Raw genomic sequence first — 60,948 nt, 5'->3', positions numbered from 1 at the left:
TAAAATTTAGCACATGGCAGTAAATAGCTGAAAAAGACAGTCCTATAACACAAGAAGGTATTGCAGGTGAAAAAGGAACATTAGAAAATAGGACAGAATTAGTTTTGGCAAATTGCCCTCCTTGAAAATATATCTCATAAACTAAAAGTATCTAAAGGACAGAACTCAAGTGACCTTTCTCTTTTTTGACCATGTGGCATGATTTTATTTCCTCTTCGAATATTGAAGCACAAGCATTGTCACCAGTCTATGCAAACATCTGGCTCATCTAAGACTTTATAAGAACCTTTATTCTCAAAAATACTGGACCTCACAGGTGGAAAATACTTTGTTACATATCTTTGTTATTTGTAAAAGGAATCATTTTATGAGTCAATACTTTATTGCCTCGGTAGGTGCATTCTGTGACCCAGATTTGCAAATGACGAGACAGAAAGGTTGGGATGAAATCAGGCCAAATCTTTATTGACTGTGGCAGGTTGAGTATGGGTTGGCACTGCAGTAGGACCGGATCAGTTCATCATTCTACTCACCACCAGCTGGTGGGGTTGGACAGTGCCAAACCTCTTCCATGGGAGCTGCCTAGTGCTGAACCCTGTTGTGGTGCAAACCAAGCTTCCAAGGCCTCACTGGGAGACTGGGATGAGGATTCCAGCCAGGCTGGAATTATTATTTGTATATAATCTGATTTAGTTGACTTACCATAAGTATTTTCTACAAATCAAAGATTGGACCTACCAATTCATCATTTACTGCAGGGCTGAAACTAGGCTTTCTATCACCTGGGGCAAAGACAGCATTTGTCACACACCCCATGTGTGTTTCTAGAGGCTTCACCCAGGGCTGAGACCCCAGCTAGCCCCTGTTAGCTATGGCCCTGTTTACTGCTCCATATAGCAAGTACAGCGGTACCTCAGGTTACAGATGCTTCAGGTTACAGACGCTTCAGGTTACAGACTCTGCTAACACAGAAATAGTACCTTGGGTTAAGAACTTTGCTTCAGGATGAGAACAGAAATTGCGGGGTGGCGGCAGCGGGAGGCCCCATTAGCTAAAGTAGTACCTCAGGTTAAGAACAGTTTCAGGTTGAGAACGGACCTCCGGAACGAATTAAGTTCTTAACCCAAGGTACCACTGTACTCCAATAATTATTGGAACACAGGCATAAACAAATTGTTTTCAAATGTGTAAGGTCAAAAACCTCCATTCTTGCATGAACTGGCCCAAGGCTGGAGATTCCATTCATACAAGTAACAAGCATGACACTATCCACAACTTAAACCCTTTAAACAAAATGCAAAAGCCCTTTCTCTTTTGTGTTCCTTTATTCCATATGACCATATACTACCCAAGCCAAAGATCACCCAAAGTAAAATTCCTCATCAGGTCAACAATCTTAAGACCTACCAGTTTGATTCACCAGATAAAAAAGATTTTAGTCCTCTAATCCTAAACTATCAGGTACCTGTTTACATTTGTGTGAACTGGAGTTTACATTTGTGTGAACTGCCGTCCACTGATGGCACTACACAAAAATAGACAAAACTTTATGCAGTGAAGTTTAGCCCAACCACATTCAGCATTCTTCTTCTTCTTCTTCTAGAAGATGCATAAAGATTACACAATGGATAGAAGAAAATTGTGCTGTACAGAATATGCAGGATCTACTATTGGTGATTTCAAGAGGCAAGAAACAGACAATCCATATTTCAGAAGATTTTATTGGCTTTAAAGAAAGAACTATCTCTGAACCCTAACACGTGCATACATAGTTTTGAAACTACAAGAGAATTCGATGTAAATTTACACCAAGTAATTAAAACCACATTTGGTAAACGGTATTAGGCCTTTACTCGTTATAGTCAGCCTTTTTAAGTTTTCACAAAAGAGAATCCAGAGTAAGTGAAGCCACAGGCAGCGGAGCAACATGGTTATAGTCTGTCTTTGTCTCCGATTCCTTGAGACTGACTGAAATGCAAGTCAAACAGCCACTGGAGCCAAAGAACAAAGGAGAGCCCAGTTGTCATTAGGCTGATGCTGCTGCAACATCAAAAAGCGCCTGACATCATTGTGCACTCCGCACATCCGGACTTCAAAGAAGAATAAATATTTGATCAGAATCGACTGTTTCTCTGGACTGAATTTCGAAGTGAATCTTCCCATGTCTTTTGCCTCCTTCCTACTCAGAGAGCTGTAATCCAATTCTACCCCGTGCCGATAATACGAGGTGCAATGGAGCCCTGAGGCCTGCCCGGGCGTGGCTCTTCTCTTTTGATCTTTCTTCTCTCTCTTTCTCTCTCCCCTCCCTCCCTCCTCTCCCCACCCCCCACCCGCTCTCCCTTTCCGGGGCCCAATGAGGTCAGCTCATGAATATTGCTGCATTACCCCGAGCAGCTCTGGCTCCGCTTGGTACCTCGTGCATCCGTGGGCGTGTGCAGTTTAGCCAGCCTAAGAGGACACCAAGTGGGGGGTAAGTAACGCTGATGCCGGCGGGAGCCATTGTTCGCAAAGAAAAAGGGCAATCGCACAGCAGGGCAACTTAACAAAGCCCTTGATCCTTTGTAGAGAGCGTGCGTGCAGACTCTCCGCCTGCTGAAACCTGGATAAAAGTTCAAAAAGAGCTTCGAAATCTCGACACGCTGGAAATAGACCGTTGCTGGGGGGCGGCGGGGGATGGAGATAAGTGAACAAACAGAGCCGCCTCTGAGCTGCTGGCTGTTTTCAAGGTAGTCTATGCTAAATGGTGAAGTATGGAATTCCTTCTTTGTTTCTCTCTCTTCCGCCCCCCCCCCCTTGCTTTAACGTGGAAATCTGCAGAGGCGCAACATTCTGCCACCTCTCTGAAACCACGTGACGATGTCCCAGAGATCTGGGGGGGGGGGGAGAGATTCTTGGTTTTGATTGTAACTTTATTTTATTTTTTAAAATGGGTTATGAAGTTTGTGTAGAGAGCGTATCAATTGAAGACTTGAAGGAGGTCATAGGATGTCCTTGGTAAAAGTGATGACTCTGCTGCAATGCAACTTGGAGGTGGGAGGAGGTTGTAAATGTGAAGGACTGTAGGTTTTATATATATATATATATATATATCCCTATAGGTATATCCAAACTCTTGAAGGTTATTGTGTAGCGTTTTGGTTTTTGCTTTGTTCTGAGAATCTGAAGTTTCATTCAGTAAAACCAATTTGAATTTCAGATTGAAGATGAAGTGTTTGAGAAACAGTGATTTCAAATAATTGCTAACATTTGGTAACCTGCAGACTTTAGATTAATAGAATGTAAAACATTTACTAATTTAGGCTGCAATCCCATCTACACTTGGGAATTCTAGAATTCAGAAGGTGGTTATTTTATTTTATTCACTCTAATAAAATGTGGGTGGTGGACTGATCTTCTCCCATTTGATATATTGTAGTTGCCTGCATTATAATAAATTAATAATGTTTCACTTCTTTTAAGTACTTCATCTAAAATAAGAATCTGCAGCATTGGCACCTAAGCAAATAATTAGATAATCTAGTGTTTTTCTGGCATATATCATTATAGACTGCTAAAATCTGGCAACAGACCTTGTCTATTTCATCGTCTCATGTAAAACTTTCTTGGTCACCCTCTCTCTTCATGCACATATACCGGTATATTATGCTCAGTTTGTAATAATTGTCATAAGGTGCTGTTGAGATTAATATTGCAAATTGAGGTTATACTTTTCTGGATTAATAATAACTTTGAGATCTACCATTCTACTATATATTTTGCCCATTCTTTCCATTTAAAAGTGTAGATTAGAAATACAAAAGTGTCTGTATTTCAGCTAAAACACACCCTTTGTAGAAAAATAGTCTTTAGCATTTGAATGCACATAGCTGGAAGTTAGAAGGGAAGTTCAGCAATTCTAATAAAATTCCCTACACTTGGAGAACAAAACAGAAATACAGAAGTGTTTGTGGGGTTGGACAGGGTGGAGGAGGAAGAAATTAAAGTGCTTTACTGAATAACTAGATTTGTTTTACATGATTATAAGTATGCTTTAGTTGTAACTTGGAACATGATTTCATTCTCACCTTGGAGATCCTGGTTTTGAGTTCCAAGTCCAGAGGTTCTCAATAATAATTATAGTATTATTATTATAATAATTATATCCTGCCCATCTGACTGGGTCAGATGGGCAGGATATAATTCCGTCAAACATTAGAAACTTCCCTATACAGAGCTGCCTTCAGGTGTCTTCTAAAAGTCAAATAGTTGTTTATTTCCTTGATATCTGATGGAAGGGTGTTCCACAGGGTGGATGCAACTACTGAGAAGGCCCTATGCCTGGTTCCCTGTAACCTCATTGGATCTCAGTGTTGAACAGTGGGCCGAACAATGGGAGGGGAGACACTCCTTCAGGTATACAGGGCTGAACTATTTCTTCTTTTGAAGAAGTCAAGAGTATATTTTGGATGGGTTGGCTCCCATGTACAGATTCAGACCTTGTGTGGCTTCAGCAGTAGTTCTGCATCTTATTGTTTCTGACTGTTCCCTTATTATTATTTACCACCAACATACCTGGAGTAATACAGAAGCTACAAAGGAAGTGGCCTGCAATTTAAATTTGCAAGGAAGACAGTAGAGGGAGGGGAGGAAGAGAGGGTTAGACAAGAGAGGGTTAGAATGTGAACAAACATGCAGTGAAATCTGGTCCATGTCTTCTTCCTAGGCAAGTGTGTATAGGATTGCAGCCATAGACACCCACATTTATTATTGGGGCTCAGGGTAAAGGGAATAGCCACTATAAAGTGAAATAATGGTGGGGTGTACAAGACCTGTTGTTCAGCATTGAATGAGCACACAAACTTGTGTCAGCCAATCAGAACAAGGCCAAAGCTCACCCAGTGAACAGCTCCCCCAGCTTGTTTGTATGGTTTGATAGTACACTAGTTCGATAGTGTACTAGTAAGATAGTACGCTACTCAGAACCTTTCATTACCCCTTTTACAGAGTTGTGGGTTAACTAGCACAAGGTGCAATAAAAGCAAGCATGGAATTTGGGATTGGAAAGGCTGGATGACCCATTTTAAAACGACTATATGGAACCAGCCCCACTGCCCTCTAGAAGTACGTAGGACCAAGTGATTAGATGAACTAATTATTTGAGGAATACTCCGGATGAGGTGATTTTGAGCGTTTGGAACCAGATAATTAGCAGTCGAAAAGGCTCCCCTTCCCGGAATAGCAAATGTTTTTTCTGCAAAGCTGGAGTGCTCTCAAAGCAACCCCCCAGGTGACGACTCTGCCTTGGAGGAGAGCGCGATACTTTTTGCGCCTGGGACTTTTCGCAAACCTCGTGGCGCCGCTTCCAACTCCGCCCTCTTTCTTGGAGGCCCTCGGTTCCCATTGTGGCGAGCAGGCCGGCTTGGTGATGGGCTGCTGAGTCATTTACGAGCGCTCTGTGTGTGCCTCTTTCCCCAGCTCGAAGGGCAGCTAGGGAGGGACGATGACCCTTGCGGGGCCGGACCTTTCTGCGACGCCTGGGAGATAGCATCAGCCATGAGCCAGCCGCCTAGCGGAGGCGCTGCTGCTACCGCCTCTCCTCGCCTGCATCCAGAGGGGAGCAGCAGCCGAAACAAGCAGCAGCAGCAGCAGCAGCGAGCATCCTCTCCAGGCAGACCCAAGGATTCCCCCGTCCGCCAGCCCTCCCCGGCTGCTAGCTCACCCCGCTCCGTGACGGCTGCTGCAGCCGCTGCCTCCAAAGGAAGCTCCGCCCGGCAGCAGCCGCCGCCACCGCAGCAGCAGCAGCCGCCGCCCGCGCAGAAAGCGGGCCGGGCGAAGGGAGGCGGAGTGGGAGGGGACAAGGCGTCCGCACAGCCTGCGCTAGCGAGGAGCGCGGCGCCGCTGGGAGCTGTCCAGGCCGGGGATGGTGCTGAAGTTCAAGCCGCCACGCCCCTGGTCCCGGCAGGAGGTTGCCCGAAGGCAGCGCCGAGGCCTGCGGCTGACAAGCGGGAGGCGCTTCCTAGAGACCCCGAGCTCGCCTCTCTCGGAGCTGGAGAGCAGCCGCAGACGCCGGCTGGAGGGGAGGGGGAGAGGGAGGGCCCCTTCGCGCTCTCACAGCCGCCACCCAAGAGCTGGAGCCGAGGCAAAGCGGGCAGGCCTCTACCGAAGGGCGGAGGGGACGCAGCCCCGGCTCCTCCGGCCTCCTGCGCGGCAGCAGCGAAGGGCGGCGGCTACTGGAAGGAAGGATGCCTGCAAAGTGAGCTCATCCAGTTCCACCTCAGGAAGGGGCTGGCAGCGGCCCAGATGCAAAGCAAAGGCAGCAGCCCGGGGAACGGCGAAGACGCGGCCGCCAAGCAGCCTCAGCCTGCCTCGTCGACCCCGTCGCCAATGGCGCTGGCTGGGGCGGAAGAGGGCAATGGGCGCAGCCGAGCCGCCGAAGGCGCCTTGAGCCTCAACCCTCAGCAGCAGCAGGAGCTGCAGGAAGAGATGGAGAAACTGCTGGAGGAGAATGAGACTCTCAAGGTGAGCAGAAAAGGGGGGGGAGGGCTAAAAGAGTGTGGGCCAGCCCAGAGTGGGGAATTCCACTGTAGAAGACAAAGCAATCAATCAATAGATGCTAAACCTTCTGGTTTCAAAATGGGGAGGAGGCACAAAATGGGGAGGAGACATATTTTGACACAAATATGAGCAGCTGCTACATTCCACCCACTCCCATGAAAAAGGAAAATGTTTATATTCTGCTGCATTTCTGAGAGGGGAAGCTCTGGTTCTCCTCCTGTGCTACCCCTGATCAAACATTGGATTGTTTGCATTTGATAAATTCAGCTTTTTGGAATAGCAGTCAGAATATAGCAGTTTCCCCGCCAGACCCTACAAAGCATTAATAGCTGACATGCCAAACAATGAGCATCCATGTTCATTCTTCCCCTCTCATGTGTGAAGCAGTCCAAATTTTGCCATGTGCAAATGCATCTTCTTTACATGTCTTAAGGGAAATGTTTAAAGTAATTATTTTTTCAGATCAGATGGCTCTTTCCTACTACCATTTGTTTCACCTGTTAGGGAAGGGATTGCATGCTAGGTCTCCTTAAGATTACAGTTACACTTTACAGTTAGTATGCAACTCCTGAGTATTTATCTACTATCATATCAGGAATGACTATGTGGTGATAAGATGGGTAAGACCAACATGCCTCTTGCTTTGCCATTGTAGAGCTGATAAGTGCAAATAATGGGGAGGCTACGGGTTGTAACCAATGTTAGTCATACTCAGAGTAAACCCATTGAAATGAATGGAATTGGCTATATTAGGGCCATTACTTTTTAGTAAGTCAACTGAGTATCTAGTAATAGATACAGCTCTGTTTACGTCTTGTTGCTCCCCACACTGGATAAGTACCGTTTACTTACGATTTATTAATGGATTCCCTACCGATATACATGTTGGCATATGAGAGCTATTATGGGGGCAGGCATAAGATAGCAATGGATACATCTGTCGAAAATATGTGTAGATTACCCGAAGGTGCTGTTTGTTATTGCTTTTAGTAATAGCACTAAAGGTTACTTTAATTTTTATTTATTTATTACTTTAATTTATGTGAACTAACCTTGTATGGTGGATTTCTGTCTGTCCTGTCTGAATGGGTGTCAGAATGAGATAGACGAGCTAAGGACTGAGATGGATGAGATGAGGGACAGCTTCTTCGAAGAGGATGCCTGCCAACTGCAGGAAATGCGCCATGAATTGGAGAGGGCCAATAAAAATTGCAGGATCCTCCAGTATCGCCTTCGAAAAGCAGAGCGCAAGAGGCTCCGCTATGCACAAACTGGGGAGATTGATGGAGAACTTCTACGTAGCTTGGAGCAAGACCTAAAGGTACCATGGGGTCAGAAATTGGCAAATGGTAGAGGGAGCTTGTGAGGGGAAGAACACTTAGGCTAAGAAGTTGCTTTGACAGTTGTTTCATTGACCTCTGTATAAAGCTACCCAAGGCTCTACAGAGGCCATTTGAATGGGCAAATGTGTCTTGAAGACAAAAGTGTCCAACCTTGTAGTTGATACACTACAATATATCTCACAAATATGTGATGCAAACCTTGATGATGCAATCACATTTGATTTAAAGAAACTGCAACATAATATAATTACGTTAGAGGCCTAGATCTTTCCTCCTACATTATGACTATTTAGTCAAATTTGTATTCTCTTTCCATATTAAAATTTTCAGTGGTATGTTTTCTACCTTTTCTCATCCCTAGATTGAAAGACAGTCTGTATTCTAATTAACCGTATTTCATAGACAATTACGTTTCCCATAAGAACAAGTGAGTCATTCTCTCCTGCTGCTTTCTGGTAAATAGCAGGTTTCTGGGTTGTTTCCAGCCAATCATTTTTCCTTTGACTTGCTGTAACTAGGGAAACTAAGATTAAAGCCACAATCTTATGTAGGCTTGTTTGGGGGGAAAGGCTATTGAAAGTGATCATTGATTTTGAAAAGATATCAAACTGTAAATATAATAGCATGCTAAACAAAATGTTAAAAAGGCTAGTTGAATGTTAATAGATAGAGCTGTGTAACGATAGATGAAATTGAATCTTACAGATTTTTACTTTTAATGGTTGTTATACTAAGTCTACACCAAGATGTCTAATAGTTCCTTTTCTGCTTGTTTTTACAATTTTAAAGCACCACATGTACTGTTTTGTAATATATTCATTTTTTTGTCATATCTTCAGTTTATCTTCATACCCATTAACCTAACCTGATCTTTCAAGGTATGAAGATAATATGTGAGTAAAATCCACGTAAATGTGTAAAGTGACAAAGCCTGTAAATTTGGAAAACAGATGAATTACAATTTTATGAACAATCCTCATTGTTAGAAGTAAAAGGCTTCTTAAGTATTTTTCATTGAATTCACTTTTACAGTGGCATACAGAAGCCACACATCTTTAAAACAATTTGTGCCCTACTCAGACATACCAGTTAATTTCTTTTCCTGCCCAATTAAAATTTGTAACCTTGATTTCTAAAGCATTACTGGATTCATCAGCCAAGGGGTACAGCCCCAGTTTTCATGTTAGTGTGAAGGAGATATTTCTACTAAGAAAAGTGAATGTAACTAAGACTCCCAGCTTCAAATAAAGCTTTTGGTTGGGCTGTGCCTAGTCTTCTAATGGAGAGAGATGGTATTTGATGTGGGAGTTCCAGTCACTTCTTAGCCATGTAATAATTAGTAGTACATTGGACTGCATGAACTAAGCCCCAATTAGGCTCCTTGTGGTGAACCTTGTGGTCCCTTCCAACTCTGCAGTTCTATGATTCTATGTAACTAATAGAATTGGAAGGGAATCTAGAGGGAATGTCGTTGAACCCCAGACTCAATGCAGGATCTGTAGTGCAGGATGCAACTACAACAAACCTGATGGACAATTGCTCAGCCTCTGCTTAAATACTCAGGAGATCCCACCACCTGGTGATACAATTTGTTCCACTGTCACACAACTCTTACCATTAGGAATATTTAGTGGAAATATACCTCCTAACTGGTCAGAATGCTACTCTAGCTTCAGAATTATCTACACCAACTCAGTTTTTGTTGGCAGACTACTCATATAACATAGTTCTGCTATAAATTTCTGCTTATTTAAAGTTTTAAACACTGTTGCATTTAGGTTGCGAAGGATGTTTCAGTGAGACTTCACCACGAGCTGGAAAATGTGGAAGAAAAACGCACCACCACAGAAGATGAAAATGACAAGCTAAGACAGAAGCTAATCGAAGTAGAGATTGCTAAGCAGGCTCTGCAGAATGAACTTGACAAGATGAAAGAGGTCAGTACTCACCCCTTTCCTTTGGGAATTGGGGAATATGGCAAGTTTTTGCCCCACCCTGAATTTCGTAACTGTTTAAATAGCAGTCGGTGTGCTTAATGGAAAGAGGGCAACCTGCATACAGAGTTACAGCTGCAGCCCAGTTTTGCTATCCTGCTTCTTTTGAATGTCCAATCTTTTCTAGTTCTTCATTTTGTGAGAGAGATGTCTGTCATGCAAGTGAACTCATTTCTGTTGGTTTAGTTGTTGAGTCACTGCATTTCATTTGAACTGCAATAAAACGTCCACAGTGTTTGAAACATGAAGAGGTTTCAAGCCGGTTTTGCATGTGGTTGCTGTTTTACTGAATAAGCAACCGCATGTTGCTTTCCCTGTGAGTCATGAAATTCAGCCTTTGAATAGCAGTTTGCCTCTTTAGATGTGGATTGTACAGTAACTAACGACTGCAGTTGACTTCTCTTTCTTGCTTCTGCCAGGATAAAACTCCTGAATATCTTTCTTGCATTATTTGCTTCAGCATTTGCTCTGACAAGTCCCACATGGGATTCATATTTCACCAGAGATCTATTTCTTTGGCTGTTATCTTTGTTATGGTGATTCAGTTATGTTTTGTGAAATTTAAGAGACAGGCTCAAACACTAAATTTCTCACCTGGAATAGTCAAGACATAAATGGATGTTATGGGGGGGGGGAATTACTATCATTGATGTATTTAAAAATCACCAATAGTATTGAGAACCCTGATTTGGGGGGATTTCAGTCTTCTCTTGATAGCTCATTAACTTGCCGTTGAATCACAGTTGTTGGATTTTGATAATACCAACGAAATGGCAGAGTGTTGAGCTCTTTTTGCTTACCAGTTCATCTGCTTCAGTTAAGTTCTTTAGCACAAAACTGGTGAATAGTCAATAGATCTCTTTATAGCAGTGTCAACAGGTAACCTATGAGTGATAAGAGGTAAACAATGCTCGGACTACAACACACACTGAAAATTAAAATCAAAGTTTTACCTTGACACTAGCAATACCCTGGGGGGTCGGGGGAAGGAACTGAATGTTCAGTTTTTGTTTTTCTGTGATAGAATACGGAAAAGGTTGTTTCCATAATATGTTTTTTTACTTTTAAAATAATATTTATTACTTTTAAACCTTACAAACAAGAAGAAAAGAAAAGGAGAAAAAAGAAGAAGAAAAACAAAAGAAAGAAAAAACAATACAATACAATATATAAACAATACACCACACAACATTAACGCATTAAACTAAACAAAACAGAACAAAAACAATTTAAAAACATACATCATACCATTTCAATGCCTTATCTTTCATTCCCTTGTTTCATCAACTTCCTCTCACCTCCCTTTTCGTGTTCCACTTCTATTAATTGTTTCAGCAAATCCTTTCCATCTTTCACTATTTTCTGTCATATAAATATCTTAACTTATTTTAACCTTATTTCCATTAATACTATAATACTTATTTATGCTTAACTCCTTATAACACTTCTACTAAGGCCATATAATTTCATTCCAACATTTTTCTAACACTCATTAATTTTACCCTATTTCTATAAATAAACTTTAAACTTTTTCTAATCTTCTTCCACCGTCTCTTCTCCCTGGTCTCGGATTCTGCCAGTCATTTCCGTCAATTCCATATAGTCCATCAACCTGGTGATCTTCTGTCCGAGGCTCTTAACTCTTTTCCAGGTCCCTCTGCAAGTCTTCTTCGTATTTATACATACACTTTACTTTGTCTTCTGCTGATCTTGTTCTTAATTTCCTTTCTTTGATGCTGAAGAGTAGGTTTCGGGGGAGCTCCAACCTAACAATGTTTTTATTCCTTCTCGACATGTCATCCACATCTCCGTGGTTAAAACTAAAATCCAAAAGATATTTCAGGACATGTTTCAAAGTCCCTCCAAATCTGCAGGTCCCCACAACTCCAATTTCCTCCTGACCCAGGTCCAGATCCAAAAGGTCAGTAAATCCCTGCATGAGGTGATCTATCCAACTTTCCTTCTCCAGTCCAAGCAGGGTTCCAATCTGACTTTCTCTGAATTCAATCATAGAGGGCAACAACTTGTAATCATCAAATTGCCTCTGAAAGGCTGGGGCTCTCTCCCTCTCCACTTGTATTACTTTAGGTTCAACAACCACAACTTTCTCCCTCGCTTTCTCCACCATTTGGCATGTCAAAGTAGATTCCTGTATCGGTTCCTGAATAGTTTCTGTGTAGATGTTCACTTTTTGTCCCAAATTAGTCGCTTTTTGTCCCAAAATATCAATTTTAATATTCATCACATCCGTCTTCTTGTGGAGCTGTTCCAATGACTCACTTATCTTGCATAGTGCAATCACTAAGGCTTCTTCTGTCGACATTCTCAAGCAATCCAAGGTCAATCTCACGGTTTTCTCTTGCAGCTGGAGATTCCACCAGCCCAAATCTTGTAACAATTCCAAAGGCTCCCTCTAGAGGGAAACAATTTCTGTTTGTATCAATCCTTTTAAGCACAGTTCAAGCAGTAAAATTAGTTTCAGTTTTCAGCTACTTTTACTCCTTTTTAAACGCAGAAGGAGACAATGAAAACAATGTATTTCTCTTATTTAACTAACTGTCACAGTCAATGAACTTTCCCAAAAACGTCAGTCTTACTAGCAGTCCATTTCCAGGTTCAGAGCGGTGGTGATCCAACTTTCTTCACTCTCTCCTGCAGGCTTACGCGATCCAAAATTTCCCCCCTCTTCTCCTGCCTCCAAGGGGGGTTTAATGATTTTAACCAATGGAAGTTTAATCCTTTACATAGGACTTTCCAAGACTTTAGCTTGCAAATTCTTTGCTTCAATCTATTTACAAAAGGGGAAGGCGGACTTCCTGTTTGAAACCTCCCCGTTTCAGTGCCAAATTAAGACGTTTAAAAATCCAATTTTCCGTTCTACTCACGGGTAGTTGTTTAGAATCAAATTGTCCACAGGAAAAAGTCAGCGGTCTCCGGCAACAGCAATGCGGCTTCACTCCGTGAAAGAAGCAGTCAATTCGAAGCACCGCGCCGCTCACCCCACATTGCTCTGGATCCCGAAATCGGGTCTCCCCACGAGTAGGGGAGGCGCAAAAGGTGCCAGCCGAATCCCACGTTCACAGGCTTCTCCCGCCTGTGATTTTTAGTGGGTCTCCGCCTTCGCCGTGGCGGCCAGACCCTGAATTCCATGGAGCAAGTTCCTCCCGATCAGAGGAATTCCGCCATTGCCGGAGGCGCTATGTTTGGGTATGATGATGAAGTTGATGGCAGTAAGTAAGACCTGCAGTTGACATGCCTTGCACACAGATGTTCCAAGTTTCTACCTCTGACATCTCCTCTCCATACAGAGCTATGAAAACCCCCCTCTCAGTAAAGACAATACTGAGCTAGATGAGCCAGTGGTCTGACTCTGAATAAAGCAGCTTCTTCATATATTCCTGTCATGTTTTAGTGAGAATCCAGCCATGGGTATCCTGGGTGGATTAGAAAGTGTGTGCAATGGATCTCACCTTGGGCTTTTGGAGAATGCTTACACTACTATATTGTAATCCTGTTTTGGGGAACAAGGGATGTGGTTGCAGATAAGCTGCCCCCTTGGTGCTGAAGGAATCACCCTTGTTAACACCCTCATTAAGAATGACAGACCCCATGAGGTTCCATAATAAGAGGAAGAATATGACTTCATCTCTTGGGGTGTTATGCATTTGTTATACAGCTTTCTAGTACTCATAGGTAACTTCATGGGACTTCCTTCTCAAGCATATGGGGGGGGGGGTTTAGAGGGAACATCTGAGTGGCATAACGCCCAAGTAGTTGGTTTGACATTATTCTTTTCTCTTGTGATCAGGAGTGGAATAAGTGCAAGGCTGGCCAACAGTGAGTTGTATCCAATGCTAGTCCTACTCAAGTAAAGGTAAAGGGACCCCTGACCATTAGGTCCAGTCACGGATGATTCTGGGGTTGTGGCACCCATCTCGCTTTATTGGCCAAGGGAGCTGGCGTACAGCTTCCGGGTCATGTGGCCAGCATGACTAAGCCGCTTCTGGTGAACCAGAGCAGCACATGGAAATGCTGTTTACCTTCCTGCCTGAGCAGTACCTATTTATCTACTTGCACTTTGACGTGCTTCCGAACTGCTAGGTTGGCAGGAGCAGGGACCGAGCAACAGGAGCTCACCCCGTCGCGGAGATTCAAACCACCAACCTTCTGATTGGCAAGCCCTAGGCTCTGTGGTTTAACCCACAGCGCCACCCGTGTCCCTTAGTCCTACTCAAGTAAGCTCATTCAGATTAATGAACATCACAAACTTAGGCCCATTAGGTCTATCCTGAGTAAAACTTAGATGGATACAACCCATAATGATTAATTATTCAACTGGGGTCCAGAGATGTATATTTTACCCTGTTTAAAATGTAGTATCCAAAATTATACATGCAGCTGCTGGGTGACCTTGGGCCAGTCACACTTCTTTGAAGTCTCTCAGCCCCACTCACCTCACAGAGTGTTTGTTGTGGGGGAGGAAGGGAAAGGAGAATGTTAGCCACTTTGAGACTCCTTAAAGGGAGTGAAAGACGGGATATCAAATCCAAACTCTTCTTCTTCTTCTTATATTTAGTTCCTAAGAACTACTCAAGATCATGAATAGTTTTCTGATGCTGCTAATGACATTGCAGGTTTTTTAAAAAAACAAAAATCATTTCCATGGTATATGTGAGAGATGGGAGTCAGTGTGCAAAAGAATCCTGGTATCACAGATCCCTGCAATACTTGCCAACATATTTCAGGGCCTTAGAAGAGAAGAAATACTTTTGTACATAGCTCAGCAGTATATTGCATTCCTTGCACATGGGCCTAACTACATGTATTATGGAAATGCACATAACAGGCTGTTTATGTGTTTTTAAGAAAAGCAGCATTGGGAGGGGGTTTGTACTGAAAAGTGATGGTGGGGTGCTTAACTATTTCCCTGCTGGCTGCTGTGGCAGGTCAAATGACCTCTCCTACCATACTCTCTTTCCCATGTTCTATGCACATACTGTATTCCGTTTTATTATATATAAGATTTATAGCCTACCCCACATCATGTATGATCTTGGAGCAGGTTGCAACAAATAAATATAAATAGATAAAATGAATACTTTTTATAGCTTCTGTTTTTTAAAAATGTATTATAGGCCTTCGATCCGGACATATTAATATCCAAAGGGCTGCAGGAAGTGGGGGAGTTTTCAGTTGTCACTGGAACTGAACAGATCAGGAGGTGACCAAAGTTGATGGGCCTAGAATTCCACATCTGCTAATGCAGAGAAGGCCCTGTTTGCAGAGTCATTGACTATTTTTCTTTCTCTGTCAATTGTGGTACCTTCAAAAGGTCCTCACCAACTGACCTCAAAGCCCAGCTGGATTGTTTGGAGAAATATAGGTACATATTCACCTAAACACCTCTAAACATGAGAGCAAAAGTGGAACACAAAGGGGTTGCATATACCTTCTCTTCCTTCTTCTCCACAGCTAACTGTGCTCTACCAAGCTGCTTTCCCCCCTGTTTTCCTTTCTTTCTGTTTCAGATATTTGCATATAATGTATCATTAGCCTGTTCAATCCCCAGCATCTTCATTTAAAGAATCTCAGATAATCAGATGAAACTGAAAAAAGATTATCTCAACAAGCAGGAACTTTTGAGCCTTCAGCATCTTCATGGCAGAGATACTCTGGGGCTGTGTTGAGATGATGAGTAGCCCCAATCACCTGTTCAGACAGATAGACATAGGAAGGACAATACTGTGTTGCACCTATGTATGGGTCAGTGTAAGAAAAAATACCCCCCCCCCTTTCGGACCTCCAAGTAGCAAGGCAATTTTTATGAGGCTTCAACAAGTGCACAACAGGGAATAAATAAAAAGCTTGCAAAGAAGGGACTTGCAAAGAAGGTTAAAGTAAATAAGGATATGATATCTCATTGGATTCACTGCCAGGGCTTGTTATCCTCAAGGCTTGTTATCCTCAGTGTGTTACATGCCTGCTTGTGAAACTTACACCTGGTTTTTCTAGGGGGATTGGCTTGAGTCTAGGCAGGTTGTGAGAGATCCCAGATGGTACCTTGTATTAAGCCATTTAACATAGAATCAAAGTCTCCAGAGGAAAACTGTTGTGTAACCAGTGAAGTGAGTTTAGTGAACAATGTGAACAATGTGCTGTTTTCTCATGGATGTGTTTTGAAAGACAATCTGTTTGACAGTGTTATCTGTGAGCCTGTGTCAGAGAAACATCAGCTCAGACTTGATCTTGCTGTGCAAGCCTGAATTCCTGAACTGCGATAGTAACCAGGGCTGCATGCCCAAGAGGGGAGAGAGAGGAAGGCTGCTGTAGAGACTGAGATGGGAAGAAAAGGTCATCATCATTCTCTGGCATTTCAGTGCTCTGCCTGCTTTTAGATTAAAATGTTGGGACATGAATTTTACTTCTAGGGACTTTGTCATGTTTATCCCGCCTTACTTTTTCTCCTTTTTTGATAATCCTGTTTTAGTAATATATATATTTATAATAAAAAGGCTAACAAGGAAAATCACCCTTACTCTTTGCTAAAGCAGGGCTTGTGTAGAGCCAGCACACTTTGATGTAAAAGCCTTCATGGCCTATGGGAATGTTGAGGCTAGTAGCAATACTGGATTATATACCAAGTCCATGAACTATAAGCCCCTCCTTTGCAGGCTGAGCACTAGTTTTTGTGTCACAACCTAGCAGGAACATTTGGAAGGTCAATGTAGGTATTTCAAGACCGGTATTATGTACCAAAGACAAACTTTGGTAGACTCTCACTAATTTGTGAGTATGAGGGAATATGCCATGCTTGGAAATTATAAAGGTGGAAATTTGTTCTATTTTTTTGTTGGTTCTTCCTAATATATGAGAAGCCTACTATAGTTACACCTGGTAGGAGCATCAAACCTCTATCCTTTGGGAAACATTTACGGCTGATTCAAATGGTGCCGAAAAAGATCCAGGGGCTAGGGTGGAAGTAATGGCTGACCAAGTGTTTCTACAAGTACAGCTGTGCTTACTCACTGTTAATATGCACAAGCTGCAGATGTTTCACTGATCCCCTCATATGAAGCCGCTCTCTAGGAAATGTTAGCTGTATCTGCATTTGTGTGAGATCAGATATTACCGGTACTTCTTCCATACAGCCTTAGCAAGCATGGCCAATGGATGATGGGAGCTGTAGTTCAGCAACATCTGGAGGGCCAGTGGTTCCCTGTACCAACCCTAGATGGAACTATTTACTAACATTTGAACCACCCATTTAGATTCCAGGGTCTTTTTCCTCTTGTCTTGAATTATAATGAAATGCTAAATGCATGATAGTTGTCATATAGAGAAGCCTGAGAGATAATTTTAGTTGAAACTTCTCTCTAATGACTTCCCTGCTTTAGGTTTCAGATGGCTGGCCATCAAGCTTAGGAGGTATTTGCTGAGCACATGCTGCCATTCTGCTTGCCTAGAATAAAGAGAAACTTAGGTTCATTTAAAGCCTGATTGATAGTGACTGTCCTGGAAGCTCAGTTACCAGAAAAATACCATGCTAGAGGTTTGACTACACCTTTAATTTGAATAGATATCAGCAGTTTGCATCCTCGATAATATGATTCAGTGTAATAATTATAACAGTGTCAGTGCACCAGGGCCTCTTTTTGCACTGAAAATGTTCAGAGATGAGTATTCCTACCAGCTGGAAACTTGGACCTCTTGATAGTTTCATAGCACTAAAGATCATGTCTTGAGAACATTTCCATTTGGAAGGAGCAGGGTGTGTTGGGGAGGATTTTCAAGAATACCTCATGCAGATTAATCTTATGCCTTTTAACATGGGTTAAGCATTCTCCCTGCCCTGGTAATATCATAGTGATTAACTTGGCCTGGAAACATACAGCTCAAGAGAAAGAAAGAAAAACACACATTGCCCAGCAGATGTCAACCTGATAATAATAACAAAGGATTATTGCAGTGAATAGGAACAAGTGTGGCAGGGCGGTGGGTAAGAGAAAGAAGAATAGTCTTCTGCTTTTTGCTCTATCAAAATGTGCATTGGGGTAGATTCAGACTTAGTCATGCCTAGTGTATTCACTAAGTTGAGCTCTCATATTTCACTGGGTCTTTCGCCAGGCTGGATGTGTGTGTGGATTGCATGGAGGTGTCAGCACTGCTGACTGAACTGATCTCTCCTTTCTGCCCTCCCAACAGATACGTGGCATTCCTGCCAGCAGAGCCCAGTGGGAAGTTCCCAAATGGCATATTCTGAAGCTGGGGAAGGGGGAATGGTTGAGCTGGCCTGGGATCCACAGGATCCTGAGCCAGTCTTGCTGCCATGATACCAATTGCCATCTCAGCCTGTGATTGGGTCCAGACCTCAGGGGTTGAGCCCAATCTTCTTATACCCCCTGACCTTCCACCATGGCCACTCTGCAAAGCCCCGTGAGTGGGGTGGGGGTTAGGATTGCAGATAAAGTGTAAACCTGAAGAGAAGGACTTTTCCCTCCTCACATTCTGCAAGGAACCCCACCCAATACTAGGATTGGGCACCACTGGTCATTTGTTAGACTTCCAGATGAGTTCCTGACTGAGCTATCATCCAGAGTGCTGGCCCTGTTCCCAGAACTTGCAGTGTGACTGGATGTTCCCAGCAAGGATGAATATTTCCTTTGCTCCAGAATTGCCACAATGTGATAATGTAAAATGGATGATACCCCTAAGTTCATGTAAATGCAAGTACTATGGCTAAATTGAGTTGCAGATGGCCTTATTTTGTTGTGTTTTTCAGTAGCAACATGATACTAAAAGCAACTTAAACTACATGCATTTGATTATTAAAAAAAGAAGATAGAGGAAAGTGGTAAATTGCTAGGTGTTCTACTGAAAGATTAGTATATTGCATACTAAAATAACTCCTAAGGTATGCTTCATATTCAAAGGAAGGATAAAAAAGGTTTTCATATTTGGTAACCTATGCATTAGACAGGTAAAAGAGGCTATTAACTTGTCATAGAATGTTTTTCACAAAGCTCTGGTCCCCAGTATTCATAAAGATGTAGGGCACGTTGGGAAAGTTTAAGCAGCATTTGTCAACTCAGTGATGCAGAACTGCAGGGTATAGCAGCACCCTAAGGTTGCATCATCTACCTCTGGTGTGGTGAAAAAAGATATGAAAGCATGTAGATCTCTTTTAAACTACAAGATTTCTAAGTCAATTTTTAAGGGGAGGGGGTAGTTTTTTAAAAAATACATCATTTGTTTCTGATACTACTTTGACTATTTAATTTATTAAGAATAATAATTACAGAATGGTATTGTTTTGTATGGCATTATCCTGATATTGTTCCAAGGTAAATGTCTCTGGATTGTGGAGCCACAAATATTATGAAAAAGATAGCTGGAAGTTTTGTCTGTTTCAAATGATGCTTTAATGGATTTGCATTGTGTACACTTTTCATCCATCTGTTGACTACATCTGACCTTTATGTCCTTCCCCTGATCTTTCTTTTATAGCAGTCCATGAAAAGAAGGGGAAGCAAGGACCTGCAGAAATCAGAGAAAAAGTTACAGCAGACACCCACCGAGGTGAGCTCAAAGGTACCTGCCTATTCTATGGTCTAGCTTATGGCTTTTCTACCCCACATTTTCTCCCAGGAGCTCAAGCTGGCATATATACTTCTCCCCCTCCCCATTGTATCCTCACAATAACCTAGTGAGTTAGGTTAGGCTGGCACAAGGTCACCCAATGGGCTTCATGGCTGGTTGAGAATTTGAACCCTGGTCTCCCAGTCTTTTACTCCAACCAGTACACCATACTGGGCATGGAATGCAAAGATCCATGAGTGCAAGTGTTTCCTTAGTCAAGCATAGGAAATCTGCTGCTGTTTTTATGGCACTTGTTTACAAGAACATGGCCCAAATATTAATTATAATTAATTCTCAGTATCTATACATCTAAAGTACAAAGCCTGGACTACTGTTGAATGGCTATAACAGTGATAAACACAGATCACTACTTATTTCACTAATTATATGGCAATAAATGTCACAAACTATTCCTTGTAGGATAACATTGCCCTTCATTTTGTAATGCCAGGAGTAAGAATCCCTTGGTCAGAATCTCAGCTATTCCTCAGGGCCACTTAAACAGATCAACATACTGTAGATAAACCCCTACAAATAAAAAAATGTGTGAATGCATCGGACACAAATATCTTTATTTATAATTGGTTTGGGGGATTTTAGCTATGCTTTATCTATGAATAAGGTTCCTGAATCTCCTTTAGATGTGGCCTCAAATTTTGCTCTTATGGCACAGCGCAGATGTTTTCGTAATTGAAATCTGGGTCAAATGGAGGCTTGCCTCTATTGAAATGAATGTAGGGCGGGAAGACTCCCACTATGTTCTTCGAGGGCCAGTATTCTACACTTCGGTATTTTCTTTTGTTGAATTGCCAAGTGGTGTTTTGGCTTGCACGCATGAAGTAACTGTTGCATAACCTTTTCCTTTTGTAAGGAGGACAGTGAAGATCTGAAATGCCAGTTGCAGTTTGTCAAAGAGGAAGCTGCCCTGATGAGGAAGAAGCTGGCCAAAATAGACAAGGAAAAGGACAGGTTTGAACATGACCTGCAGAAGTATCGGTCATTTTACGGTGACCTAGACAGTCCCTTACCCAAAGGGGAAGCAGGAGGCCCGCCTACCACAAGAGAATCAGAACTCAAGCTCCGTCTGAGACTGGTAGAAGAAGAAGCCAATATTCTGGGAAGGAAAATAGTGGAGCTGGAAGTGGAAAATAGAGGGCTGAAAGCAGAGCTGGATGACTTAAGGGGGGATGATTTTTCAGGGGCAGCCAACCCCCTCATGGGGGAGCAGAACGAATCCCTCTCAGAATTACGTCAGCATCTTCAGCTAGTTGAGGACGAAACTGAATTGCTGAGGAGGAACTTGGCTGATGTAGAAGAACAAAACAAGCGCATCACGACAGAGCTGAACAAATACAAATACAAGAGTGGGGCTCACGACAGTTCAAGGCACTACGATAGTGTCAAGATGGATGCGCTGCAAGAAGAGCTCAAAGCTGCTCGCATGCAGATCAATGACCTCAGTGGTAAAGTCATGCAGCTCCAGTATGAGAACAGAGTCTTGATGTCCAACATGCAGCGCTATGATCTAGCCTCTCATCTGGGGATCCGGGGCAGCCCCAGAGACAGCGATGCTGAAAGTGACGCAGGGAAAAAAGAAAGTGATGATGACTCTCGGCCCCCACACCGCAAGCGTGAGGGGCCCATCGGTGGGGAAAGTGACTCGGAGGAGGTCCGCAACATACGTTGCCTGACCCCCACTAGAACCTTCTACCCAACGCCGGCAGGGTGGCAGAAAAGCTTGACCGACCGGCAGCAAATGAAGGACATCCGTTGTGAGGCAGAACGCCTGGGCAAGACGATAGACCGCCTGATTTCAGACACAAGCACCATAATAACAGAGGCAAGAGTTTATGTGGCAAATGGGGACCTGTTTGGACTTATGGATGATGAAGATGATGGCAGTCGGATACGGGAGCATGAACTTCTTTACCGGATAAATGCCCAAATGAAGGCATTCAGAAAAGAGCTCCAGACCTTTATTGACAGACTAGAAGTTCCGAAGTCTTCGGACGACCGAAGTACAGATGAACCTTTGTCAGTGAGTCAGGTAGATTTTTACCTATTAAGCCATCCAGGTAAAAAAAAAAATCTAGCCCAAGATGCCATGGATATTTGAGCCACATTTTCTTAAAATTCTTATATAATAGTCTTCCTTTTACATTTCTCTGGCTTAATTGTAAATTTGCCAGATTAATGTCTGCAACCCAATCACAATACAGTGGAACCTCAGTTTTCAAGCGTCTCGGAAGCCAAACGTTTTGGTTTTTGAACACTGAAAACCCAGAAGTAATTGTTTCCACTTTCAAACGTGCCTCAGAAGTCGACCGGCTTCTGAGGCGCGTTTCTCAATTTTCTCAATTGAATCTTCCAACTGCCCATTGAGCCTCGGTTGTCGAACATTTCGGAAGTTGAACAGTCTTCCAGAATGGATTACTTTCAACAACAGAGATTCCACTGCATTGGATTCTCAAGACTGTGCGGGGCTGGCATCAGCACTGGCAATCACATTGGACCCATTGCCAAGACCCCCCCCCCCCATGGCTCCTCTGGCTTTCTTGCCTGGCCTTTCCATCAGGCCCCCAAGGGGCAAGAGAATGGCTGCCACTACCTGCTCTCTTGCTTGCTTGCTGGCTGGCTGGCTGGCTGGCTTCTGCCCTGGCAAGCAATCATGTGGTATTGGCAAGGGGGAGCCAGCAGCACCATATTGCAGAAAGGAGGTGGTCTCACAGTGAGAGTGCTGCTGCTGTTTCCTGTGCCCCCACAAAAAATTAACAAACCAACCTGGAGCCAGCACTAGGGCTACAAGAGCAAAATATTCATCTTTACAAGACATGCCAAATCTATTGTGGAGGTTGGCAGAAGACTCTCCCCACATCCAATAACCCAGGTGCAGGGAACATCCAGTTCATAATGTAGCTACAATCCCCTTCGGCCTCCCAGTCAAGCCCATGAGTTCCTTTCCTCACTTGCCATGCCTCTCCTTACCCTGACCGCTCAGTGCAACAAATAGACTACTTAAAACCAAAAAATTACAAGTACCAATGAAAGTCCTTTTTAAGTTTTCTGACTGTGCAGAGGGACTTTTTTTTAGGGGGGGGGGAGTCACAGTTGGGGAGAGAAGGTTAATCCCTTGCTCCCTATGTTTTCTCTCATCACAGATCAGTTATGCTTGGGGAAAAAGCCCCCAATGGCTCCAATATGAGGGTTTAGAAAAAAAACCTAATTGCTCCTGTTGCAACATTTTTAGGGAAGAGATTGCAAGTGAGCAGGATTAACTTTATCTTCACCATGCACTTTGACCTCCTCCCCATTGCCTGAAAACCACTGCCTCCCCATGTGGCAATTTGGCCTTTAAAAAGCCTCACATTTGTGAAATAGCTGGAATTGCCTTGGAGTCTCTTGCAGAAGCCCATGCACTAGTTTCTGAAACCTACCCCTGCATCTTATAATTCATTGGAATGCAGGGTTAATAATCTAAATCATGTATTGCAATGTGCCTCTGCTTTGTCAAAGCTGCAGGGTTTATTTCTACATTAAGTGTGAAGGTTTTTAAAATTAGGGCTGGCCCAGGCTGTCATCAGCTGTAATGCTCTTGTATGTGGTGGGGCAATGCCTTTTTAAGATAAAACTTTTGAGGTGAGAGACAAATGCATGTGTATATTTTCCCCTTCAGAGATGGTAGAAAAATCCATTAGAATTATGTGTCAGGAAGTACAGATGCATATGCATGCTTCTCTGGTCATATACTACATAATATACATGGTGGGAGGTTGCAAATTTAGACTTAATGCGCCCAAAAAATCAACAGCTTGCCAAGGTTTCAATTTGTCCTGACTTTCATGTTTAATGAATGGATATGGTTTTAACCTTTCCTCTATCAGTAAATCATAGATGCAATGAATGTAGTGCTGCCCATTGCAAGTGGATGGAAAAGAAAAGTAAAATAAAATTTCACAAACTTGCAAAAGGAAAAGCAAATAAAAGCATGGCAGCATTTTCATAAGACAATTTTGATGTAATCTCAGATCTAAGGCAATTTAGTCAACTTCAGAATACCGTTGATGAGAATTGGTTTCCAAGATAAAAGCGATCTTTTGAAAACTGATCTGCTAAAACTAGTCAGCCCAAGCATACAGTGTCTTTGCAGGTCTAGGTTCCAGATACTGATTTTTCACTCTCTGGAAATTTGTTGTTTATTGTTTCATTAATATAGCATTATCTTGTCTTTGTACCTTCCCAGATGTTCCAGCCTATCATTTTACTGATTCTCATCCTTGTATTATTTTCATCCCTTTCTTACACAACAATATTTAAGCTTGTCTTCCTTTTCACACTGTTCTTTGTGCTGTAGACCTTTTTTTCATCATTTTACCATTCATTGTAGTATTATTTTCAGTTTGTTTTGTTTTGTCCATCCCTCCCAAGACAAGAAGTGCAAGAGCTATAAGTTTCTGTAGCCATCACTACTGTTGTAAAAACACTGAAGACTACTTGTTTGAAAGAAGGCAAACCAGCCCTTAGGTGCCAAAATGCAGTCACACAGGAAGCAACGACACACAGAGGACACCATCTCCACAATGGAATTGATCGTGGTAAAAAAAAAAAAAAAAGCTAGGTAAGCAGGTTAAAAACAGATCTTCATTCTTTTTATTTATCTATTTTATTTTCAGGGGAAAAATGGGAATGAGGCTGTAAACAGCTAATACCTATTTCACATTACATTTAGTAAACTATACAATAGTAGAAATGTTGCAGGTTTCCCCTCCATGCAATGCTTATATTGTACTCACTGCAGTTTGTTTTCTTCAGAACAGAGCTGTGAATTTAAAATTGATTTTACATGGAGTTTGCCTGACTTCCTGGCAGTTGATATATATGCAGAGCTTCTACCAGGATCCTTTGGGAACTGAATGTATAGCTCCTAAGTCCAGGATCAATCCCCTGGAACACAGAATGACAACATCTTGTGGTGAATGTAGATTTGGTTTAGTTTAGAGTCTGATGATATCTGAGTGGTATAAAATGTCAGCGACAAATGTCAGAATAGCATGGATAATGATGTAGATCTGGCCTTTATTGACCAAAACCATGGTGAGATAGAAAAACGATGAAGGATTTCACTTCTTGTGTCAGCTCATCACTTATCAGATATTCTTCTGTATTCCTGAAGCCTCCTGGCCATATCTCAACTCTGCCTCTAGCCATTATTTTTCTTTACTGTAGTTTGCTGGGTTAAGGTCAAGGGAAAAACAAGCCTGAATAAGCTGTGCATGTCGTTAAAGTACATCTAGAGAGCAGATCAGTGTAGAAATTAAGCATGCCTTTCAGAGTAGACACAGAAACTGGTTTTTACAGTTTCCGTGTCTCCACAGAAAGCATACACAATATGGGACCCTCCAAGAAGAACACAGCCCACTAGGCAAAGGTTGTAGTTTACCAGCTTTCTTCCTGCCCACCCCCACAACAGTGAGGCCAGGCTCTAAGCAGACCGGACCAAAAAGTAGCTTATTGAATCTGCTTGCACATCAGTGAGCTATGTTCAGCTTGGCAGGTCACGGTTGCACAGGTCTACCCCACAGTGAGGTTGCAAGCATCTAATTCCATCTCATCCCCAAATATGCCATATTTTTGTTTGAGGAAGGTACAGTGGTGCCCCGCAAGATGAATGCCTCGCAAGATGAGAAACCCACAAGACGAAAGGGTTTTCCGTTTTTCGAGGCGCTTCGCAAGATGAATTTCCCTATGGGCTTGCTTCGCAAGAAGAAAGCCCATAGGGAAATCTCCGGGGACCTCTTTTAAATGCTAGCGGTGGGGAGCAAAGCCTTTCCCCCCCCCCTCCGGCCTTCAGAAGAGGTCCAGGAAGGCCGGCGGGGGCCGAAAGGCTTTGCTCCCCACCGCCAGCATTTTAAAAGCGGTCCGGGATAGCAGGGAAGCGCTTCCCGCTATCCCGGACGGCTTTTGAAGGCAGGCGGGGGAGGGAGCAAAAGTCTTTGCTCCCCCCCCCCGCCTGCCTTCCCGGGGGCTTTAAAATTGCCCCGGGACAGTGGAGAAGTCCGCTGTCCGGGGCGATCTTAAAATGCTGGTGGGCGGCAGCGCTGCCGCCCGCCAGCATTTTAAAAAACCCCGGGGACAGCGGAGAAGTCCTCTGCTGTCCCGGGTTTTTTTTAAAATGCTGGGGGTGGGAAGAAAAGCCCTTGTCCCCCCCCCCCAGCCTTCAGAAGAGGTCGGGGGACAGACTGTCCCCGGACCTGAAGGCGGTTTCCATAGGAACGCATTGATTGATTTTCAATGCATTCCTATGGGAAACCGTGCTTCGCAAGACGAAAAGCTCGCAAGACGAAAAAACTTGCGGAATGAATTAATTTCGTCTTGCGAGGCACCACTGTAATGAATTATATTAGGAAATCACCCCAGGTGTTCTGTTTCCATTAACGTGAACACACACTTAAAAACAAGTCAATTTGGGGAAAACAGTGGAATGTTTGCCAATCCCATTGCCCTTTTGGAATAGCTCAGTTGGTAGAGCATGATATTCTTAATCTCTGGATTGTGGGTTCAAGCCCTACCTTGGGCAAAAGATTCCTACATTGCAGGGGGTTGGACTAGAGGACTCCTGTGGTCCCTTCCAGCTCTCCAGTTCTGTGAAATGCTAGATATATGCTTTAGTGATGATGATCTGGTCCAACTCTCCTTTTTTTGTATGGACCCTATTTCTGCATTTTCTTAAGATACAACCAGTTGCCTTGGCATCAGACAGATCACTGAGTAAGAGAGTTCTTTAACATCCTAAAACATCCTAAAAAACATCCTAAAAAAAATTCCTTCCAGTAGCACCTTAGAGACCAACTAAGTTTGTCATTGGTATGAGCTTTCGTGTGCATGCACACTTCTTCAGATACTGAAGAAGTATCTCTAAGGTGCTACTGGAAGGAATTTTTTTTATTTTGTTTCGACTATGGCAGACCAACACGGCTACCTACCTGTAACTTAAACATCCTGTCTCTCTCTCTTATTTCACCCCCCCCCCCCGTAAGATTACTTGGCAATGTCCCTCTACAGTCTGTGTTTCTCGCAATTTGCAATGCACCAGTTTCTTTCCTTCTTTCAAAAGAATCCCTTCTAGACAAAACGTATCCCATAAATTGTCTGCACCAGAGAGGATTGTTGTTGTTTTTCTTTTTATCATTCCCTTGGGGGGGGGAGTCAGTTTAAGAGTCGATGACACAAACCCATAATTTTTTTTTTAAGTTAATGACAGAAATGTGCTGACAATAAAATGGTAATTCTGTTTCCCCACCCCTCCGTAATAAATGTGCCATTAAGCACTGAAGGGCGGGTTGTGCATTCACACCCAAGAAACGTCAGACTTTACTGTAACTGCTGCATTTTTACAACAGGGCAAGATCACACTGCAACTTGATCATTACAGAACTTCCTGGGTGGTTTTAGGGCGAGACAACCAGAGCAATTGCACTAGGCCGCGAACTACCCAATTTCTTGGGCTCAAGTCAGCTTCACTTTGTATTTGGCAAAGCCCAGATAAAGAGAATTGAACCTTGGACCTTTTGCACACAAAGCATGTGTGTGACTGCTGATCTACAGCCCTTTCAAACTTACAAGTCTTCCTAGATGTCCCTGATAATGGGCTTATGCAAGCAGCCACCCTGTGCAGAATTTCACAGGTCTTAGGCAGAGTAACTTTTACTAGCTTGAAAATTAAGGCATGTGGGATGAGTCACACAGTTCTCCCTCCACCCACCCTAATTGTGCAAGCCATCTCTGCCACTCTCAAATTAAATGGTGGTTTGAAAGCTCTCTTTCAAGGACATGGAGATTTCTTTCCACTGAAAATATTTTGTGCCTGGAGCTCCTGGTCGCAGATATAATAAGACAAGGATCTGGTGACATGTGTCACCAACACTTTGGAACCAGAGCAGAAGAAAGCAGGTGCCACTGTGAAGCAGAAATACACCTAGTCATTGGAATATAGAAATATTTGCCAGAAAGAGGGCCTGAATGTGTCATAATGAAAAGAAAGATGAACTGCTGATGACCTTCAGGGGTTGTTTACAACATGTGCAGGGCCTTAAGAACATCACACTCCAGTTCCTTTGCTAGGCTTGGAATAGACTGAATTAACTATGCTTCTGGAATGACAAGGGGAAATGCAGGAGAAAAACTTCTCAGTCTCATAATTTTAGAACTCAATGAAGCTGAATGTTGGAAGATTCAGGACAGACAGAGGGAGGTGCTCCTTCACACACAACACAGTTAAACTTCAGAATTGGCTCCCACAAGGTGTAACAGAAACCACCAACTTTAAAGAAGGATAGACAAATTCGTAGAAGACAAGGCTGCCAGTGGTTGCCAGTCATTGTGGCTATGATTTACACCCATTCTTAGAAGCAGTACAGTGGTACCTTGGTTTACAAACTTAATCCATTCCTGAAGTCCATTCTTAAACTAAAGCCATTCTTAAACCGAGGTGTGCTTTCCCTAATGAGGCCTCCCGCTTCCAGTGCCCATCCACCGTTCAGCTTCCGTTTGTAGACCGAGGTAAAGTTCGCAAACCGGAACACTACTTCTGGTTTTGCATAGTTCGTAATCTGAATAGTTCATAAACAGGACTGTTTGTAAACCGAGGTACCACTGTATGCCTCTGAATACGAGTTGCAGGGAGTCACTAATGAAGAGACAGCTGTTGCACTCAGGTCCTACACACTTGCTTCCCATAGGCATCTGGCTGGTTACTATGACAACAGGATGCTGGAACAGATGGGCCTTTGGCCTAATCCAGAAGGCCTCTTCTTTGGTACTTAAGGGTTTTACAGTACACCAGGGCTAGAACGTTCTTTTCATTTTCTCATAGCCTTCAGCCCCGTAACTCTATATGCATATTTCTTGAATGAGACTAGAACATTTCTTCCTGATATCAATGTATGTTCAGGGTTGCGATATGTAGTGGAACAGTCCAGTAACAGATTTACTTCTTCACCTGCTGTTTGTGAGAAGTAGGCCTTAACGTGGGATCGTATTACTATGCTAGAACCTGAGAAATTACCACGTACCTCTTTCCTGTCATAATTGCATTGTTCTTGTTTTATCAGACTGAATGTACCAAAATATTTATGAGGAAGTGTATTTGGCCCATTTGCTAATATACCACTTAATACCTTCTGCAGTCTGTCTAAATCCTGGCAGTGCCTGGAGAAAGCCATTTTGACAGGTTGGAACTGAGGCAGATTATACCAAAGGGAGTGAACTATTTACTCACAAACCTTTCAGCATATTCCATTGGAGTTCCAGTCAGCATAAGCAATGTGATTGAGAAATGTGCTCTGCAATGAACAGCTACCACCAGAAGGGAGGGAAAAGAAAGGGCAAGACAATTGTCCACAATTGCACTTCTATGGCACTACCTTTAGTCATAGATTTTGCATGCACAGCATAGCATAATCTACCTAGGGGAGTAAATAAAGCCAGCATCCAAAGTTTGGCTCCAAATCCTTGCCTGAGATAACTTCTGCGAAGTCAGTGGGGGTGCTATTTAGGCAACAATGCACAATACAAAGATGCTGTGTGAGACAAGGTGAGATAGGCTGGGCAAGTAGTATTTGTGAAAAGGAACAGCAACAACCAGAACCATGTTGGAAAAGTGACCTCTATGCTCAGGCTTTGGCCTGTGATGTCATATTGATGTTCATGAAGCTCTTGTAGGTCTGTCTGGTCTTCCTTCACTTTTTTCCTTTGCCTGGTACTCAGTGGTGGCACAAAAGCTGAAGGCCAGCCTTTTATCTCATAGGTCTCTGATATTTCTCAGAAAGGACCAGTTGTAGGCCTAAGTCCTGATAACAGTCACGTTGGTTTTGCTAAGACACTGAACCAAAAGCTTAGGATGACATTGTACAAATGTGCTCTTATGCTTGGTGCAAGGGGAAGTAGAGTTCATAGCAGAGCTGAATCATAAGCACATTCTTTTCAGGCTTGAAACATCCTTCAGACACACTCTTCTGTGCCCCTCAATATGGAATGAAACACACATTTTTAATCTGATGGAAGCAAATGGGTGTTTTTGCACAGCCAAGGACTACATAGTTGACAATGTGTCTTGAAACCTAATAGGTTGGGAGGGGGAGAGAATAACCATTTAAAAATGAGTCAACAATATAAGTATTTTGAGCCAATCATTTCCTGTGGGTTCCTGAATGCTGAAAAACATCTGCTACAAATACATTACATTTTTTTCCTTCAAATGGCTTTTGACCACCAGAGTGACTACTGTACCTCAGAGAAGATAACAATTTTAAATACAAAAATATATAATATATCGTGACATGCAGGTTACAGTTATGCTACTAAAACATTGGTTTTCATACTGTGGTTGAAGGATTCCATGGCAGATGAGCAGGAATCCATGGTAGATGCTGATGTGGAAAGGGTTCCGTGGTCTGAAGGCAAGCAAGTTTTTCTTTTAAGTCTTCATACCCATCCTGGGCAGTATAATTCTTACTTAACAAAGATGCTCCACAACACTTTCTGGAATGATACAGACTTGTATTGTGGTGGAGAGAAGGGGAGTTTGATCCTCAGAGCAGGCACTGAAAATGCCCCTCTGCTGTTTCACCAACACATTTGTAATGGAAGACAGAAGGTAAACAATTGCAATGGAAATCAAGTAGGAGAAAATAAACAACTTCACAGAAGCCAGTGAGACTTCTAATACAAGTACACACCGCAGACTTATGAGATCTTCCTGTAGTCTGTATATTCCTATGAAGTATGTGTTTTTAAGCACTATAGGTCAATGCTTGACTGTGTATGATAGGAGTGCATGTTCCAACCAAATTCTATAAAACGGCCATGAAGTATGCAGAGGTCACATTGTTTCATGCCTTATGAATCTAAACCAGCTCCTTAAATTGTGCTGATCTGCTCGGCAACAGGCAGCCAGTGGAGACTTGGAATATTGTTCTTCTCTGCTCCAAGTGACCCCTCCACCCACCATGAGGTGGGGTCACTGAATTCCACACCAGCTGCAGCTGTTGAATAGTCTTCAAAGGCAACCACACAGAGTTCACAGCACACAGGCATTAAGGAAGATTGCTAGGTTTGATTCTCGTTCTCGTTTAAAGTTTTGTCTTTTTTGGCAGGGCACTGTGAGTTTGATAATATTTTTCAAACTGCTCTTCTCTATTGAAAGAAGGCTTTTTAAAAACAATAAAAGATTGAGCCACAGCTATTATTTTGAAGAAGGAGAAAATATGTAGATTTTTTTAAAAATGTGGTGGAACGTTGCTATCCTATCTGTGCATCTGAAAATTCTCCAGGGAAAGAATGCTTCTTAAGAAAGAAAGAAAAAAAGATGACTGCCTTTTAATAAAAGAAATCTAAAACTGGCTATTGTCACTGCTCTAATATTTACACAGGCTGCTCTGGCAAGTTTTAAAAACTGGGCTCCACTATAAAACCTAAAAATGTCCTGGACACAAAGTTGTTTACATATAATATGAGAAGATATAAAGTTACAGGGCTGGGGATTGGAAGAGATTCTAAAACCATCCTCCGTGTGCTGACGTCACATGGAAACCAGCTGTTGGGATGATGCTAAACGGAACCGTTCTTCAGTTTGCAAAAAGTTGCAAAGTTGATCTAATAGAGTTCCAAGAGCTCTCCTGGTTGAGAAGCTGATTATTTTTCCTTTCTTTGAACGATTTCAGTATTTTCAGAACTGGAAGACTTTCACTGCTTTCACTACTACTTCACATTTGGACTGAAATACTTCTGAAAGGTTTTTTTCCTCTATAAAAGGTAAGGTTTTTCTCCTACTTTAAACCTCATTGTTGTTTTATACTCATTTTTAGACTATGAGAATTTAAAAAAACATAAAATGAGAAGGGGCTATAGCATTGTGTCCAAAGGCTTATTTTGACATCTGTCTAGTTTTTCCTCTTGATGTGAATGTAGGTCAGTAATCATCTTACTAAGAAATGGATTATTTAAGGAAAGGCTGGGTGCACTTTTTGATAGAGGGAGTGTTTTTTTATTTAATCATTTGGCTCTTGATTTTCACTGCCTGAGTCTTGAATGCGTGTGTTCAAGTGCACAGTAGCTGGCTGCAGTTGTGATCAAAAGTAACTGTTTTGTAGCATGTACCTAACTATCTGGCACAGCTGAATGGCTGCGTTGCTGATAAATCAAAAGACGGCTCTCCCGGAGAGCTGACTTGTGCAACCACTTTTGTTCATCTCCGTTAAAACATAACACCTCCTTGGCTGATGTCACCATCTGTTATTTTTAGCTGCTGTCGTCCGTGCCCCAGAAGGGTATTTATTTCAAACTATTTGGACTTGTATGTGTGTTTGTATGCAGAGAGAGTGGGATAGAAGGAGAGTATAATGCTATACAGTTTTGCTTTCTTTTTTTAAAAAAGAAAAACTTGTTTGCTTGACATAGGAAACAACCAGTGGTGCAGATGTCATTGATTGTTGGCATACAGTTTACTGCTGTATTGAGCTACTGACCTTGTCTAGGACATGTCGAAAAGGATGGACGCCCTGCTGTTCCCCAAGGGAAACAAAAGCTGTGTCACACACTGCATGTTAGCTATTTCTTTTAAAAGGAAAAGGCTTCCTATTTACATGGAGAATGAGCTTTGATGTAAATTATCTGCCATGATTCTTCAACCAAGCCTTTATTTTTATTTTTCCCTGACCATATGGGTACAAATAATACAGGAAAGGGACATTTAATTCTGCTCTCCCAGGGAAGAAAGGGTCATCTGAGGAGAATAAGAGATGGAGATAAGGGACAGTCCCCTAAGGAATTTATCCACCATAATACCAGCTTGAGAATTTGGTACAAAATTAAACAGTGACCCAGTTTTCCACATGTAAATGTCATGCTTGAGTGTCAGTATCAATGGGAGCAATTAGCAAGAAAATGTGGCACGATCCATAAGCAGCAATGGGAGCAAGTGAAAAGAACATGAATGAAAAGGGAGAAATATATATATATATATATATATATATATATATATATATAGGGCAGTATCAAGCATTGTGTGAGGAGGCCTCCTCTCACTCTCCACCCTTCTGCAGTTCCCCAACCCTCTGAAACAGTTTGGAGGGGGGTGCATATGAGGCTGCAGGAGGAGGGAGAGGAAGGAGGAGTTTTGTTGTGCAAGTGGAAGTCTGTTCTGCTAGCAGATGGGCACAGTTGGATATCACCCAAGACGTTGTTGGGTTGGGCCATCTGGATGTGTTTCACTAAGTTGCCCTTCAAGGACAATGACTACTTTGCTCAAGCCTTCTACTACTATAACGTGATTAATTTGCAAAAAAAATGCTTCACAGCTTTTATTGCTGTTACCTTTACAGTAACCCTGCAAATAGGGTAACTTTCGTTCCCGTTTTACAGAGGAGAAGCTGGAGGTCACAAAGTGTCTTGCCACGGAATGAATCTCAACTAGAAGAGGGACTTGGGTCCAGGTTTTCTGAATCCAAGGCAATTCTCTAACAACGGGTCCATCTGACATGTGCTAATCTGCTGAGAGTGCTTGGGGCAAAGCGGGACCTGTCATAGGGCAAAGGTTTTAGTTATGTGACCTCCAGCTCTTTCCAACCACCCCATTCTATGCTACATGTAATGCAATGACTCCCGTGGTGCTCTTCCAGAACTTGATTGCATTTGGATGGTCTCCAGTGTGGTTTCAGAAATGTAGTTTGGTGGGAAACAGATTGTACACTGCAAGGATTGCTTTAAGCAACCAAGTAATAATTGCAGAAATGCTTTGTGCTCCATCTACTGAGCTTCGCTGCAAAAGCATGCATTGCAAGAACGCGATCAATACGCATTAAGGTGAAATGCATTATATTTGTGCTTGTCCTGTAATGCACCTATATCTTAATGCTTCTCAAGATCATTGCTTTTTTACATTGCCTTATTTTATTGCTTTGCACGGGAACCTGCAGATTGACCAGTCTTCATACAGTTGAAGTCATAGTAATAAAAGTCTTGTAATTCATCTGAATAAGTCTGCTCAGAGGTAACTGTAGCACCCCTCCAAATACTGTGCAGCTTCATTTTGTTAGAAAATCAAACCTAGTGATTTTACATTATTGTAAACTTTTAAAAATATTGAAATGGCTGCACAAGCTCTATTTCAAATGACATTTAGACTGCAAACGAGCTTTCAGGGCAGTGGAAACTTTATGTAAGAATTTGTTTTTGAGCAACAGTCATTTCAGCCCCTGGCAGTCAGCTAGAACTTTGGCCTAAGAAATCGTGGAAGCTTTATCTGCTGACTGTTTCCTAGTTGAAGCCAAGACCTTTGCTTAAACAATCAGTCCCTCTTGGCCGCTCCTCATTTTTTTATTAAGAATATTATGTTGTATTTGAACAGCTCAGTTACCAGCAGTGACCCTCATTTGTAATAAAGCTGCCCTGATTTTTTTCCTGGCAGGTATAAACACAAAAGAATTTACTGGATCCAGAGTCAGCTTTAGAAAGTGAAGCAAAGAGAGGAGAAAAGAGCGAGCCCTTTGGAGCTTCAGAGTCCTGTGAAATGTCTGGGTGAGCTCCAGAGAAAGAAAGGCTTAAATGTTTCATCACGCAGGTGAGAGACACTCAGTAGCATACATATGAATTTAAAGAGGAACGATAAGGAATTTGTCATCCCTTCTCACGCTGCAAATACATACTTGTCTATGGCTACTTTCCTTCCCCAAGAAATATATTGTTTATTTATTGGTTTCATTTATAGATCATTCATCATGTTGACGTAACCCTTGGGTGGTTTCCAACTTATAAAAATATGAAACTAAGATGCAGGCAGCAAAACACCAATCAAAAATATACTTATTTGTCACTGAGGTAGCAAGCCTGTGTCTAGGTTGTGTTTCTTAGGAATATAAGGAGATCACAAGGGTCATCTAGTCCAACCCCCTGCAATGCAGAAATCTCAGGAGGGCAAAGGAGGCCATCACCCATTCCTTGGGAATTGACAGATGTTTCCTTCTAGTAGCTCTAGATATTGTTTGTGGCTGCCAAGCAAGACTGCTTTCCATAGTCTTGAGGGGGGGGGTGAGAGAATTCCCCTAAGCATCTTCCTTGACTTCTTGGCATGTACAGTGAAGGACACAAGGGGTGGGGTGAAAGGGGTGCTCCCTAAGCCCCAAACCACATTGTGAAAAGAACTCGATCTCATCTATGATTTGCACACATATAGAGTCTGCTCAGAAGGACTACAGAATGTGCATAGGCAATGCAGGGTCATTGCATGTCATCCTAACCCTATAAATCTTTTGTACAAACAAACCATGTTGCATGAGCAGGGCTTTGGTGAACTGTCGTTCAAAAAGATGTAGGGAGGAATTCAGTGTGGTGCTGTAGCAATTGTTCTGTAAGTGCAAGCATTTTAGCTTGGCAAGCAAAGCATTTTCCCTGTGCGTTGTTCTGGGGATCCTCCCCCCGGAGCCAATTGGGGGGGCACAGGAGAAGGAGAACGGGAGAAGCACTGTTGTGCTAGCACAAATTATTGTGTTGGATTCTGTTAGTGGACTTGTTAATTGAATCCAGCTTATATAATAGTTTTTTGTATTTGGGGTTAGGACATCAGAAATATACAGTAGCATTTTTTTTAGCCCCCATAAGGAAGGCCTAAAATTTTATTATGGTCATCCTTACTCCAGCCTTGACAATGTTGGTTTGAATTTAGAAAATAAAATCACAGTATGATTTTAAGCATGAAGAGCATCCTTATTGTGGGATGGAGATAGGTAGACTACAAGGAAGCAGTAGACCACTGACCAATAATCACCTAGTGACTGTTGGTTGCTGGGATATTGGTCTGATCCTGCAAGCTATCTCTTATATTCTTAAGCAGTAATGAATACTCAAAAACACTTAAGACGGATGAGCTCTGCACAGTTAATATACGTGGTTGGCTGTGGGGATTCTTGTGAAGCAAAAGTATAGATTCTGCAAGATTGAAGTCAGCCTACCATTGTCGTACAGATCGCCCCTCCGTGTGTCTGTGTGTGTGTATTTGTTTATTGGGAAGAGCAAATGGAGAGATTGACTGCATCAGTTCCAAATCATCTTCATTAGCAAACTTACTATCTTTAGATTCTTGGCTGCCTTGTCAACAGAGTGTGAGATAGTAGGACATGGACTGTGTCTTGGTCATTCCAGGCCTAGCAAGATTGGAGGGTTTTGATTTCCGCTGCCAGGCACCAGGGAGAACAGAGGTTGCTCAGCATTACCTTGCAAGACTGAGTATCACAATCCTGATCCATGTTTGAATGTGTACTTTTTATTTTAATGAAAATAAAATTTAATTTAATTTCTTAATTTAGACAAATAGCAGATCTTTTGGTGATTATGCCACACATCTCTTTTTGCATAGGTTTTTAAATTATTTGTATTTTGTAAAAATATGTTTAAAAGATAAAGACAAAGAAACTATTTTTCCAAACACAACATTGCAAATGCAAAAATATAATACTTAAATAAGTCAATCAATTGTGCTTGTGTTCTGATAGACCAAATGCTTAATTTTATGGCATGGCTAATCTATAGACATGTATTTCTGTCTGGATTATTTTTCTTCCAACATAATGTATGTTTTTCATAAAGTTAATCAGAGTCATTCATAAAGTTAATCAGAGCTTTAGTGCTGAACCATGTCTTAATAATAGTAAGTAGTTTACCCATCATAACATTCCATATCTTTCTGCACCATGCTTCTATGATAAGCATTTTTGCACCTACTAAGAAATTACTTACCAAGATCCTGTGCCTGCTTTTAATTAAATTGTGCAAATCATGTAAATGCTCTGTCTGGCGTATATAGATTATGCAGCTCCTGTTTCATCTTTGAAACATCTTCCGAGAACCTTGTATGGTTTTGCAAAACCATTAGAAATATTTTTAAAATCAACATGTTCAGCATTGCATTTTTAGTAGTCTTGTGAATATAAAATACCACTGGAGTTAAATAAAAATAAAGGCAGTTCCTGCATATGTTGAGATTACAGGAGCTGTCATGCATTTGTTCCTTCTCCACAGATTTTGAATTTCCTCCATTTCCATTTTGCCAGAGATTAAGAGCAGAATCCAAACTCACACCCACCCTTCTTGCCAGCTGCCATGGTAGATGATCAAGCCCAATTCTTGCAGCAGTCCAATTCCATCGTGTGATGACAGTGAGATTGGATTGGAATCCAGTGGATCCCAGGCCAGCTAAGTCTTCACCTTGGAAGGCCCTGTTTCAGAGCTTTCTCTGGTCTCCACTAGTGAAAAATCCACCTGTGTATTGCTTGTTCAGCAGGAGGCCAGCTCAGGCAGAACAACTGAGCAGATTGTTCTGTTGTTTTATTGTATGTATTTTAAAGCAAGAGGTATAGAATTATACTCTGCAACCAACCTTTAATGCAGATTGTTTGATTTCCCTGTTTCTTTGCTCTTCTCCTTTGCGCTTGACCCAAAAGCTGGAGCCAGAGGCAAGTAAGGCTTGCTGTTCCGTAAATCCCACACATTCCAGGAAAATCTTAGAAGAGAAAAGAGGTGCACGGACATTTCTCTGTTCGGCCACTGCAGCTATGGACCTACGGACACAACTGGAGAGCACAACTGAGAGGAACTGGAATAAAGAGAAGATGGAACTTCTGGAGCGCTTTGACAATGAAAGGAAAGAATGGGAATGCCAGTGGAAGGTCATGCAGAAGAAAATAGAAGAGGTATTTTTGGGTTCTTTTCCATGTCAGCAACTAACATGATGATACTGTCTTAAGCAAAGTCCCAAAACTTAAAAAGGTGCTTTCACCAAAGAATCCATAGGGTTGGAATGAATCAGCCATTGTGTCTATGCCACTGTTCAGAAGCAGGGGTGGTGGTGGGGAGTTCTTCAGGCACCACTTATTGTATAAACATTGAAGCATGATGCCTTTTGGCACATTGCTGTAGAAAGCGTGCTAATTCTAACATGATATTGATGCCAGAAAGGGTGTTGGAAGAATTTGCACTGTGCTTTTAAAACTAAAGGGGTCATGAGCATACCCTTGTATTATGGAACAGCAATCCATGCAAAAAAAGATGCCACGTAGCAAGCTGCGGCCCTGCAAGTGCTGTTGGACTACAATTTCCATCATGCCTGGTCATGAAGTCCAACACACTCTGGGGTGCCACACACTGCCCACCCTAAATCTAGGTGTGCCTTTTTAGACATTGCTTTCTGAGATTAACGTTGACCAATCTTGTTTATTAGCATGTAAAGGAATGTCTTGAATTTGGAATCCAGGGACACGAGAGCAGGACACATTTATTCTGGCTCAGCCCTGCTATATTTATTGATGGCATTCAGTAGCAAGAGAGTACAATAAACAACATACCGCAGACTAGACACAAACTGTATTTATACACCCTTCACTCATTCGTTCTCTGCCAGTCTTCGCACAGTTCTAACCCATGGGACAGGTTTAGTATAATTATTGCTGATGCTCCCTTGAGTTGCCATTTTAGCAGTGTATTTTGTTTACCAGGACATGGAATTTATTCCTGCTGGTGATTCTGTATCTGCTTTGTTAGTTTTCCACATTCACACTATGTGTCTGCATTGATTCATCTGCCTGGCGGATTGCAGCTGAGGTGGCTGATGCACCCCACTAGATCTCTGCCATTTTGTGCCTTCAGAGTGAAGTGTAGATGTTTAACAAGCTCTCTGACCTCTTAGCCGTATTCCTTGTAATGATGATGCCACTGCTTTGCCCTTCAGATCTTTCGTTTTTCCATGGAAGAACATCACCATTCCATATTATCGTTGTTGCCTTGCTAAATCTGTAAACTGATTTGAGATGAAAAGGTAGAATTTGAAGAGGGAGGTGAAATTGATATCTGTCAGTCACTGCAGAGGCAAAATGCAGAAGAGCCATCAGTTGTTATATCTGTCTGTTCCCCTTGGAAAGGAAGCCTAACAGGCTGTTGTGCAATCTGTGCCTATGGTGGTAGAGGTCACAGCTTCCCATAGCAATTGGTCAGGAATCCTTAGGGATACTGCTTCCAAGTCTGAGAACGAATGGAAGAGCAGCTAGAACCATGCTGGATGAGGCCAAAGACCCATCTATTATTATATTATTAATTAAATTTATATACCACCTTTCATCCAAGGATCACAGGTCAGTTTACAATATAAGAACACAAAACTACATAACATAGTAACAAACTAAAACAGTAACCACACACACAGTTGAGTCCTGCGCTCACAGTGGATAACCTGGTGCTGATTGGAAGCCCACCAATAGGATCTGAGTGGCTCTTCTGCTCTGCTTCTCATATCATATGCCTTCTCTACATAGTCTTGTACCAATTATCATGTCCTATTGTGGTGCACCATGTCTTCGGTTTGGTTTTGATGTCCAAGAGTTGGCCCAGCTGGGAGATGCTTCATTTGAGAGTTAGTGTGGTACAATGGGAATCTTTTCAGACTTTGTTCCAGTATGCAACAGCCACATACTCATGAGCTTCATGTTTGAAACCGACACCATTTTTGGAAATTGCAGTATTTCCTTGTGAAAAGAAAGTTCCAGATATTCCAGCCAACCGAGGAATCCAGACTTTGGAGTCTGATGGCACAAGCTCAACATGAAAACAGATATCATCCTTTATTTATCAAGCTGATAAGATCACTGTGGTCTAATAGGAGGCTTTTTGTTTCCTTTCCAGCTTTACCAGGAGGTAAAATTAAGGCGTGAGAGCAATATGAATGCCTCTGAGACTAAGGCCATTCATAGCAAGGCACAGACACGACCCATACATTCCCCCTCTTCAGTATGGAGTGACACACCAGGTCTGAACTCTTGTTCAGCAGACAAAGAGAGTTTTCTCGGGAAGGCAGAAAAGGAGAGCAAGGATGCAAAAAACAAGGGAAGAAACCATGCTTTTGCAAATGATACTCTGTCCTTCGAGAGTTACAAGGAATCTGAAGATTGCCCAGGCTTGAAAACAACCAAGAATTACACACAGGATCTCAATATTGTGAGTAAACCAGTAATGGGTATTTCAATTAGGGAAAGTGAAGGTAGCTCAGGCTTCAACCTCTTACATGTCGACACTTTTTTTATAAGTGGCTGTTTAATGGATGGACTTGATGTGTTCAGCTCATCTGAGTCTATTCCGAGTCCACTGGAAGGTGACAAGATCAGATCAGCTTGTCCTGAACTGAACTGAATATTTGTGAAAACATGCTAACTACAGATCTAAGAAAATGAATGTCACGCTGCCCTCTGTCCCCAAAATATATCTCCTGGGTGCTGAGGATTCTGGAACTTGTCAGTCAAGCCATGCAGACTCTTCTGTTTGCTGTTTTTTTTGTTAGCATAGCCTTTTTGCTGCAGTTTGTGGTCTGGTTTAGACATAAAACTGATTTGCTGTGAACTGTTACTTGTAAGTGGGAAATCAACCTCAAAAATAAGTGCTCTCTGCGATTCCTCCTTTCCCATGTGGTACAGTTTCTCCTGGTTGTTCCTTTTCTTGGTTTGCCATTACATATCAATTTAAGTCACGATTAGCATAAAAACAGATTCCTTCATACCTGTGATTTCCAGAAATTACAATTACAATTTCCAATTTGTAGGAGGACCTGGGCTGATGACCAAGTCTTGGGGAGAGGGGAAGATACTTTGGGAAGGAGGAGGAAGTGAGGCAGGGTTGTGGCCTATTCATAAGGCTAGCTCCTGATTTGGTAAACCATGGTGTGCAGGGTTTTTGCTTATTTATTTGCCTTTTTACAAAAAGTACTCAAGGTGGCTTGGTGCAGAACAAAACATCAAAATCACAGACATAACTACACAATAATGTAAATAGCAGATAGGAGAAGTTATGGCTCTACCAGGTCTGTTTCTTTTGTGATGTGGCCCTTCTTTAATTACCTCTGAAATTGAAAACATAGGCTATAGCTGTGTTTACAGCTGTTCTAGAAATTTAATAAGAACCTGATCACACTAAAAGATTGCTATTTGTATTTCTAGGCTCTTAAAGAACTTGCCAAAGTAAGCGAAGACTTGTGCAGCTACCAAGAGGAAATCCGCAAGAAGTCCAACCACAAAAGGTATCACTGCTCTAGATGTTCTTACTTGGGCACACTGGAGACACAGGGCCACATGCAAACAACTGGGAAACGTTGAATGTGAGCTGGAGAAATGTTCACAATACTTTAGTCTTTAATCAGGGTGGAGACTCTGTGGCCCTCCAAATGTTGGACTCCAACTCCCATCAGCCCCAGCCAGCATGGTCAAGGATGATGGGACCTGTAGTTCAGCCACATCTGGGCAGGGAAGGCACAGGTCCCCCATCATCACTTTACGTGTCCTTGGAGAGAGAGAGAGAGAGAGATACAAATTCCTAGCCCCTTCTACTTGTAATAAAATTGCTTTACCTTAAATCCAGGTCAAAGCTATGCCCACATCACATATTAGATCTGGTTGTGAAAGAAACAGCAGCCTGAGGCTCCTGTTAAAATCCTCCCCTCATTTGAGGCAGCTGAGCAGTGAAATCCTTTCACATTTTAATCCTTTCAAGGGACTCGCTCCCAAAAGTTCTTCCTCCGACATTAAAAACATTATAAAAAGAAAGGCATGCTTTATAGGCTGTCCCCCAGCTTTAGTTGCCTGTGGAGCTCAAAGGTGAAAGACACACTGGTCTTATCTCTTTCGCACTGAGGCAGCGACAGTTAGTCACACTCGAGTGCCTTGGATAGCTGTGACTAACCTAAGTTCTCGTTTGGGCACAGGATTTGATTCACAGGGAAGTAGGAAGTGCTTCTGTAATCCAGCAAGTGTTGTTGCTATCTGATTAAAGTTCCTTTTCTCTCTAAGGAATGGCTTGCCAAAAATATATACAAACATTGCTCAGGTTAGCTAGTTCTTCTGGGGGATGCTGGTGGGCCCCTAGGATAGTTCTCTTAAGGGATCAAAGATGAGATTACAAGAACCTTGGGCAATGATGTGTTTAGTTATGTTGTGCTGCTGATTTGGTACCCTGGCATGTTGAAAAGAAAGAGCTTTCAGGATATTTGCTGTGTAGAATGATCACCCTCCTCATGGGCTTAGGTGGGCCTATTGATATAAGCAGGTAGTAGGTAGGTAGGTAAACAAATAAACAAACAAACAAAACATGGAATGAGTCCCCACTTCAAGTCCTACATTGACATTCTGAAACTCTTGCTGGACTGATTTGTGTAATGAAGAGAATAGTTAAATCACTGCTGATTAATATAAAATATTTTTCTTACATATGTAGAAAGAAGTTGTTTCCTTTCCTGGGAGAATCTGCCGAAACTGAAAACGCACTGATCACACAAGAGATGAACCATGGGCGTAACCATGACCCACAAACAGTTTCAATTGCATTTGATACAGAAGAGCAAAACAACAAGAAGAACTTGATGGGCATTAGCAGGTGTTCAAAGGAGATGCCACCGAGCGCTCTTGCTGGAGTTGAGAAAACAGGCTTTTTTCCCTGGCAGAAAAGAGAAGCCCCTCCTGTGCCTCCAAGAAGCACTTCCCGGCACTTGGCCAGCTCTCTCGCACAGGTTTCTGAAGCATTAGCAAAAGAAACAGGGCACAAAAGCAGCTGCGAGACCCAGGAGGACCAGGAAGAAAGTGCATTGACTCGCCTGCCTTTTGCAAAGCAATGTGATGCTCCAATGCCACTGACAAATGAATGGAAATCTGTTAGTGGGCCTGCTATGGCTACCACGGTACCCACTGAGAAAAGGGATCAGTCCCTTGAATGCAAGCTGCCTGCAGGGTTTTCTCATAACACTTGGTCTCATGATGCAAGTAAGGTTGGGAATAGTCCTAAAAAGGACTCTGCCTCACATTCTGTCCAGAAGAGCTGTTCTGACGGAAATATGGTGCCCCAGAAACAACAGCCTCCTATATCGCAAAGCAGTGTGCATTATAGCAGTGACTTATATGCCCCTGTGTGCAACACCTTGGGTGATTCTGGCTATGGAACTGGAAAGACTCAACGAAATGAAACGCTGGAGGCAAAAATTGACGAGTTCAATAGAACTGTGTTTCACACAGATAAAGGCCACAAGTGTGTGGAACGGAACCCAGTGGTGCCAGTGCTGTCTGGAGACCCCAAACCCCGCCCCATAGTTCAGGACGGTGTGGCCAGCAGGGCGCAAAAGGAAGAGCCAACCTGTGTTCTGAATCCCAGGCTCTCTTCAAAAATGGATGAGAAAGCCTCCAAGCCCAGCAAAAATGCCAAAGCCACAGGACAGCAGAGGCAGCTCAATGGACTCCTAAGTGGTTACCAGCATATGCTCCATGAACACGACTGGAAGCCAAGCAATTTGTCTGGCCGCCCGCGATCCGCAGACTCCAGATCCAACTATGGGGTCGTCGAGAAGCTTCTGAAGAACTATGAAAAGTCAACTGCTGCATGGAACTCAAAGCTCCACAAAGAGCGCTGGCTGCCGCCCAGTTCGGAATTGGCGGGTGGCAGCTGCGAGAAATTGGGCCACTATTTTGAAATGCTCCAGACAGATCAAGGGAAGCAGGAGCAGCCGAAGAATTCGACCCGGCACGTTGGGCTTTATGCCAAGCATGGCAAAGAGAAGCAGAAATTTCCCGAGGTATGCCTTTATAATGAAAGTTGACCCATTTGTCACATTTTGACCCTACTCTTCCTTGAAGAAGCTTGAGGCAGCACATGTTGTCCAATATGGCCTTCCTTGAGTTTCTTAGTCCCTGGGCCTCTTGCACCCACACAACAGTGCTGTGAGGTAGGAGTGACTAGCCCAAGTCGCTTAGTAAGCTTCAGAGATGAGTGGGATGGGTGGGTTGGTGCCTTAACAAATCAAATATCGGATGCAGCATACACAGCTCTCTCTCTCTCAGGGTTCCATTTGCATTTTACACCATCTGTTATAGGAGAAATTTTAGACAGAGCTCTCAAGGATGATTTATTTCAATTCCCAATCTGACGCTGCCCGAAAGTGCTTCCCAATTGCTGCATGCTCAGTCCATTGTGGAACAGACTGTGTGAATTAGGAACAATGGTCTGCAGAGTGGGTTTTCCATCTGCTCATTGGAGCCCTGACCCCATAAGACATCGCAGGATTAGTGCAAGGATACGATAATAACTCGTTGAGGTAAAAGGATTCAAAAGGTATGAAAAATAATAGAAAATAAATGTACTAGCAAGGTGGATTGGCATTCATCATTTAATCAAAAGTCTTTAAATATTACATGTTGAAAGCCAGAAATGATCGCTGGCTGGAGTAAGGTTGAATTGATTGTAAAATTCCTGTAAAAATAGTCCCAAAATTGGCCAAAGCGGGGAAGAATATACATTTCGTGCAACCCACAGATTGTTCATTTTCATCCCTGTTGCTGATATTCCATTGATTTTACTGGAACCATGCTAACATTTCATTTTATTATTCATTACTTGTCTTCCTTAAAATATTTATAGGCTTCCCTCCTGAGCAAAACTCCTCCAGGGTCTAAAGACCTTGATGCACATAGAGAGAACAAAGAGGAGAAGCTTGCCATGTTCCTTTAAGAGTCTGCCTTTGTTTTAATAATTCTTCCACTTCTGAGGCAGCAAGAAAATATCTTAGCCATTCATTTTGTAACAGCAGCTAGACAACATGGTCCTGGTAAAGGAGAAGTAATTTTATTATGCTGTTACCAGTTCCTTGCCATCAATTTCCTTTTGAGTCATGTCATTAGGCTTCTGGGAATACAGTACGATACAGAAGCAATTTTGCTGTTTTATCCCAAGAACCAGGAAACGAAAAGGATTGATAATGGAAGCAACAGCAGACTCAGCAGTGGCTGAGGGTGTCCATGGGTGAAGACAGTAGCATCCTCCCGGGACACTACTGCACTCATCAGGATGGGGGTGGTGGGAGGTTAGATGGTGAGACTGGGGATTCTTTGGCACAGTGGTGACACCTCTTCCCTGTTTCAATTAGCATAATGGCTCATGATGTACTCAATCAGTACAGGGTCATGGGTTTGAGCCCCACGTTGGGCAAAAGATTCCTGCATTGCAGGGTGATTTTACTAGATGACCGTCTGGAACCTTCCAGCTCTACAATTCTATGGTTCTATGAGTGCTATTGCCACTGAGGGGATGCCACTTCTTCTGCCTGCCCCTCCCCCTGCCCCCACAAGCTGCCACTGAGCAGATATCCACATTGGCTACAGGAAGAAGGCAAAGAGTAGGGCAGAAACTAGACATTACATGCAAGATGGTAGCCCAGCTCTCCTTGTTTAGCTTGGAAAGTTGCTTGAAAGATGGGGCCTTTAGGGGTGGAGAAGCAACTACGTCGGGAAAAGATGGAGCATATCCCTTCCCTACTTTCCCACTCCAAAAGTCCTTTTCTAAAAACAGCTTTTCAAATTAAAAAAGGGGGAATTGTAAGGAGTGTACTTCTGTGGAAGAGCTGTAGCAGTTGTCAGAAACCACAGGCAGGGAGAGTGCTCTTGTGGCTGCAGGTTTTTCACAGGCTGCAGGTTGACCGCTGTTGGCATGATCCAGCAGGTTCTTCTTCCGTTCTTAGGTTCTCAGAGAAACTGCTTTGCATGGAGAAAGCTCCAGGTTTAACCCCCAGCATCTCCAGGCAGGGTGACTGCCAGTCATGGTAGACAATACTGAGGTAGATGGTCTAATAGTATGAGGCAGCTTCCTATGCTCCTGTCTACTTCAGAACATTCCTAGACATGCTCACAGCATTGACCATGGCCTCACTGGCGGAGGAAGAGGGGGGAGGGGGAGCACACTGCCCCCAACACCATGATCCCAGTGAAGTGCCATCACGGCTGCCCTCCCTCCGTGCTGGGCACCACGCCCCCAGGACGCGCACCATGCCCCTGCAGGCAGTGTGCCACACCCCTGCAACACATGCCATGCCCCAGGCAGCATGCCATGCCCCCGGGACACGCGCCAACCATGCCTCTAGTGAAGCTCCGCCACTGCATGGCCTGAAGCCTGAGCCATTACTGTATGATTTCCCAAGAGTCATCTATCAACACCCACCATGATAAATTAGGGAAAGGTGGTGGCAGAGAAACATTTCAGAGAGTCTTCTAGGCTCTGTCATGCTCTGAAAGGTGTCATTGGGAGTGCAATGGTCCCCAGAGGCCCTACTGATTCAAAGTGAACACATCAGGTTACTTTCAGATAAGTCACCAGATGTGCTCCAAAGTTATCACAATTAAAGGAATAGGAAGTTGGGTGCACAGTCTGCCGACCCATAATTCTGTGCCTAGCCACAGCTGTCTCTGCAAGACAGTGGGCATTTGGTTGCATCACACAGTCAGTTTCCCATCAACATGCAATAAGCCTTTGAAAACCTGACTGTACGCTGAGAGGTGTGAGTGGCATCAGGGATGGAGCCACCACACAACCAGTTCGCTCCGCAACCTGCTTGACTTCATCCAGCTTTGGCCATGTGCAAAGAGAGGGTTGTGTGTTTTAGCTCCCATTTAGAGTCTCCCATGCATATTTTGTGTCTTACTAGGGTGCCACATATTTACTAGCATGCCACATATTTCTTTGACACATGCAGGAGTTCCTCTGTCCTTACATCTTTGCATTGCTATGTTATGGTAAACAACACATTCTCTGGACCTTTTAATAGCCAGCGGCCACCTGTTGTAAGGCTAGTCATTCTCTTTAAATTCCACGAATGCTTTTTGAGGGGTTTTGTTCTGACTTTGTTACCCAAGCAGCCACATTTGTGTTTGTAGGTGTCTGCGCCAGCTAAGCAGTCAAATGCGAAAGGCTTCTCTCGGCCAGCTCGGCCAGCAAACAGGCGTTTGCCTTCCAGGTGGGCCTCCAGGTCGCCATCAGCCCCACCAGCTGTGAGAAGAGCTGCCTTGAACGAACTTTCTTGAACTTCTGTTGTGGGATCTCAGTGGTTCTGAACTCAAGAATGGATCTGGTGCTGTTATTAAATCTCCATATGGACTCTCTTTTCCACGTTCCTGACCACAACCAGATCTGTGTAATCGTATTTTGGTCAACAGTGACCTTGCCCTTGGACTTGTTGGAGTCACTGTTTCAATTCTTAGACCATCCTTCCACAGTCTTCAGTGTTTTTATCAACTAGATAAGGATGTCCTTCCTCATATGTATATATAATTTTATAATTCGCAACCATTGTTTTCCTTTGAATGACATATGCCAATAGTTATCTCCTCAATCTTTTTTTAAAAAAGAAATTACATAATGTATAATCCTGTATATTCTTACTTTCCCCACAAAGAGCAGGAAGAAATGCTGTATGCATGATCATGTGTTTGTAGGTGCATGTGTTGAAATAGGAAGCATAACTGTATTTAGGTGAGAGAAACTCAGTTCCAGTGCTGATATTGAAATTATAACATTTGCTTATATACTTGCATATACACTTAAAAAAGTTTCTGTTTTATTTTGAAAGTTCAGCATATAGCCCTGGCAATAATAATATTTTGTATATCTTTTACAGGTTTCACAGGTCTAGTATTTGATATACAAAAACTAAGAAATGCATTTTGGGGGGTAACTGTAGTGAAAAGGCATTTTATGGTATGTACCAGGAAGCAGTTTTGCTCAGTGAATCAAGTCTTCATTGATGCTTATTTAAACATCACTTCTTTAAACTTTACTATGCTAGGCATATGTTTCAGAATTAAAAACCTAGTGTTTACACCTACATTAGGCCTTTATCAGTGCACAGACATTCCAAAAAATAATGCTTGTGTTTGCCATTTGCTATAACATCACTCAGTGACTGGACTCTAATAGATTTGTTCAACCAGCCGTGTGTGTTGAACAGAGGAGAAAGACTGAGACGGATATCCAGACAACAGCTGCACTTACACCATCAAATCCTGACTTTATAAACCACACTATGCTAGAGCTTGGTGCAGCTCACTCCTACCACTTGCTCCTCCCTTTATGCAAACAAAGAAACAAGCCAGGAAGCAATTAAAACTTATGAATCTTGCTTGTTTGGAAGCCATTAAGAAGAGTTCCTGGGTCACATATATGCAGAAACTCTGGTTGATACTGCTTCCAGGCTTGTTTCCCTACGTGCATGAAGGCTGTGTACAGGTAGGTGCATGGAAGCCAGGCAAATCCTGGCTTTAAAAGCTTTAGGGCAGAACGATACCTTCACTGGCCTCAGGGCTTCTAGTACAACTTAACCCACATGTTGACATGTTGGTTTCCTTGCTGACTGCTGTCAGCGATGCGGAATTGAGATGATGAAACACACACTGATGCTGCCCAGACATGTAGTAAGATGAACTCCATGACATGAAGGAGAACATGCCAGAGTGGCTGGGGCAGCCCAGTCAGATGGGCAGCATATAAGTATTATTATTATTATTATTATTATTATTATTATTATTATTATTAAACATGATGAGTGCATGCTGGTTTGGCACACTTCCACTTCCCCTGAAATACTTGTAATAAAAGTGTAGCTGTCATATTTACCATTAATATTAGGATTTTGGCAAGTGGCAGGGCTTAACCTAAGCTGTGCTTTTGAGCCAATCCCCACTCTCTCCCTCATTATGATTGTCCAGGCTGCAGTCAAAGTCTCAAGTCTAGGAAGATGGAGCTCATCGCTTCGTTTTAAATGAAAGCAGAAGAATTATCAACCAATGAAGTACTGGAGGACTTCAGAGAGCCAAGGCAACTGCCACATTCTGCTCCCATGAGCGCTATGAGTGGCTCTCGGTTATGAGGTTAGCTTTCATTCTGGCAGAAGCCTGACATAGAGTACATAAATATTGCATCAAGATAGGATTGCTGTGGTGCCAGAAATCCTAGACTGATGGCATTAGAAGCATGTATTTGCCATCATCTGTCTCTATGTTGTTGGCTGTTAATATGCTATGTGCGTAGCCCAATTTATACACTCTTCCTAAGAGTCTGAATGAAATATAGATCCTCCTGAACTGCCTTGTTAAGTGTCATTTAAAAAATGCTGCCTTCATCGTTGTGAATGTTCATCTCTCTGAGAATTTTGCAGGAGAAATGAACAGCAACCCACGTGGAATACTAGGGTGAACGTAATATTTTTAAGGAAATAGGTCAGTCCAAAATAATGACACTATTACTCTTGTCATGAGAAAAGTCAGACACTACCCTGCTTGAAGAAAAAGAAGAAATCAAAATTCTTTGCCTCATTAACCCATCAACAGATCAGACCCTAACATTTTATTGGCTTGAAATATTTATCATTGACTGTTCTGGCTAGGACTGGTGGGTATTATAGCTCCAACAACATTTGAAGGGACACAGGTCCTCCACCACTGATTTAAAAGCTAAAACAATTCTGTTCTCACAATGGCCACCCAGTTGCCGCCAGAAGCCCACAAGGAGGATATGAGTGCAGGAGCAGACCCCTCGCTTAGGATTCGCAGTAACATGAGGCATATTGCCTCCAGCAGTGGAGATAGCACATCTATATTGCAACTAGTAGCCTTATCCTCTACAAATCTGTCTAATCCTCTTAAAGCCACAACATTTCATGACAGTGAATTCCATGATGTGGAGAAGTCTGTCCTAAATCTCACCAGCATTCAGCTTCATTGCATGATGCTGGGTTCTAGCATTAGCCGAGAGGAAGAAAAACCTCTCTTTATTCACTTTCTCCACACTATGTGTAAACATATACACTTCTATCAGGTGTGCCACCCCCATTTACTCAACTTTTTTCTGAACTGAAAAGCCCCAAATGAGTTGTTCTAGTCCTGTTGTCATTTTGGTTGCTTTTCTCAGAAGCTTCTCCAGCTCTACAAGCAGAGATCTGGCCTCAGGATCTGTTGCTTCAAAGAATCTCAGGTAATAGGGGCTAGGAAAGGAGGTTTCTTGAGAACTGAAGAGACAGTAATGGTATATATGGACCAATAATCTTATCTTAGTTTGAGGCAGCTTCATATGTTTAGCAGCTGATGAATGAGGGAACACTTGCTACATGAGAGTTTTACAGTCAATAATCGTGTGCACCTGCACAACTGCACCATTATTCCTCTTCCAAATTATTTCCGTGTCACAATGATCCCACAGACGAGCGGATCTTGTCTGAAGGGGGAAATCATGTTGACTATTTACTGTGCAGTTTTCTTTTTGACAGAAAAATTCACAGAATACTTGAAAAGTGACCAGACATTATACTGTAGAATTGTACCAATTCTTGGCAGAACAGGCAACGTATGATCTAGCTGACTTGCCTTGTGAATGAATTATGATAAAAACTTTTTAAAAATTGCCTGTGAGGTATCTGAGAGGATTCCCCTGCCCCTCTAATTGACATGAGACTAATCTACAGGAGCCAACTTATTTCCTGACAAGTTTCATGGCATGTAAAAGTTCACTGGTGAAGCTTTTACCACAAGGCATATTGGGGAAATCATCACTTGAATTTCCTCCTGACACATTTTTTAAAAAAAGACTTGACGTGACTTCCAATAAATACAAAACATACAACATTTGAAATAATACCATAAAAAGAGCGACATATAAAAAAACCTCACCTTACCCCATAAAAATTGACACAATCAGCATCAGCACAAGAAAGAGTCAATAGCCAACGATCACCAGAAATAGATAATAACAAACACCCTATCGTAATGGCTGGGAGCAGAGGAATGTCTTCACCTGATTCTTTTTTTAACAAAACAAAACAAAAAAGTAATATTGGTTCCAGGCAGGCCTTAGTGGGAAAAGTACTCCATAGGCAGGGAGCCACAAACGAAAAGGCCCCGTCCCTTGTTTGATTGTAAGTTGCTTTGGACTGCCCTGGGCAAGATGATGATGATGATGATGATGATGATGATGATGATGATGATGATGATGATAATAATACCACCTTTATTGTCAATGTACAACCTGTGTACAATGAAATTCACTGCGCAACTAAGATTAAGCAACTAACAAATTTAATAACTAATACTAATTATTATTATTATTGCTGCTCTCCAAACCTGTCTCAGAGGTGAAATCCAAAGGAGGGTCTCAGATGTGGAGCTTAATGCATAGCAGGTTCATGCCAAAAGAGGCTATTGAAGGCAAAGACAGGAAAACCATTTGGAAATCTATGTCAATGCTTGAATTACTGTGGAAAAGGTTGCTGCACTCTTGTATGAAGTAAATCCTCCATTTAACCTATATTGGCTTATTTTTTCAAAGCTCCTTCATCAAATGATAGCATGGTAGTTTAGTCTGCTTTTGATTTCTATCACTTTACCAAATGACAGCTACAATGTAAGATTAAGGAATGGTAGGTAGCATCCCCTTCTATATAGACCTAATTAAGGCTGCAATCCTATACCCACTTATCCTGGAAAGTCCCATTGAACTCAATGGTATTTACTTACTGAACTACACCATAAGAAACCCTTGTGGTAATTAATTTTAAATCGATCAATGGCAAATTGAATAGGATGTTCTCCTTTCCTCAATTAAATAATGTGTAGTCTCTTTTTTTTTTTTAGCATTTAGATAAGTACGTGGCATTTGAATTCAATATGCAGATAGGTAGTTCGTTCATTGGCTGTGTTGATTTTAGATGCTTCCACTAAGCCTGTTTAAATGGAGCTGTCATGGCAAAAAACAACTGATGACTTGCAAAGTCTGATCTGATAGCAATAGCTCTTCTAAGCAGCAATGATGGAATGAAATGTGTTAGCAGTTGAGTGTATAAAAGAGGATTGTGACTGAAATGTGTGGTGTACGGTTTCAAATATGCCGTGCTGTCCTGCTGGGAATTCCAAGGAAGCAACTCAAATTGTTTCTGGGAGGACAGTTTCAGAGGTAAAGAAGACCACAGGCAATAGTTTGAGACACAGAGGACCATGACATTGGTGATGGGTTCAGCATCCCTTCCCCGATTCCTGCGTCAGCCTTGCGCCAACCAATTCTGAGTTGATTCCATAATCACAGGGTTAGGAAAAAAAGCTGGTGGTAGAAGGGAAAGGGTATTTCAGGGAAGGGTAACTTCAGGGAAGACCAAGGACGGAAAGTAGTGTGGCATGAAGGTCTACCAGTTACTAGTAATTTGAACTAGAGTCATTTCCTTTCCCAAGAGCCTGTAGCAGCTTAAGTTAGTGGGGGGAAATGTAACCATTAGGCCCTATGGCCATTCTGGCTGGAACTGATGGATTTGGTAGTTCAATATATCTGGAGAGCACCTGGATTGGGAGGGGTATTCTAGACTCAAGACAGCATTCTCCACTTTCCCATCCTGTGTCATGGTGCAGATGTATGCCCTTTTGAAAATAAAATTAGCCACAAACACATATTGAGGCTTTCTTATGCTGCCTTGCTTTTGAAATGTGTTGTTGCGGTTTACATAGCCATTGAAATAAATCCAACATGTGGTTTACAAACCTGATTGAGGCTGAACTGAAGTGTTGAACCAGCAAAGGCACCTGCCATCTCTGGCACAAAGGACTCAGCTGCTGACCTGCAACTTCTCCAGCTTTAAACACATGTCAATGGGATACCCTCCTCCATTGTGTGGGATGAACCTTCTTCACAAAGGAAGTAACTCCTGGCAGAATAGGGAGTTCATTTAGGAAAGACTGGAGGAAGTCAGGCTGTGTTTCAGATGACATGTGATTATACCTCAGAAGCACTGGTTTTTCTGGCCAATTCACTGGGGTTTGGGCTACTTGAATCTGGATCTCATTGAAATAAATGTGGAAATACTTAATTTGGATCCCATTCGGTGTAATCCATACAATAACATGGCTCTGTTCTGGTATATATGCCCAAGACCTAAATCAATTTGTTGTTGTTGTGGGGTTTTTTTGCCCAGTTTCTTTTTTATTGAGCAACAAAAATGGACAATGCACATGAAGTGAAAAACAAACATTATCAGCAAAATAAGTTCAACACAAGGACCTTTTGATAATAAAGTCAGAAGAGAAAAAAAATCAGGAGTGAATGAAATGGATAAAATTATAAATGGGGTATAAGAATACAAGTGATATTGTTGTTGTTGTTGTTTAGTCGTTTAGTCATGTCCGACTCTTCATGACCCCATGGACCAGAGCACGCCAGGCACTTCTGTCTTCCACTGCCTCCCGCAGTTTTGTCAAACTCATGCTGGTAGCTTCGAGAACACTATCCAACCATCTCGTCCTCTGTCGTCCCCTTCTCCTTGTGCCCTCCATCTTTCCCAACATCAGGGTCTTTTCCAGGGAGTCTTCTCTTCTCATGAGGTGGCCAAAGTATTGGAGCCTCAGCTTCACGATCTGTTCTTCCAGTGAGCACTCTCACTGATTTCCTAAAGAATGGATACATTTGATCTTCTTGCAGACCATGGGACTCTCACGAGTCTCCTCCAGCACCATAATTCAAAAGCATTAATTCTTCGGCGATCAGCCTTCTTTATGGTCCAGCTCTCACTTCCATACATCACTACTGGGAAAACCATAGCTTTTACTATATGGACCGTTGTTGGCAAGGTGACATTGTACAATGAAGGAAATAGGAAAGGTTTGCCAGCCCATGTGGCTGTGACTTTGTATTTTTGTTTAGTTTTTTAAGAGAGGTTATTGTACAATTACCGTATTTTTCGCCCTATAGGACGCACTTTTCCCCCCTCCAAAAATGAAGGGGAAATGTGTGTGCATCCTATGGGGAGAATTCAGGCTTTCGCTGAAGCCTGGAGAGCGAGGGGGGTCGGTGCGCACCGACCCCTCTCGCTCTCCAGGCTTCAGGAAGCTATCCGCTAGCTATGGGAGACGCAGCTCTCCCACGGCTAGCGGAGACCTTGCCGGCACCCAGAAGCTTGGGGCGTGCTGAGCTCAGCATGCCCCAAGCTTCGGGCTTCGCGCAGCCCTCCGCTAGCCGTGGGAGAGCTGCACGACTTCATGCAGCTCTCCCACGGCTTGCAGATACCAGCCTGTTCTGGGGGCTGGGGTCAGGGGAAGCTCGGGCTTCCCCCGCCCCAGCCCCGCACCTGGGGGGGGGGGAATAATTTTTTTTCTTTATTTCCCCCCCAAAAAACTAGGTGCGTCCTATGGGCCGGTGCATCCTATGGGGTGAAAAATACAGTACATTAATTATTGCAGATCTTATTAACCACAGCAACTGTATTCAAAGTATATTGCATGGACGGGGGGGGAGGGAGAGAGATTTAACTGTTAATGCCACTGTGTGGGCCTTTAAACACTGATGATCAAATCTCTTCACTTTCCCATGATGAAATCTGAAATAGCCCCTGAATACATAGATAGATGTTTCTGCATAGGAGAATAAAATAATCTGAACTAGACCTTTAGGGGGATTTCTTTTCTTTTCTTTTTTCTTTAACTTTTTATCTTGTTAACCAACATGAAACAAGGCCTTTTGAAATATTCTTTCTCTCATGTTGTTCCCGGGCAAGTGAAACCACAATCAGCTAAAGGCTTTTGCCTCTTCCGTCACCTCCCATTCATATATAATCATTAAGTGTAGCATACAGCTCTGTAATCAAAACCAACAAAATCTTGTTGACATTCCAAGTCCAGATCAAATCTGTCCTTGCCCTCACTGTTTCTTGAGGTGGCAGGCTGAAGAAGTTTTATACCTGCATTATCTTCAAGCAAAAGTATCTGGAATGAAATGGCACATATAGAGTGTTTGTGCAGAAAGGGTTTGATAATGTGGAAATATGAAGAGAGAGAGAGAGAGAGAGAGAGGCCACAACCATTTCTTAATGTAGCATCTTAACTAGCTACAAACTACCTCCCTACACAGTTTGAAACTGGCATGTATCTCTTTCTGACATGACCTGAGCATCTGCAGTGACTCTTGATTTTTGTTACTACTTTTTTATTTTTTTATTTTTAAAAAGTGCATTTGGCGTTGAAGGTATCCAATATAATTGTTTTCCTCCAGTTGTATGGCAGATTATAGCTTGTTCCATTTATTATTTCACAAAATGTGTTTAGAATTTCCTCTTTGAGCTAGTCTCACAAATGCAACAGCTCATTTTTGTGCCAAAGAAAGACAAACATCTTAAGACAAATAAAAATAAAATCCCAGAGAATGACAACTAATTAATTTTCCATGGTAAAATGCTATCCCCGAGGCTGCCTGTGGAAAATACCAGGAGAATTTAAGAGCAGAGAGGGTGGAGGAGTGGCAAGGAAAATATGGTTTTGGTCATGTTTACATTCCTCCATTTGCTTTGCTCATATGTTCTAGTACATGTTGAAGAGGGACTTGAAATTTGGCCAAGGTGTGGGCAAACTCTCCATGTGAAAATTGTATGTGCTGAGTGCACAGCAGTCTGACAGGAAGGTGCGGAAGGAGATACTTTATGATTATATATATATATATATAAGGTGCATACACACCATACATTTAAAGCACACACCTCTGCCAAGAATCCTGGGAACTGTAGTTTTCCCCAGAGCTACAATTCCCAGGACTCTTAACAAACCACAGTAACCAGGATTCTTCAGGGTGAGGTGTGGGGGGGGTGTATTTTAAATATATGGTGTGTATTAGCCAAGGACCAGCCAATCATCATTTTTCACAGATAGCCTTTCAAAGCAAGAACTACCGTGAGCCATTTTCATCTGATCTCAAAGTTGTGACAGGATCCTCAGTGGTTCACTAGTTACAGACATCAGTCAGTGTCAGCCCTCATACACTTTGGTAACTAGCATGTTGGGTTTATTAAAGAAAGTATTAATATCCTATCTCACACTTGAGCAAGCATTTTGAATCTTATATCCTAACCATCTATCTGTCAAGGACACTCAGAGTTGCTTACAATAATATATGGTGTGTGTGGGATCCCCATATTCCTGCAAACATGTAACTCATCACCCAAACTATGTTATCTATAAGCAAACAAAATATAAGCAAATGTTCTGTGGCTGAATTGTAGTTCACAAGTTCCATTTGGAGACTACTTTAAGTCCTTCCACATGCCATATTTTGTCATGTGACGAGTTGTTCTTGTCTGAAACATGTAAGAGCTGAACAAGAGTACATAAAAATCTGTAAGATAATGTCAATCATAAAACAAAATTAAAAGAATGATAAAGATCATTCATGGTTTATCACATCAGCTGCAAACTGGAGACTTTTCAAAAGTTCTGAGAAATCAAGCATTTCTTAATGTGTGAAAAAATGAGTGTTGGGGGGCACAGAAAGGTTGTGTAATCATAAACCTTATAATTTACAGAAAATTGCCAGGAGTCAGCTTAATACTGATAGTTTAAAAGCCAGATACTCTCTTTTCTGGGAGATACGATTCAGTGATGTGCATGGGATGCCTGTTATATTTATTTGTCTTTTGGTCTAGACTGTTCTCTTTAGATAGGAGACAAACTCAATTAACCCCAGGAGAAGCAAACTGATGTAATGCAAGAGACAGCACGCTGCTGTTGTGTAATATACAAGCAAAATACAGTGCAGTAATCCAAAGTGCTTGCCCACTGGTGTTTGTGTTTTGTAAAAAACTATTTTCCTCCATTATTTCCAGTTTTAGTTAGCCATATAAAAGCTGAGTCATTGGATTAATTCGGAAGCCTAATAGAGCTTTAGTGTCTTGAATTACCATTCAGCCTTCATAGAGAAATTTTTACATAAGTGAAAGCACCACTACAGGCCAAGGTACCAGAAGGGCAACCACAGAGAACATGAGGTAAAATTACTGCGTTGTCTGCATGCATTGATTTCTTCCCCTCATCTAATTTCCTAGCCCAAGGGAAAATGAGAGAGGATGTGTCGCATTATTGACTAAACAGACTCACTGAACCACCCTGAGAAGAGTAGTAGATAACAGGCTTTTAAATTATTTCATGATAAGACAGCAACATATACAGTAACATATACAGTAACTGCTTTTGGCAGAGGATTGCTTTGACAAGAAAATGGAGGTTGGTGATAAACTACTTTAAATGTTTCCCTGCCTAGATCTTTGTTTAAGCGGCACCTTCCTGCTTTGTCTGCACTGTTGCAAGTCTCTTCTTCCTGCCTGACTTCCATGCTTGCTTTCTTGAAAAAGATGTGGGTCTCAAGTAAGCCTCGGGAAAGCCCTTATGTAGGTAGTCCTTGATACATGAAGGTAGTTAACTCGGGGGTGAGAATATGCACTTTGCTCTATTATTCAGAGGCACTTTCATCAGCTCATCAATTCCAGGGATTTGAGCCTTGGCAATGAAAACAAATGCTGGGACTGAGCCCTGGCACTATTCAAGGCTGGCCTGCTGCCCTTCTTCACAGTCTCATCTCTTGTCTCCTGCCTGCTGTTTCCCAGCTTCATTGCCCAATCCATTTCAAATAGCCTCATCCATTCACGTTCCAGCTTGACCAGCACGCCCATGGGCTAGCTCTCCCAGGATCTTCCTAAACGTTTGGTCAGATGAAGCTACTTCAGCTTGTTCAGCCCCATATTGGCAGCTCTCGCCTTCCCTAACTTAGTGTCCTCAAGGTATTTTGGACTACAGTTCCCATCAGCCCCAGTTAGCACAGCCATTGGAGATGTCACGTTCTGGTCTGATGTGGGATTCCACAGGAACGGCAGGAGAACCACAGATAGCTCCAGGTACGTAACCTGCAACAACAAAGACAGAGAGTGGAAATAGGTCTTTTAAGCCTCTGCCTCCATATGACTTCTTCTAGGCTCTACCTCTAACCCCTTGTGGAGAAAGGATGATTCTTAAAGGGTCAACCCTCTGGGCTGAAGATGGATTTATCTTACATTTCCTAACCTTGTGCCTGGTGCATTCCCTGCACTGCTGGACCGGTGAGGTAGAATGGGAGGCATTGGGTTCCTTATGCAAGTGAGGGTTCTGGCTCCGGTCCTACAGGCCCTGGGGGTGCTGTCTACCAGCCTCAGGTGCAGTGGTCTCCTGATCTCCAAACATCACCGTAGAGCCCTGAAATAAGCCTGGTGCCCCTGCAAGCCCAACTCCATACCCAGACTGCTGCTTGATCCACAGGATGAAACGGTGAAATCAGCTATGATTAAATGGGCACAAGACATCGGTCATGACATTATGTTTGCTGACTGGGAACAGTTATGGACCACTGGTGTTAGATTTACCGCATGTAATGCTTTGAAAGAAAACATAATGAAAATGATCTATAGGTGGTACATGACCCCAGTCAAGCTTGCAAAAATCTATCATTTGCCCAATAATAAATGTTGGAAATGTAATGAGACTGAAGGTACTTTTTACCACCTTTGGTGGACCTGCCCGAAGATTAAAGCTTTTTGGGAAATGATCTATAATGAAATTAAGAAAGTCCTTAAGTGGACCTTTCCTAAGAAACCTGAGGCTTTTCTCTTGGGCATGGTTGGCCAATTGGTGTTAAAGAGAGACAGGATTTTTTTTATGTATGCTACCACAGCAGCAAGAATTCTTCTGGCAAAGTATTGGAAGATGCAAGAACTACCTACTCTGGAAGAATGGCAAACAAAGGTGACGGACTTTATGGGACTGGCTGAGATGACTGGCAGAATCCGCGACCAGGGGAAGGAGACAGTGGAAGAGGACTGGAAGAAATTTAAAATATATCTTAAAAACTGTTGTAAAATTGAGGAGTGTTAAGATGTCAAGGGGTAAGAAGCAGAGAATTACAGCTGTAATTAACAAATTAAAGAAAACTTAATGAAAGGGAATTATAGATAAATTGACTAAAGGGTTGCTAAAGAATCGTAAAACAAGGATGCAGTGATGGGGAGGTATGGGGAAGTCGAAGGAAAGAAGGTGCATGAAAATAAGATTATGAAGTTATACATGTTTAAATGTTTTGTATGTTTTTGTTTTGTGTATCGTTTGTCTTTATTATGTGTTTGGAAAATGAATAAAAATTATTATATTAAAAAAAACAAAACAGACTGCTGCTTGATCCAGAGGTCATGAGGCCAAGCTGGGAAAGATGAGAGTCCAAAAAATGTATAAGGCCCCAGACTGGCAGCAGCTCTCCTTGGTGCAATCCCTTTGACTGGAGATTGAATCTGAGACCTGCATACAAAGCATGAGCTCTACCACTGAGCTGCATTCTCCTTCATTACCAGCATTCCGTCTTGGCTCTGGTTTCAGTCTTTCTGTGATTCACACTCTTTGTGCTTTCTCTCTCTCTTTCAAATGGATGCTAACAACCAGGGCCAATGTTCCTATGCAAAAAGACAGCTTGTACCCTACCATAGAGCTAATATCACTATAATTTGATGCTGTCTGCTGCTTGGTCCCTGCTCTAGACAGTGCTTACTCACTACTTGGTGCAATGCTGCACTGCAGCAATGCCGGTGCCAGCACAAGGCATGCATCATGGGAGAAATGCAATGCAGATACATATACGATGCTTGCTGGAGTGTGCGTCCTGGGAGTATAGTATTTATTTAATTTATTTTTACAACTGCATATACAGCTTCATCATAAAGACTAGCTTGGGGAGAGGTCTGCAGCAGCTGCTCTCACCCTGGAACATTCAGTGCCTAAGATGGCTGCCTAAATCTGCCTAATGATAAGGCTGGCTCTCTACTTCCTTTCAAATGAACAGTGGTCTGAAGAGATGGAAATTGGACTGCACTCTTCTATTGTAGTGCAGAAAACAGAACTGGGTCTCTTATCGTTTACCTTTTTCCCTCTTTGTATAGAACCTGCTGCTAGAAAAAGTGCTTTATATTGCTGCCATTATCTGAAGCTGAATTAATGAGCTTGAGAGTGAGTCTGGCAGCAGCAAGAAGAAAATGCATTCCCCAAATTACTCACTCTGGCAGGGATGCACAAGATGCATTTGTGATTGATGCTTTTTTGTTCTTCTGTATCACAATCTAGAAAGATTTGTTTGTAAAATTATTTTCTTTCTCATTTCTATTTATTAGGCTTTGTATTTTAAAAGAAACAAACACCCCATCAATAGCTTAAACCCTGCTTAAGGATCTGCACTACCAGGCCAGATTCAAGGTCTTTGTATATAAAGTCAGTTTACTTGCCCCATATATACAGTGCTAACATTCAACCAGAGAAGTGCTGTTAAAGGTGCCATGTGATGTTTACCTTGCTTCTGCCAGACAGCATTTAGTGCAGCTGCACCTAGGTTGTGAAACTTCTTGTTTCACAAGAATGGCAAGAGCCATTCAGTATTTCAATTCAGAGGGCTGCTTAAGGGCTCTCTTTTGGTTACACAGGGCCTTTCTGGTGTCTAGCTCAACCATTGTTTATTGTGCATCACAATCCAGATGTTTGCTAAGTATTTTTCTGCCATTGTATGCATGTGCTATGTTCACTGCTGAGATTACTGTGTTAAACTGCAGCATCTTTAGCCAATAAACAAGGAAACAAAAAACAAAGCTACAATCTGCAATGAAATTGCCAAAACACACACACACACACACACACACACACACAGAAACAGAGGGGGGAAACACCCCGTTTTGCATGATACCATAAAACAGCTGGTATTCAACCCCTGTGTTTCTGTAGGTCACTGGTGTGTGTGTCCTAATTAGCAGGAGGCCATCTCAGAGCAGCAACTCATACCGAGATCCTATAGGCAGCTTCCTCTGAGGGCAGGTAAACACTGCACATGTGTGGCTCAGGAGTGATTAAATCAATCACACCCAGTGCAGAGACACAGCAAAACTGCCTGTCTCAAGCAGAAACTGATTAAAAGGAAGCAAGGCCAGAATAGTAATCCACCCATAGATGCATATACAGCCTCCTCTGTGGGTGGATACTTAGGCCCGCAGCAGCTTTTAATGATTGAATGAGCTTATTTCTCAAAGCACACGAGCTGTTCTGTAGCACCCTGCTTGTGGTTAACGCTTAGCTGGAATGAAATATTCAACGCAGCAATAGAGAAATTAAAATAGTAATTTATTTGTCAGACAAATAAATAAGAGGCACAGTGGTACATGGTTACCAAGCTCTGGCCTGGCCTCCTGCCATTCTGGCCAGCACTTATATTCCCTTAATCCAGCCCCCTTTGCTCCTCCTGTGGCTGCCTCTGTCCAATCAGCCTGGTTGAAATTCCTATTGGCTGTTTGCTAGAACCAATCACAAAAATACACCCACAAAAGATACACCCATTTCCTTGCCCTTATAAGGGAGACAAAGAGCTATATATATGACATATAAGTAATAATATATCTTACATGGAATCTTAATTACCAGCTCACCTCTTGCCCTTCTTGCCCTATTGCCTTCTAAAACAAATGTTTAATCTTACATTTTTATGTTCAACAGATGTCAAGGATCTTGAGTTTCACATCAACATTGAAAGATTTCCTTCATTTAATGTTTCTAAACAAATGCCTGACAACTATATATCAAGACTGCTTGGATGGCGTCTTCTGTCTGGCAGGGGGGGCTAGGCTCATTTGCCCCTCTGGTCTCCTATTGCAATATGACTCTATGAAATAAGAATCTAGCATTCCTTAAATCCTTTGCATAATTACATTTAAGCCA

The 60,948-nt window shown here is 42.4% G+C and overlaps 1 protein-coding gene across 5 annotated transcripts; it reads left to right on the top strand.

Annotated features, from left to right (window-relative positions):
- Positions 1-2,357: 2,357 nt before the first annotated feature.
- MTCL3 (MTCL family member 3) lies at positions 2,358-37,064 on the top strand. Of its 5 annotated transcripts, none has more exons than XM_081856145.1 (10): positions 2,358-2,470; positions 5,455-6,498; positions 7,631-7,855; positions 9,656-9,814; positions 19,379-19,447; positions 20,379-21,554; positions 23,748-24,122; positions 31,225-31,315; positions 33,969-34,121; positions 36,997-37,064. In XM_081856145.1, the coding sequence occupies exons 2-7, from the start codon at positions 5,533-5,535 to the stop codon at positions 23,856-23,858; spliced, it is 2,706 nt and encodes a 901-aa protein (XP_081712271.1). In that variant the 5' UTR covers positions 2,358-2,470; positions 5,455-5,532; the 3' UTR covers positions 23,859-24,122; positions 31,225-31,315; positions 33,969-34,121; positions 36,997-37,064. The 5 variants fall into 5 exon arrangements, with proteins under 5 accessions (XP_081712271.1, XP_081712274.1, XP_081712272.1 ...); XM_081856148.1 differs by having other exon boundaries at positions 2,360-2,470; positions 19,376-19,447; positions 20,379-21,545; positions 23,933-24,122; XM_081856146.1 differs by having other exon boundaries at positions 2,360-2,470; positions 19,376-19,447; positions 20,379-21,545.
- Positions 37,065-60,948: the final 23,884 nt, after the last annotated feature.

This window comes from Podarcis erhardii (genome assembly GCF_964252035.2).
Source record: "Podarcis erhardii genome assembly, chromosome: 3".
In the NCBI taxonomy this organism is placed as follows: Eukaryota; Metazoa; Chordata; class Lepidosauria; order Squamata; family Lacertidae; genus Podarcis; species Podarcis erhardii.
Note: the sequence above shows the minus strand (reverse complement) of the source record. Positions and strands in the feature narration are given on the sequence as shown.

Coding starts and splice junctions, on each gene's coding strand:
- MTCL3 (XM_081856144.1), top strand. CDS start 5,533: ATGAGCCAGCCGCCTAGCGGAGGCGCTGCTGCTACCGCCTCTCCTCGC. Junction 9,815..19,375: donor AACTTGACAAGATGAAAGAG/GTCAGTACTCAC, acceptor TTTCTTTTATAG/CAGTCCATGAAAAGAAGGGG. Junction 21,555..23,747: donor AACCTTTGTCAGTGAGTCAG/GTAGATTTTTAC, acceptor GTACCTTCCCAG/ATGTTCCAGCCTATCATTTT.